This window comes from Glycine soja, chromosome 3 (genome assembly GCF_004193775.1).
Source record: "Glycine soja cultivar W05 chromosome 3, ASM419377v2, whole genome shotgun sequence".
Classification (NCBI taxonomy): domain Eukaryota; kingdom Viridiplantae; phylum Streptophyta; class Magnoliopsida; order Fabales; family Fabaceae; genus Glycine; species Glycine soja.
This window is the reverse complement of record NC_041004.1, coordinates 3,802,195-3,874,283: the sequence shown is the minus strand read 5'-3', so window position 1 is coordinate 3,874,283 and position 72,089 is coordinate 3,802,195. Positions and strand designations below refer to the sequence as shown.

At 30.0% G+C, this 72,089-nt stretch overlaps 5 protein-coding genes and 1 long non-coding RNA gene across 6 annotated transcripts in view; 4 read left to right on the top strand and 2 right to left on the bottom strand.

Annotated features, from left to right (window-relative positions):
* LOC114405650 (receptor-like protein 7) overlaps positions 1-1,954 on the bottom strand; it is a 2,466-nt gene extending 512 nt beyond the window's left edge. The window contains exons 1-2 of the mRNA XM_028368091.1: positions 1,309-1,954; positions 1-1,218 (exon numbers count right to left, since the gene is read on the bottom strand). The exon at positions 1-1,218 is cut by the window's left edge and continues 512 nt beyond it. Of these exons, the coding sequence (XP_028223892.1) occupies positions 1-1,218; positions 1,309-1,954 (1,864 nt within the window). The remainder of the gene's footprint in view (positions 1,219-1,308) is intronic.
* A 534-nt stretch (positions 1,955-2,488) lies between these two features.
* LOC114405380 lies at positions 2,489-3,137 on the bottom strand. Its single transcript, XR_003665187.1, has 2 exons — positions 2,993-3,137; positions 2,489-2,810 (listed from the first exon to the last, which is right to left on the bottom strand). It is a non-coding gene; the product is annotated as an uncharacterized LOC114405380 (long non-coding RNA).
* An 8,444-nt stretch (positions 3,138-11,581) lies between these two features.
* Positions 11,582-13,290, top strand: LOC114405942 (zinc finger protein ZAT9-like). The gene has a single exon (XM_028368470.1). It carries the CDS (start codon positions 11,757-11,759, stop codon positions 12,927-12,929), a length of 1,173 nt encoding a protein of 390 aa, XP_028224271.1. The 5' UTR covers positions 11,582-11,756; the 3' UTR covers positions 12,930-13,290.
* Positions 13,291-39,713: 26,423 nt separating this feature from the next.
* On the top strand, positions 39,714-46,883 carry LOC114405941. The gene is made up of 3 exons (XM_028368469.1): positions 39,714-39,825; positions 41,636-42,009; positions 45,449-46,883. Exons 2-3 carry the CDS (start codon positions 41,638-41,640, stop codon positions 46,553-46,555), a joined length of 1,479 nt encoding a protein of 492 aa, XP_028224270.1. The 5' UTR covers positions 39,714-39,825; positions 41,636-41,637; the 3' UTR covers positions 46,556-46,883.
* A 2,124-nt stretch (positions 46,884-49,007) lies between these two features.
* Positions 49,008-53,460, top strand: LOC114405940 (putative pre-16S rRNA nuclease). The gene is made up of 6 exons (XM_028368468.1): positions 49,008-49,350; positions 51,274-51,333; positions 51,431-51,543; positions 51,944-52,012; positions 52,685-52,736; positions 52,916-53,460. Exons 1-6 carry the CDS (start codon positions 49,096-49,098, stop codon positions 53,045-53,047), a joined length of 681 nt encoding a protein of 226 aa, XP_028224269.1. The 5' UTR covers positions 49,008-49,095; the 3' UTR covers positions 53,048-53,460.
* A 1,967-nt stretch (positions 53,461-55,427) lies between these two features.
* On the top strand, positions 55,428-65,728 carry LOC114405649 (glycinol 4-dimethylallyltransferase-like). Its single transcript, XM_028368090.1, has 13 exons — positions 55,428-55,530; positions 55,674-55,724; positions 57,726-58,003; positions 58,156-58,239; positions 58,334-58,408; positions 58,792-58,875; positions 58,978-59,067; positions 61,673-61,774; positions 62,343-62,438; positions 62,546-62,617; positions 62,706-62,801; positions 63,669-63,773; positions 65,675-65,728. The coding sequence occupies exons 1-13, from the start codon at positions 55,479-55,481 to the stop codon at positions 65,726-65,728; spliced, it is 1,239 nt and encodes a 412-aa protein (XP_028223891.1). The 5' UTR covers positions 55,428-55,478.
* Positions 65,729-72,089: the final 6,361 nt, after the last annotated feature.

Sequence of the window (72,089 nt, the reverse complement as noted above, 5' to 3'; positions counted from 1 at the left end):
CTTGCAAATTATTGCTCGCGAAAGAGAGAAACATGGTACTTTCAAGATATTTGCCAATTTTCGATGAGATAACAGAACTCAAATTGTTACTTGAAAAATCTAAATAGACAGCAGATTGGGGTAGAGTTGGAAGAGGTCCATGGAGAAGATTTGAATGAAAATCAAGGATGAACAAAGAAGACAGATTGTTCAACATAGGTTTCTCCCAGTCAGTCAGGTAGTTATATGAAAGATTGATATGCATAAGAAAATTGTTTTCCCAAATCCAATGTGGTATAGTGCCAACAATAAGGTTATTTGATAGGTCAATATGTACTAGTGAATGGTTTTTCAAGAATTGTGGAAATGATGTCAACTTGCAAGAAGCTAAACTTACCGATGACAAACTCGGAAATAATGGAAAGGGAGTCAGTGGAGTCGATGCATCAATTATTGTCAAGTTGTTGTATGAAATGTCAAGTGTAGTGAGGTTTCTCAGCTTGCTAAGCATATTGAGCTCTACTGTGCCGCTGAACTTATTGTAAGAGAGTATGAGATCATGAAGATTTGTGAGTTGAAGCAGAGATATGGGAATGGGCCCTTCTAAATGATTTCCCCTCAGATCAAGCCATTGTATTCTAGAGGAGGCATTTATGAAATCATAGAGTTGACCTTCAAATTTATTGTTGGAAAGATGCACCTCATGCAGTGATGGGAGCGTGAATATAAAGGAGGGAATCATTCCAGTGAAGAAATTATTGTGTAGGTGAATGTCAACTAAATTTACAAGATCTTCAAAGTTAGCAGGTATTGCACCAGTGAAAGAGTTATCCGAGAGGGATATACTTTGGAGTTTCTTGCACATGCCTAAAGACAGAATTGAGCCACTGAAGTTATTTGAATGCAAATCTAGATGAACAAGTTGGGTGAGATTTGATACTGAGTTGGGTAGTGATCCGTTGAATTGAGAAAAAGAAAGATCCAGAAAGGACAAGTGTCTTAAATTACCAATAGAATTTGGAAGTTGACCAGAGAAATTTGTGTTACTTACGAGCAAGTTCAGGAGAGATCCATTTAGCGGGAACTCAGGAAAGAAACCATGAAGATCATTGTTATATGATATATCAATAAGGGATAACGTTGGCATCTGGAAGATCCTTTGTGGAAACATCCCAATCAATTGACAATCAACAAGATTCAAGGTTGTCAGATTTCTGAAATTGGCAAAAGTTTCTGGCACTGCAGACGATTAGTTGTTAAGACCAAGATAAATGACTGAGAGATTCTCAAGTCTTGTAAGGGAAGAGTGAAGGGGCCCTGAGAGGTTACAATAAACCATGCTCAGTTCTTGCAGAGTTGGAATTTGCAACAAAGCAGCTTGCCATGCTAGTCCATGAGCTGATATAGTCACACCATCTAGAAAAAGTTGTCTTATTTTGGTAAAGTTTCGGACAAACATTCCTAGATTTTGGATCTCCAGTTCCACTAGTAGAAAACTATTTGAGAGATCGAGGGTAACCAACCTCGACAGTTGAGAAATTTCCATTGGAATCTTCCCCCAAAAGCCAGCATATGCCAAATTCAGATAAGTTAGATTCTCTAACTTATTGATTGAGGACGGAATCACTGAATTGAAGTTATTGAAAGACAAATTCAAATTCTGGAGATGTTGGAGGCCAAAAAGGCTACTTGAATTGTCAAATCCACCAGAGATTGACTCTCTACTCAGGTCAAGACCAATAACATGGCTCTCCTCATCACAGGTTACACCCCTCCACTGACAACAGGCAATGTTTTGATTCCAAGACTTGAGTTTGGTGGAACTCTCTGGCATGAACGTAAGGTTGTTCTTCAATTGCAGCAGCAATGACTGTTGATCCTCACGACATTGGCCAGAGACAACAGAGATGTAGATAGTGAGATACAGCAGGTAGCAGAGAATGAAAGAAAACCATGAAACAAATGGAACTCTCATTGTTGTCTACTCAGAGACAGGCACAGAACACAAAAATGAAGTGAAGAAACTAATGGTCTCCCTAAGTTCAAGTGGAAGAAGAGTATAGTGGCAGAGGATGGAAGTCAAGCCTCTAAAGTGGGATTAATTGGGTTGGTCAATGATGGCAACTCACTTGATGCATCGTCAAAGTAAACAATGTCCCAAGTCATTGTTTTGTTTTTTATATTCCTTCCGGAGTTCCGGTACTAATGGAGTGCTATTATAATTATTCTAATAATTCAAATGTTGTAATTTCTTAGGACTAGGAATTTAGTCCCAGCAAAAATATATAAAAAAAATGAATTTCTGAAGTCAAAAATTGAACTCTTTTCTTTTCTAAACTAAACACACAAAGTAGAACCACCAATAGAAACAAAACTGTAGTTAATAAGTAAAATTTTAAGTGGTAAATACCCGAACTCTTACGGAATAAAATTTGAAAGCATCAAGAGAATAAGTATTAAGTAGTATTACCCCAACAGCTGTAGCACAGAATTGAAAGCATCCAGAGAATAAGGTCCATAAGAATTAAGGATCCAAGAATTATCATTATCCATATTTTCGTGTACCAGTATTTTCAACGTATTCATTCTTACACTTATGTCTAGATGACTAGATCATGGCATGCATGACATTACAATTTTCACAATTTTCTATCCTGGTAGAATTTAAAAGAAGGCTCTTCTTATTGGTTATTTCACAGTGTTGTGCCTAGATATGAGAACCAATGCTTCTAATAATAGTAGTGGATATCAACATCACTCATCTTCATATATATTCACAACAATCAACATAGGCTATCATCAGGATGTTCATTCTTAATCCTAACAACTTCCTGCAAAACAATAAGCTTCAATTTCAAACAACTGATATGAATTGATCAGAACATGACTGAAGGAAAAGGAAACAGAACTAATCAAATTAGTAATTAAAATGGAAACTGAAATGTGTGAGTGTCTGAATGGAAACGCTTGTGCGTGGAATAGGTAGCTTCTCACAAACGAGAACATTGATCACCTCGTCTCGGCAACGCCGCCTGCTAAGGTCAAATGCTACACGCTCCCACTGCCATGCGCAAGCATTGTCTACATGCCTGCAACTTCTTCGATTTGGGAAAGTCCACACGCACAGTGTAAAGGTAAACCTGTCCCAATTTTATCACCACTTTTATACTTTACACAAATAACCAAAGAAGTTATTCACCAAAACGGGTCCAAAATCCTCCTTAATTTTAACGCTTCATTACACCATCTTATCATTCAATCTTACAAATTTTATCATTTAAGATTTTCTTCATGTATTTTATCATTGTATTACTAATTTTGAAAAATGTTAACGATACTTTTTTTATATTCTCTCTTAAAGAATCTTCATTATTGTTTAGAATTTATTGAAAATTATTAAGTAAGTTTTGTTTCTCATTTAATATAAATCATGAGAAGCAAAATTAACAAATAATAATAATTTTTAATAAATTTTAACAAATCATAAAGTCTTAAAAAGAGTGTCACATATGATGGCGTTAGTATTTTTTTTTTAATCTTTGCATTTTTTTTTCAATTTTCACATATTTTATTATCATGTTGATAATAAAATAATGTTATTTCATAGAACTAGTAACAAATTGACATCATTTTGTTTTTTTTTTTTTAACTTTTTTTGGGAACAAATCAACAAGTGTAAAATCTTGGTCGAAAGGTGAAAGCACTCATCCACTGGAGAGCTCTATTGGACGAGTGGGCTGCCCTTAACACCGATGGTTCTCTAAGAAGGCAAGGTGGTTTAGCTACTTGTGGTGGCTTATTGTGGGACACAAGAGGAATGTGGTTGTGTGGGTTTGTTAAGAAGGTGGGATGAACCAATGCATTTGTGGTTGAGTTGTGGGGGGTTCTTGAAGGTCTTTAGCTAGATCTTTAGCTAGCCCAATTGCTTAAAATTCAAACGATCGATATTCATATTCATATTGATTCTAAGCTATCATAGAAATATATATATTTATCAATGGTTAAATCATTTTTGGCAAAACAGTTTGTCATATTATTTTCTTGGCACAGTACATGGACAATGGAATAAGAAGCAAAATTTTCCTTGGTCTTCACAATCTCAGAGGCAAGGTCTATAAATTGGCCTTTATGATATCTTGGATCCTCCATAAGCTTGACAACTTCAATAACCCAAATCACAGGCTATATACATACCAAATAGAATGGTCCAAAGCTTGCCCTGTAGAATAGTACAATGACCAAGTCTCCTTGAAAACGCTTTCAGAAAATCACTCTTATCATTTCAAAGCACAACACCACAAGCAACAAGAGCCACTGAGTTAAGGTAAGGGCCATTATAATTAATTTTCGTAGTACCCTGCAAAGGTTTCTTCCACCTTCCAAAAGCATTGTGGTTGTCATTATCATTATTTGATGCTAATATCATATGAGTGAGCTTGCTTCTACTTATATCACATACATCACTCCAAATAGTTAGCACCAGATCTAAAGTGTTTGTCCATTTATTACTGAAGATGAATTCATTCCTTCTCGACCAAATACGATCATCAATAGTTCCAAACATAATGCTCAACTTCATCTCTCTCTCTGATCTCGAGCTACAAGCATTCATGATTAGTCAGTTAGGCATATCATAATTAAAGAACACATATCCAACATTCATATTAAATTCACACCATATTGGTTACAACCATTTACAGTCTGTGAGTGTGTGCATCACATCTTCTACATTATCTTTACATAGCAAGCACATAATGTCATTTGTCATATGCCACCAAAATCTGAACTTATTCGCTGGCAACACTCCAATATCATTTTTCCATAAATGAAATCTAATAATTTTTGGACTATCCCAACTCCAATTTTTTTAAACAGCATAGATTTTTGAAGAGTATGAACATTAGAAAATCAAGATAAGCATCTTTAACTAAAAAACAATCATCAACAACATTATAACTCAATATTAAACCTTCATTCAACTTTAAAATAATTTTAGTTGAGTTGATCTAAAAAAGTTATTCAAACTAATAAATCACTTTCTTTTTTATTGGAAGAGACTTTTCTTTTATTCCTCTTTATTGCTAGTAGTACTTATTTTTTGGATTTCACTTCTCTAAAATAAGTAAATGTAATCATGTAATTTTAATCGTTGATGAGAAAATTGATATTTTAACACATACATGATTCATTATGAGTGACTGAGTGTGCATGTAATATTAATCATTAATTTTTTATTAAATATTAAAATTAGTTATTTTATCCTCTTAAGTTAATTGCTTTAACGTATCATATTTATATTAGTTAATTTTCATAATTTTCATGTTAATGAATATAATAAATAATTTTCACGTATTGAAACCATAAAAAAGTGTTAAAAATCGTACTCAAAAATTGAAAAAATAATCAAAATTCTGAAAGAACTAACTTATCATGAATTAAATAAATAAGAATTTTTTTTTAATTTTTAAAACTTAGAAGAACAATTTAAAATAAAAAATAAATTAATGGACCATTTTGTATATTTTAACCTTAATTCAAATATCACAGGCTTAAAAAAATTCTCCCTACTCTAACACAACATGCTTTCTAATTTTTAAATCTATACTATATTTCACTCACGAACAATTAATTTCAAAACCAATTTATTGTAATAGGGAGGGTGCATAATGTAATAATTGATCTTGATTTTATTCTCCGTTCTCCCCCATCCGCACCTCTTCTGTCTAAAAGTGCGGGATAGTTAGCAATTGGGCTATAGCCCAACTGGCAATGGATCACTTCTTTCAAATATATTTTTTTTCTGAGAGAAAATTTAGGAGATGGAGATGACGCTCAAAGGAACAAACAGGAGTTCAAACTTGTGATTTATGAGATGCAAAATCTTTTATTACGTCACTTAGTCAATCCTTTGGAGTTACTTCTTTCAAATGGTTTTTTTTTTTTTAACAAATTCTTTCAAATAGTTTTTTTGATACATTCTTTCAAATAGTTTAAATATGCAAAAGGTAAACAAAAAAAAAAGTTCTCTTAATTAAAAGTTGATGTTGTCATAAATTTAATATTACTTCTACCAAATTCTCATCGATTCCCCCTTTATTACTTCAGGTGTTATCAAAGTGCTACAAATCGCATAAGACTTCAGGTTTAGGGTTTATAAATATTTATTGTATGATTTTCTTAATTTAAGGGAAGGTCCTCGGTAAAGCTAAATTATACTACAAATTAACTTTACAACTTTTTCATGAGTTAAATATATATGAGTTTATTTAAATTTATTAGAAAATTTCAATTCTTTTATTTTCTTGATTTTTCTTTCCTTTTCTTATTTGTAGTTATTGAGGTTTCTCACATGTAATTTCCTTAGGAAGAAATAAAAATCCTTATGAAAGAATATTGTTGGAGACACGAGAATACTAAATGTATTGAGATTTGAGAGTTTGAATGTATGTTGTAGACTTTCAATCAAATTGTTCAAGGAAAGGAGAGTGTGTTAACAAGTGAAGGAACAAAAAGTTTTTAAGTGTAATTACGTCTCAAACAAATGATTAATATCATAAATGATCTAAAGACAGAAACTTATAGAAATTTTGGAGCAAATTGAACAAAGGAGGTTTTTTTTAGAAACTTATTTTCAAAAGGGGTCTGTTTTAAAACTTTTTTCAGAGCGGGTCCCTTTTTGAAAGCACTTCGCCAGTCCTGTTGGCGAAACAGGACACGTGGCAGCAGACAGTGGGTTTTACCAGTCCTGTTGGCGAAATAGGACACGTGGCGTGGATGCCGCCAGTCCTGTTGGCGAGACAGGGGACACGTGGCGTGGATATCGCCATTCCCTTTGGCGAAGTACTTTTGGCTGTATGGAAATTATAAGCTTCAATCGATTGTAACTTTTGATAGAAATGTCCGTTTGAAACCCATAATATGTCAAAACGTTCGAAATTGAAGGAGGAATCCCCTGGCAAATTGCCGAAGGGGATTTGGTCAACTCATTTTTTCCAAAAAACGGATTTAAGATTCAACCACCCATTTTTTTTAATCTTAAATCCTATTTTTAAGCTACTTAGAGGCGTTTTTTGGAAAAATGAATTGACCTTAGGGATTTTCCAGATTTGCCACGGGATTCCTCCTTCAATTTCAAGCGTTTTGACATATTATAAGCTTCAAACGAACATTTCTATCAAAAGTTACAACCGTTTGAAGCTTATAATTTCCGTACAGCCAAAAGTACTTCGCCAAAGGGAATGGCGATATCCACGCCACGTGTCCCCTGTCTTGCCAACAGGACTGGTGGCATCCACGCCACGTGTCCTATTTCGCCAACAGGATTGGTGAAACCCACCGTCTGCTGTCACGTGTCCTGTTTCGCCAATGGGATTGACAAAATGCTTTTAAAAGGGGATTCCCTCCATAAAAAGTTTTAAAACAGACCCCTTTGGGGAATAAGTTTCTAAAAGAAATCCCTTTGGTCAATTTGCCGAATTTTGGAGTCTCAAGGAAGAGTTAAAATCCTAATTAGAATTATTAACAAAAAAGAATAAAGTATCCATGTTCAAACAAAATAATAAAGTACCCTCTTAAATTTAAAACATAACAAAACTAATAAAAAAATTAAATAAACTAGTTTTCTCTTGAATTAATTTGAAAAGTAATAAAATAGATTTTATTTTTTTAAATATTTTTTTTATGTAAGATATTTTTATATTAGTTATACTTTTTCATCTTTCATGTTATATACTCCTTTCTTTCCAATTTTTTATGTTTTGGCCTTCTATTTTTTTTTTCAAAACACTTAATGTTTTAGAATTCCAAAATCTAATTAATTTTTTTTCTCTCAAATATACTATTATTTAGTACCAATAGCATTGGTAAAGAAATCAAAGGTCGAGTATTAAATAAAGACATTATAGTCCAAAAATAAAAATATTTTAGTTCTATTAAATATTTTATTCCATATGCAATAACCTTAAACAGTAAACCCAAATAATTGATTAAGTGGTGTAAGACTTTACTAAGTTGATTAAGTGATGTAAGACTTTACTAAGTTGACAGGTGGGAAAATAATTTATTTAGCAAGCTAATTTATTTTTTGATTCATTTCACGTGTAAAATTTTCTTCGATCAGTGACACTCGCGTATTATGAGCAAGATTAATTTCTGACCTAGTGAGTTAAAGGATACTTATCATCTTTGACCCAGGATAAAAAAAAATACCCTTAAACATCAAGAATGTGTTTTTTTTTTCAAGTCATAGAAATTTATCCCCAAGAATGAGTTAGGGATGTATCATCCCATGTTTGATACATCACACATGATTTGTGTCCTCTATATTTCCATGGGATGGGAAATTACTTTCTAAAATAACTTATCACTTTCACATGTTTAAGCTTAGAAGACCAAAATGAAAAAAAAAAAGTTAAAGGATCAAGATACTTTATTTTATTTTACACATAAAGGAGCAAGGTTATATTATAGCCTAAAAAGAGCCTTATATCACAACTTTGCAATGCATATCATAAATATTTATTAATAAATAAATAATCTTGAATATATAAATTATATTATAATTAAAATTCATCATGAATAAATATTTTTAAACATATACATCATACTTTAGATTTATGATAAAAAAATCAATTATGATACGATTATTTTTTAATTATTTATATTTTTTATAAAAAAAATAATTGAAATTTAATTATAAACAAAGATGAAAATGATATATTCAAAAAGATAAGAGGGTAAGAAAACCTCCCTAAAAATGCTATTGTTGAAAAGATTATAAAAAAAAAAAAAAAAACTCTAGCAAACGCTCTTGTTAGATAATATTCTTGAAAAATGTTCATTTCAAATAATTATCTTAATTTATTTTTCACAAAATGTAACTTCTAATTTATATAGAGAGGGAATGTATATATTCAAAGATATTTATTTATTATAATTTTTTTAAAAATGATTTATACAAAACTTCATTTCAATCTAATGGTAAACTTTAAGATAAAATAACCAGATTATTTTGCATAAATCATCACAAAAATAAACTAAAAATTTAATACTTTTAAAAATAAATAATTTATTATTGAACAATATATAATAACATAAAAATTTTATTATTTTTAATTAATATATATTCTTAAATCATCATTAAAATAAATCAATTTTTTTTAATACTTGTACTTCAATGTTTTTATTTACTTTTATAATCATTAAAATATGTAAATTAAATTAATTTTGCACGATATTTCTTATCTAATAAATATATTTTTATTAGACGAGATAACTAACTTAAAATAAAATTAATATTTTAAAAAAATTACCAAACAACTTTTAACTTAAAAAGAGATTTTAAGCTAAAATATAATAAAATTTGACAAATAACTTATACTTATTTTTTTAACTAAATTTTTTTACATAATTTTTAACTTTAACTTAAAAGTAACTTTTAAACCAAAAATAAGTTAGATCAAACACACTTTTACTCCTAGACTTTAATGAAAATTATTTCAGGAGAACTAATATTGGACCCTCCAAAATTGTTTTTAGCCCCTACCATCAATGGGCAAATACCATTTGCCTCCTTTATTGTGTCACATAAATTATAAAGAATTATAAAGTAATGGAATCCTAATTTTATTATGTTATAGAAATTGTGATACAATAAACTTTAATTCTAGTGTGTAATTAATTATTAATTCATTTCTATCTATCAAACAATAAAAAAGATGTACAACAGAATTATAATTTTATTGTACATTATGTAACAAAATGATATTGTAATGCATTCTTTGTTATATAATATTGTGAGAAAGAATATTTTAGAAATTTCAAAAGATGACAGGGGCTGTATTGAGACCAATAATAACCCCTTAGTCATTATCCATGAGTAAATATCGACTATTCAAGTATTTTTTTTTCTTTTTTATATATAAAAAGGTTCTTATAGAGTCAAAAGTATTTTATTCAGAAAAAAAAAGAGTTAAATATTTTCCTTTGAAAAAGAGGTTAGACACAATACATACGGCACCACTTTACCTTAATGACCCATGACTAATTAAGGTGCATTCTAAAACTAGTTGCAATTGGCCGAAGGAAAAAAAAAAGAAGAAAAAAAAATTGGACCGCGTCCTTTGGAAGAAAGCGAAGGTTTTGTGTATGCCATATTGTGATATGTTAATATATGTGTGTGGGGAAGCACTAGGAGTAGCATGAAGGACTGGGTCTACCAAACCCTAACTAAACGGCATTTACTCCCCAATCCCACACAATACTCCATTCTCAATGGTAGGGCAGTTAAGTTTCCTATTCATTTCCCCACCCTTCATTCCCATCACACGTTCAACCAAGATCCAAAATCAAAGGGAAAAAAACCATTATCATTTTGCATGCCCAAATAACCACAAATAAAAACAACACAACAAAATCACATGCACAAAAGTTTACTAATTTTCAAAATTTAATTCGAATCCTATCCTCATAACTACCATTTAATCCCATATTCGAAATTTAACATGTCACGCGATAGATGTTACATTAAGGTAACAACATTATGATAGTATCAGTTAGCTATAAGGCCCCGCCATGATCAAATCTCAATTCTTCTCTTTCTGTTATTATAACAAATCCCTCTTTAATTAATTTTATTATCTACATCTTTTTTTTTTTTTTTTGCTAATTAATATTTTCAAGTAGAAACCGAGTAAAGGACCATCAAGCATGCGAAAGTTAAAAGTAAGTAGTAACATATCGCAGAATCAAATCTGAAAAATTAAATAGAAACTGAAGAGAGAGAGAGAGAGAGAGAGAAAAAAACATGCATTCGTTTTTATTTTATTTTATTAAGGTCATTTTCCTAAATTACTATGGCATTAACCAGTGGTTGCCTACAGAAAAGACAGGTAGGTAATGTGAGTTACGTGTCAAGCATCAATTTGATAGTTATGTTGTCTCATGAATTTTACATCACAGTCAAGTGATTTTAACCATCAGCTCTTTCTGCCCCCAATTAAAAATAAAAAAACAAAAATACAAAAAGCTTCTTCGTTACAACAAACAAGCCCCAGCAGTTTTCTTTTCCTTGACTTGGACAAGCAAGCAACCCGTTCACAATGCAAAACAACTGCGAATTTCCAAAATTGCCCTTTCATATTCACCCCTCCCCCCTAACCCAATAATCACTTTTTCTCCAAATATGATATAAGATTGAAAATTTAATTTCGAGATATCCAATCCCGAAAATCCGATTCTTCATATTTTCTTTTTTCATAAAACAGCATCCCAAATTCCCAATCCAATCCCCAAGGGCATTTAAGGAAATTTCAAAAAAAGTCCAAGGCAAAAGAGAAAGAAAAAAAATACTTTTTTTTTAAGAAAAAGTCCACTGCAAAAAAGAAAAATAAATACAGAAAAGAAGCAAGCCTCGCATGTTACCTGTCTTTATAAGTTAAAAAAAAAAACTTCAATTCATTGCCCGGAAAAGGTAACAAATTGAAAATAATATTCCAAAACAAGAGATAAATAAAGCAAAATAAAAACAAAATCCAGGTTTAAATTTCCTTTTTTTTTTTGAAAAAAAAAAACTTATATTTATCCCACTCCATACACAATTCCACATCCTCTCGCAACACTTTGCAGCTGCTTGCATCTACTCCTCCTTTTATATACAACAAGAACAACAACATAGGCTAAACTAAACACAAACACAACAACACAAGTGTGTGTTTTTGTGTGTGTACGTGTTTGTGTTTCGTGTATTGTTGTGTGTTTTTTTTTTGTTTTTTTCATTCATGGAGAAGCACAAGTGCAAGCTTTGCTTGCGGAGTTTCGCGAATGGAAGAGCGTTGGGAGGTCACATGCGGTCTCACATGATGAACCTACCTGTTCCTCCGAAACAGAGCGAGTTGGTGCCGATTCAACTCAGCTTCGAGGCCGAGTCATCTCCTTCGCAGTCTTCATCTTCTTTCTACGGTCTCAGAGAGAATCCCAAGAAAAACTTTCGCTTCGCAGATCCTGAATTCTCGTTCGCAGCAGCGGAAACTTCCTCCGTGATCCTGCAGGACAGGGAGAGCGAGACCGAGTCGTCGAGGAATCCGACTCGGAGACGATCCAAGAGAGCGTGGCAACAACTCGGCGGCGACAGCGGCGGTGGCGGTGGTGGTGATTCCGATGAATCAGAAAAAAAGATGATGAAAGTTTTTGACGCCGTAAACAAGAACAACAACGAATCCGCAAGTTCGGTTTCGGACACCACGACGGAGGAAGCCGTGGCATTCTGTCTCATGATGTTGTCTCGCGACAAATGGAAGGAAAACAACAAGTTATTATATGATAACAAGGTCGAGATAGCAGAATATAACGATGATTATGATGACGAGGAAGACGAAGACGAAGAAGAAGAGGAAGATGAAGAAATTTACGAATCCGAAGAGGAACTTAAATCTGTTAAAAAGAGTAACAAAGTGCGAGGAAGATACAAATGCGAGACGTGTGAAAAGGTGTTTCGATCTTATCAAGCTCTTGGAGGCCATCGTGCTAGTCACAAGAAGATCAAGCTCAACAACTGCGAAAACAAGAACAAGAACAACAACAACAACAACGACGATGAAGCTGAACAACTCGAAGTTCAGCACGTTGTTGTGGTGGAGAAGAAAATTCACGAATGTCCTGTTTGTTTTAGAGTATTTGCTTCTGGTCAGGCTCTGGGAGGACACAAGAGAACACATGTGATTGGTTCTTCGACTGCTGCTGCAACAACAACTGCGACAGCAATCACAACCGTTTCTGTTAGAAACTCTGTTGCAACTGTTTCGGTTAGAACAACTTCTACTGCTAGAGTTGTTGGAGATAGTTTGATAGATCTCAATCTCCCTGCTCCAATGGATGATGATGAAGAGGAGGAGGGGAATGTTAGCCAATTCGAAGACTCAGCTGTTTCGGATGCAGAGTTTGTTAAACTGTGAAGTTCTTCTTCTGAAACTTATTTGGATTTTCTTTTTTCTTGGGCCCTGTGATCCGAAGGTACAAAAATTTTGGTTCGGTTACTTACTTGCAATTTTAGATTTGTTCAGCCATTTGGGCTAATTATAACTTACAATATGGTTACTCTAAAGTTGATATTTATCTCAATAATTTCACAATTCTTCTTAAATTTGGTTCTTCATGATTGTTATTAGTTTTGAAGTTGGAGTTGGAGTTAGAGTAAGATGAACATCCATAAACAGAGGAACTGAACTTTTTAAGCTTACTTTGTTATATTTAAAATTTCTCTGCTTTTTTTTATATAAAGTAAAAATAATTTACTAGGAGGATTTCTGGGCTCTATTGGGTGTTTTGTGTATCTTTTACTTTTTTTTCTGTGTTGTGGAGATATGCAGAAGAGTTGGAAGCATGCGTGTTTTAGTGGGCTCTGTTTCAGCTTTCAAGGAAAATACTACTAAGTAACTGTTATACCATTCATTGCTTGTGAATATTAAATAAATCAAGTCATTCTCACAAGATGTTGATCAAACCTGCATATTTTTAATGTTAGAAAAGTAACTTCCAACTTCTGGCCCCCAGCATTGTACAGTTCAGGAAGAGGAATATGTTTCCTTCATGTTTCTTTCATTTCTTTATTTTTTTCTCTCTCTCACCAACACAATTAATAGCATGTTTGGATTATATTCAATTCTGAAAATCAATTAAAAAAACACGTTTGAAAGTTAAAACAACAAATAGTTGTTTCAACTTTTTTTTAATTTCTCACCATGATTTTGAGTGTCAGAATCAATTCTAGTAGCTATCGCAACAAGCTATAAGATGTTCCATAACTTTTCTCCTTTCTTTATGTTTTCTTTATTTTTCTTTTGGCAAAAAGAAAACTTCTCTGCCTCTAATCATTTTATCTTCCTGTTGTTGCTGTTTGAGGCTGTTTCCAGCTTTTCACATATATCTTAATAACTAGTAGATATTATTACTAGGTGAATCGGAAAAAGTTAATGGCCACAATAGCCTGGGGATTGAATCTAATTTTTCATTAAGTTTCCATTTCCGTTTTTGGGAAATCTGTAAAGATGAATTGAGAAAAGAGAAAAAGCAAGCAGATCCCTTATTTTATTCTTGGCTGATAAATTAATTTGGCTTAGTTGGGCGTGACTCAAGGTATCTAGCTGAGGCAGGTCTTTTGATTCTTTATGGAAAACTTTGAGTCACACTCATTAAATTTGTAATAAATGACATATGATCCGTTTCATGCATTTGTTGTATTTTTATTTCATTGTATTTTATTATGGGGGTTTGGTCAATTAGTAGATCTTGGGTGGCACTATTAGGATTTAGACTTTAGAGGCCACAATGCTGAGATTTCACTTGAAATAAATCTGACCGGTTAACAACTAAACCAAATTGGAAAAGAAATTATATAAAGTGAGAAATTTGGTGCTTAGATGGAACTACTTAGTAATTGCCTTTATAAAGTAGGACATTAGCCACCAGCCAGCTCTATGATGACACTTCTTGAGTAAGTGATACTATCATAGTTCTAGCTTATACATTTTTTCATACTGTTTCTTTATATGCTACCGGATAAAAAAAAATTGAGTTTCCTTTTTATTTTGAACAATTTTGTCTTTACACAATTACACTCCTAACGTTAGGTGCAACTTTGAAGATACTCTACAATTTTTATCCTTTTCTTGGATACCATCACATGTCTACTTGATTGTATATTAGTAGAATAAAAGTGCTACTACATGACACAATCTCGTCAATTGGTTGAAAATTTTGTGATTATTTGATTGATTGTGAAAAGGAAAGAGTAAAATTTATATACATTGTTGAACTGAAATTCAATAGCCCAAGTTATTATCACAAAGTTGCAATTAACCGTGTAACACAAACGTGTGAATTAATTGGCATAAAAATTATGATAACCAGTTATTTCAAGTTTGAATTCTGAATCTATAATTACTTTAAATAAAAAGTTTGTTGCATATAATAATTTTAATCTACAATATAATTATATTCAACATAAAATACATGTGATCTCTATGAAATAAATGTAAAATATTCACCATTAAGGATCATGAAAAATTATGTCGCTTAGATATTTTTATTGATAATTATGAAATTTGAGTTAATTAGATAGTTAATTTTGACTAAGAATAATTACAATTTTTTATTGTACTGTTGTTTTTAATAAAATAATAAAGAAATTAATATCTTTGTAATTTTTTATTAGTAAAAGTTAAAAGAAAAAGATTTCAAGTGTTTTTGAGGAAAATTGATGCAAAAACTTAAAAAAAAAAACCTTGAAGATAGCTAGCTTAGGAGATAATGCATTAAAAAATGGTTATGTGAAAGGGTATCTAAATGGGATCATTGCTAAAAATAGATTGAGATTCATTTAGCCTATTTCATGTATCTCTAACCTTAATGTGATTTATTATTTTTATCTTTGTAAAGAAATTTGGAAGAAAAAATAGATAAACTAGATTGGAAACCAAAGATAGAGTGTCTAAGTATATGTGGGTGGAAACAAATATCATTAGATAGAGAAAATCATTCACATTACATCAAAGGTATAGTTTTGACATGTTAGATCCCAACATATTCTTAATTCATCTTTTTATCTTTTCTTTTTCTTATCTTTTATATTAAATTTTTTTTATCTATTTTATATTCTACTTTTTTATCTTTATCATCTTTTATTTTAAATCTTTATCTTAACTCTTACCTTTTTTCATCTTCTATTTTTAATTCTTTATCTCTTGATTCTAAATTGGATTTGCATCAATCTAAGTACAGTGGATTCGATATTCGGATTTTTGAATACTTTATTACTTGAGACAATTTGATACACTTGCTAATGAATTAACACCTATTAATTTCTTCTTGAAAAATATAGATATATGATGTAAAGACAATGAAGCATTGTTCTAATGAACACAAGAAAAAAAGTAAAATCTGACATTAATGACGATATTTATTATGTACTTTGTAGCATCCATTACTCAACATTTCAAGGTTGATAACTGTAGAATAAAATATCAATGATGGAAGATTATGATAAAATTAAGTGTATATAAAATATAACAATTTTTAAAATTAGTCACAATATTAATAATTACTAATACGCTTTTCTATAATATGCTTTGTTTTAAGTAATTAATCTTTTGAATTTTTTGGTGAGTGATCTTTTGAATTTGATAATGCACAAGAACATTGACTTAATTTAATGACAAGAAATATGGTCATGACTCGAGTTTTGATCTTTTACACTTAAACTCACAACTTGCTCCCTTTTTTTTGTCTTTTATCTTTCTTTTGGATAACCAAGCACTTTTGCATCCACGAACCAGGAATGGAGATTTCTTGCCTAAACTTACAAGAATATTTTTAGAAATCAAGTAAACTAATCAATCAACTCAGCTTCAAGTGCTCTTTTGGCACGTATGCAAATAGCCAATGTTCGCAAGTCTCAACTTGATGGTATCAGTACCACATAATTCTCAATTATCATGAATTAATAATAATATCAGTAGCTTTTTGGTTTGGAGGTCTTGTGGAAACTCTCATTAGTAAAGTACTAATAATACTAATATTCTTCACTGTGAAATCCTATGCTTCTGCCATCGGGAGCCAAATTAGTTAAATGAATGATTTTGAATTAAAAAAAAAAGAAGTAAATTGAATGATAATATTTTCGGATCATTTAATACTAGAAGTTTTTTCTTTCTTTTTTAATATTTCTATCATGATTGTGTAACTTTTGGTTAAAAATGTAAAAAAAAAAATTAAAAAAAAAAAACAAATTGACTATGCCCTAACACTAAATAATTCTGCACTTTTATCTTATCACAAACTTACTATATATCTATAATAGAGAATTGCTATTTTACACGAATTAGAAGAATCATCGACATGAAACATACCAAACAACACGTGTAATTGTTTTAAAAGGATACTAAGTATATTTTAAATTTATCCGAAAATCATGGATGGTTATTAAATATAAAATTATTTGTCTCTTTTGGTGCAACCTTTCTTCGTACAGTGTAGCATTTTCCTTTATAACAAATTTATTAACTATTATAATAATAATAATCTTAAAAACTATATATCAATGACAATTTTTTATTAGTTGACCGTGTATTTTTTTATTCATAATCATTAATTTTTATTTTCTTATTATAATTGTGTATCATAAAATATCATGTCCAAGTTAACGTAATTCGAGTAAATAGTAAATACACGTAGGGGATTGAGACTCAGAATATCTTGTTTAAATTCATGTATGATAATTTGTGTATTTTTATTATGTAAATAAAAGAAGGCTCTCTCGTATATGCACTACATGGGTATATATAAATACTGTTAATAGTTTTATAAAAAATATTAAATCCATTAAAAAACCGCATTAGTTTATTATTCTTTACATATCATCCATGTCAGCCATGAACCTTCTCGTAGACTTGGTCAAATTTATGATACAAATATTCTCATTCTCTGTGGTCTGTACCATACCAATATATATTCCCTCAACAGTTTTGAAACCACTCACACATGGTTAAGCCAAAAAAAGAGATGTCTATGGACGATATCCCAGTTTTTTTGGGTACAATATCCACGATTCCAATTCAATTAACTTTTGGAGAACAAAAGAAAAAGATTGTGATTCTTTTTTCTTCTACTTTTTTTGTTTGGGTGTCATAGATTATGGATGTTTTATGTTAAATAGATTATTTTTTATTTATATAAATATAACATACTCTTAGACCACGGTGTCAACTCTTTTAAGTAAAATAACTTGAAAAAAAATATATAATACATTATATTAGATAAAATTAAACTAAACATTTAGTTGGAAGATAAAAAACTAACAAGTAACTAGAATCTTTCAAACTAATCATAAGTGTTGATAAAACTAACCCTTGAAATAATTAAAAATTGTAACATGACATATCTAAAAAGGATAATAAAAAAATTAAATAAATATTCTAAAGATAAAAAGAGAATAAAATATAAAAGTTAAAAATTAACGTTTTAAAAAAATATTACTTTAAATAACATTTACTTTAAAAAATATTAGAAAACTACTAAAAAAATGTTAGAAGTTAGTTAACAAAGTTTTATTTACTAACAATTAAATAAATTTTCTAATAATAAAACAAAACTAAAAATTAACTAAAATCACCCGTGGAACGCTTAGTATTTTGTATCTACTTCAAAAAAAAATTAGTTTTCTGTAATAAATGAAATTTCCAAAAATATGACAAAGTAAAGTTGATTGTTAGTATTTGTAAACAGTGAAACTGAAAGCGAAATCGGGAAAAATATTAGAAAATCATTATCTTGTATATACAAATATTTAAATATGAGAGAAAATACTCAATAAATAACCATGCATGATGTGTGTGTCTCTATGTGTATACATATTCATGATTAAAAAAAATGCAATACATAGTCATGATGATAATAGGTGTAAACCATAGTAAATTGATATTTTTAATAATGGCTGAATTAATAACGGCTGAATTAATTATTTAATTATGTGAATTAATAAAATTATTAGATTTTTTTGTTCTTTCATTCTGAATCTGATTCAAACACTTCTGTTTTCTGTAAAAAAAAAAAAAAAAACAGATTCAAACACGTAATTAGGAAATAAATAATTAAAAGTCGTTATTGTGAAGTCTTCGTTAATGGAATAGATGAAAACAGGGTATTTTGACCAAAAAAATGTCAAAGTAAATTCAAACAAGGTACTATTATTTTATAATACAAAATTATTTTCTTATTATAAGTTATTAAAAACAAATTCAAATATTAAAAATATTAAATATTTTTTTTACATCATTTGACATTTCTTAACTAACTTATCAATCAATCTTACCAAACACTTTAACATCAGTTTGTTTAAGTTTATTATATTAAAAAATCATTTTTAATAAAACAAGTAGATTTCTATTTTTCTGATGTATTTATTTAAATTATTTATACTTAACATAAAAAAATTTATGTTTTTTAAGAAAATAAATCATATCTGCTTATTCAAAAAACATTTTCTAAAAATAATTATTTTTAAATTGTTTTTTTAGTTTAAACAAATTCAATCAATCAGTTAACTTATACACTTTTAGATTTTTAGCTCATACTTATAGTTTATAAGTTATTCATCATCAGCTACTTTTATTAAGCACGTTGAAAATAAAACAATTTTCTTCTAATACCTGACATATGGCACATGGCGGGGTGCATATTCTATTAAAATGATGACAAATTTTATATTTTACGAAGAAAGTTAACGCAAGGACTTGAAATTGTCTCACTGAAGTGTCAAAGCATAATTCAAATTTGACAAAGTACTTGTAGTGGTATTTATAAATAACTACATGTATTTCTGGTATTTATGGATATTTTAAATTTATATGAAATTTGAAAATATATATTAAAAATATTAAAATGAAATTATTTAAAATTGTAAAAAGAAAATGTATAGTTTTCTTTTAGAAAAAATGAAAGTAGGTTGAGATTTATAGACAAAGAGAAAAACTTAATATACAGAAAATGAAAAAAATAATTAAAGATATATGCAACCGAGATTATAACGTAAAAGGAAAATTGTTAACTTGAAAAATAATAAAAGAAATTTTTATAATTTAAAATTGTGAAATGCAAACAATGCTAGTAAAGGAACAAGAGAGTACAATAAGAGATGTTTCAAATTCAGGGGGAAAAAGAAGAAGAAGAGATGTTTCAAAAGAGAGACTATATTTTATTTTATGAAAGATAGATTTACCATTAAAAGTCCATGTAATTAAATATAAAAATTATTATTGGTTCAATATTCATTCTTTTAGGAGATTAAGTCAATATTCATCACGCTATAATAAATTGTATTTTCTCTTCAAATCTGTTATCAAATTCATTTAATTATTTGTACATGGTTTAATGATCCTCATCCATGGGCAAGGATACTAGCTAGCAAAATGAAATTCCACCAAAAAAAATAAATTAATGAATAGAATACGCATAAAAAAATGAATGAATAAAGTAAAATTTTATACTCCAAGATTAAATTTTACCTTTACTGATTTTTGTTCCAAGATTAAACTTCATCCAGATAGTTTTGTCGCCATTTTAATAATCCAAGTACCTTTCCCTTCTTCCCACACCATGTCTCCACATTTGACTTTTGAAAAAAAAAAATAAAAAAAAATGACTGGTTTCTATAACAACACCCGGTAGCAATGCCTCTATTCACTTGACTAGTATTTACTGCATGTGTTATTGACCAAAATCACATTTTCCTTTTCCTCCTTAGTTTATATCCATCATTTTATATTCCCCTCCTATGTTTAAATTGATTATGGCCTTCCAATGAAACCACCCATCTCCATCTTATCTTCCTTGTCCAATATTTTCAAAGGGGGTTTTTCCCCCTTGCTAGAAGGATAAGCCTATAAAAACCACCCCTTTTAAAGAGCACAATTTTGTAGAAATAGAAAACACCAAAAATCATAGCCGTAACAATTTTTGTTTCACTATTTATGGTGCTTTGCTTTCACGCTGACATAATAAGGTGGCAGCCCAACATGTTTAGAAAACTGAAAGGATAATGCAATTTGATGAGAAGATTAAAGAAAGCTGGGGTTGGCTGGCCTTAATGGTTGGGAACTAAGAGGGCCATATGAGTCGGTGGGTCGGTTCTTGCTCCATTCATTAAAAAATAAAGAAGAAGAAAAAAAAGTGGTTTAATAAGAGAGACATCAAAAGGAGAAATTGAAGTAGAAGAGGAGTGAGGTTGTGTAATTGTGTTGTTGTGTTTTATTTTTTTGTCCTTGTGAATTATGAGATTGAGTGACACACTTCCAAGTGGTGGTGGGCGAAGACTAGATTGGGAAAGAAAAAAGAGAGAGAGAGAAGAAAAAAAAATTGCTTTGGTTTTTAGGGGGTTGTGACTTAAATAGGCTTCCAAAAGGACAGAGTCAACAAGGTGATCTTTTCCCTCCCCCTTAGGCTTTCGTTTTCTTTGTGAAAGGTCTAACCAATATGCTACATCATCATCATCATTATCATAATAGAAAATCGCTTTTCTGAGGGGTGTTTCAAATCATCAAATTTGGCACCAATTGTTACGTATGCTATAGAATAGTGGGTTTCATTGGGGACACTGATTGGAGTAGATGGCACTACGCGCCCCGGTTCTCAATATTTGGTCATAAAATTGTGGGATATATTTGGCTTCATCTCAAGGGTTAAATAAATGGTACGGTGTATTTGCTAGGTTTGTGGCAATGTAAAGAATTGCTATTGCTTGTATTTGTCCTTGGACAAATCAGGTGGTGGGATATCACTTGTGAGGGAAATTGATCCAAACTTTGAGATTTGTTTGCTTGGGTTTTGGGCATATGATAAGTCAAGGGACCTTTCACATCAAACATTAAAAGTGAAACTCCCACCGCATAACCAAATTTATTCTTTAAGGTCTACCCTTTATAACTCCCATGGATAGTTTGGTTGGAACGTGGTGATCAAGGATTGGGTGTTTGAAAATTTCCTAGGTTTTGTGTTCATACCGTTAATATGTTACTAACTCTTTGTGCAAAAGAAAAGGAGGGGACGTGGGGGGTACACTTTTATTGTTTTCAATTTTCATCGTAGTCATCCTCTGCCTACTTAAGAAAAAAGCCTATGAGCATTTAATTATTTGTATTATTACCAACCAAAGTATGACATAATTGATCTTTGATATGGCACCGCATTGATGTCATTCTTTTTTCTATAAATTATGTGATTTTTAACCAGAATTTGACTCTCTTTTTATTTCATCCAGGAGTGAGCTAATTAAGCTACCCCTTTTCAAAGCCTCCCCTCAAGTTGAATGCAGGACCAATTTCCATTTAGATGGGTAGTAGAAAGGAGAGCCAAAAAATAAGTCAAGCAAAGTACGCACATAGCATGGGGTTCAACTCAATTAGCCATGTGATAGATTAGGTGACTGCCAAACTTTTAAGACTATGCTTTGTTAAATTAAATAACTAATCTTAGAATTACATGAATCATAGTTGAGCAAGTAGACCATTACTTACCCATTTTGCTGGGGAAAAAAATTACTTAGCACATCCAATTTGATTCTCAAATCATACCTTAGTTGAACAAAACTGATCAAATCTACAACATAAGTTCATCTATATAACCTCTCATAATTGGGAAGTAACAAGTTGAACCCATTTGAAAAGCTGAAGTTCTCTAGTTTCAAATGATGAAAAGAAGTCAAACAGAAATTATGCCTATTACTCGTACATATTTCTTTCATGGTGTGGCTTGCAACCTAACAACCACTACTTAAAAATTCACAAGAAAAAAAAAAAACTAATTGTTTTTGCTGCCGTATTTCTTCTGTAGTTACCTAACATAGATCAACTCCACCGCACAAAACACAATTTGTGAAAACCATGGAGCACCCCATGTGTGAAAATAGTGATATTTAAAATGATAAAGTAAGAACATGATGCTCAATTAGTTGCCAATAATTTATTGAAGGGAACCTGTGGTGTTTCCTTTCTTTTACTGTATTTCCTGACTATGCTAACAAAACATTAGAGCAATAGTGTTGTGCCAAATGTTAACCTTATATTACATGCAAAATGCCTAGACAAGGTGTCTTACTTTGGAGTTGAAATTGAATCCTTCCACACAATTCTTTTTTCTTCTTTTCAAGTTTCAACCCTCTTTGTTAAATAAACTATTTTATTTATTGCTGCCTGTCATTTTTGTTATGCACTAAATTAAAGGGTTGCCTTGGGTTCACTCCACAAACACCATGATTCCATGCCCCTCTTACATTAAAGTCTAAAGTCATGCACACTAAAAAAGCCCTCCACTACTTAAGCCTTGTTTGTGTATCACACTATCACGTGTGATTGTTTCCCATAAGAAAGATGCTAATTAGGACTACTATTTATGAAATTCACATCTGGTCCCATGCAATGGGATTGTCCATTAACAACCAATCACAGGATAAGGCTGCAGCATCTCCTGGTCTCACAAAGTGTGGAAACTTTGTAGCCGCAAGTAATTCTTCTTGCTGCTTAATTGCTCAGGCTTTTGGTTTTTTGTGGCTATATGGAAAATTAAACTGAAATTCGTGAGAGTTGTTATTCATTGGTTTTTGGTTTTTGGTTTTTTTAAAAGGAAAGCTATTAATTGTTCGCTTTCGGTTCAAAGAAACATAAGCTCCTTTGTTATGTGATACCATCTTGAGGTGATCTTGAATTATGTGAGTGTTTTGATGATTATTCAAGTTATATTTTAGATAAATTAATTATTCAGGTATGTACTTTGAGAGTCAACATTTATTTATATTTTGAGAGGTATATTATACATTAAAATAAGACCGATAGATGAAATATTACATAATTTTTAAATTATGTAAAAAATAATTTAAAGAAATATCAAAAGTATATTATATGTTAAAATTGGTATGCTCAAAGATCGATGCCTCCCACAATTGAGATATGATACCTCGGTTAAATTACAAAGAATTAAATAACTTTTAGGTAGTTAATAAAAATTTAAATTTTGCTTTAAAAAAACAGAGTTATTGATATATTACATTATTAATTTTTAAATTATGTATTTATAAATTTTTAAATTATTTAATAAATTTTCATTTTCTAACAGCTAACAATTACTTTTTAAATGTAAATAATTAAACTAAAATCAAGCAATCCCTACACAGACCAATAAAACAAAAATTTATATTCAATTCAACAACATAACAATAACCACAAATGTGAAAACTCATTCAATCATCAACATAACAACAAAAACTCATCGCCAACACACCACACCACCTAGACGATCATCATGCCACACCTAGGATGATAAATAACCGTCAATTTGTTCCCTTTTTTTTTTTTAATGAAAATACTCGTTTTGACAAGTATGAGTACAAGTATATGCATGCACTCACACACACCCATCCACCTACCCACGCACCCACATGTTGTTTAATTTTTAAAAATATAAATTAATTAGCTTAATAGCTAAATAATTAAAATTGTAGTTAAATAACAAACTAAAACTTATACATTTGACTAAAATTATAATTTAATTCTTAATTTTTTATCTTTAATTTCTTTGTTATTCACTTTTTTATATGTTTTTTGAATTAAAATATAATCAATAGCTTAATATATATAATTTATTTTAAAAAATATAAGCAAATTAAAAGTATAAAAAAATAGTATAGCGAGTTACCTACGAGTATACCCAAACCTAATAAAACTCAATGGAATGGAATGAGTATTAAAATTATAAATCTATCTCTTTTATACCTAAACTAATACTCATCCCACCTTTTGTGGGAACGTGAATGAGGAGAGCTAAATCTATCCCCGACCCTTCCTATTGTCATCCATGGCCACATTCATGCAACAACCACCTAACACCAAAATTCCATATTTGAAATTACAACAATAGATCTAAAAGATTTGGTCTTGGAAGTGACTGATCTAATCTTGGACGGTAGCTCGTTGGAGATAAACCTGTTCAAAAATGCAAATATAAAGGGTGTGAGCCTCAACACTCAAGCCAAGGCAAGGGAAATGACATAGTGGCTTCCGATTATTCATTGTCATTAGCTTCAGCAATGGCTGGTGGCGACACCTGAGCTTGCGCCTTGTCTTCTTTATCTAAAAAAGTGACTTGGAGGCTATCATGGCAAGGGTTGGGTTTCTTGAGGCCCAAAAAGAGAAAGGGAGGGCACACTGGTTTGGTGTTGCTAATGCTATTGGATGACAAAAATATCAAAAGGGGTGCTATTAAAACATAAATTTTTATTCAGATTTTGCACCTTTAATTGGATCTATTTTTTAAATTTTTATTGATTATGGAGATTTTTAATTGTCATAAATTATAATTTCAAATTTAAGATAAATAGTAACTGTTTTTAAGCCACTAGAAATCACATTTTAAAAATTTTAACTACTACATTATCATTTAATTAACAGTAGGGACCCAACATAATTTTTTAAATATATTAGGGATTCAACGCAACAATTTTTTTTTATTAAAGACTCAAAGCAAAATTTCAAATTTTTTTAGGAACATAAAAATTATTTAAGCCAATTAGGAATAACCTATAAATTTAGTGTTTTGCCAATGCTTCACCATAAATTATTAAGTGGATTCATTCTGGCACATGTTACGAGAAAAGATATTGATCACATTTAAGGGTATTACTCAATTAAAGGTATATCATAATCTTCTAAAATCGATCACCAATAATGTCTTGCCATATCATAATTTTCTAAAATAATCACTAGGAGATCCTTATTATCGTCAATTTTAACCAAAAGACATTCAATGATCATCATCAACTGGTTATAGTTAGTAATAGTCACTTGTTTAGAGCATCTACAATGGAGCAACTCTACAAAATTGCTTCCAATGGGACCCGCTTGTACATATCACTCATTTTTATTTTTCCCAATACAAGCATCTCTAAGCACTAAATCTCTACAATGGACCAACTCTCTTTGGGTGCTTCCAAGGTCCCACAAAAAAAACTTAAATACATTATATTTTATTATTAACTTATTTATTAATTTATAATTATCTTATTTATTTTTAATTACAATTTTTTGTCTATTATTATTTAAAATATTTTTCAGCACAATAAAAAAAAACAATTAAATTATATTTTATTTAAAATGATGAAAATAGCTAACCTCACATAAATAACACAACACCAAACACACTAATTAAAATAACAAAAGTTACATATTTAAACTAATAACTAATTTTACTAATTATCGCATCCAAAACATTCTCAAATATTTTCCATAAGGTTCGCTTGAAGTTGATGATGACATCCCCAATCATGAACTTCATCTCTCCTTCGCAAGTATGGTTGAAAGGCAGAATGAGGACCAATATGTATGTCAGTTGTCGATGCATCATTGATGAGGTGTGTTCGTAAATGTTGGCAAGTGTACCGATTCGCACAAGTAGTATAAAATGGTAAGACCGAGTGTTGAGTCCACAGGGAATTTGTTTCACTCAAACTATGTATATTCAGTAAGTAAACAAGTATAAGGATCGCAAGCAAAGTAAAAGTTGGATTTTGTACTAAAATCTATTTGAAGTTAAACTAAATATCTAAAATTATGAAGGTGAAAACTATCAAGTAAAAAGCGTTGGGTCGTTCTACTGAATTTCTCTTGATGTTTAATATGTATTTTTCTCTATTTAACGTTATCCTAGTGTTCTTATGTTGAGAAACTACTTAAACCAAGATCCCTCTAGTGAATGAGCCTAACTCTCTTTAAACTTCGTCCTTGATCCTTCAACAAACTTAGTCTAAAAGAGTTGCATTAAGCCTACAACATAATATAGACTAGATCACTGCACTTCATTCCTAGACATACAGATTTCTAGCTTGCTCTACCAAGTTCTAAGGCTTTAAAGCATTTCCCAATGCTAAAAATCCTAACTATACATACAAATGGATGATCAAGCCACAAGCATGTAAAATAAGCATAGATAGAAACAATGAACACATAAAAATAACATTAAATAGATAGTAAGAGTGTTACATCAAGGTTTTCCAGCAGAACTTCTCAACAAAGAGGCTTAGCCTTCCATTACAAGCAATGCAATCTCACAATACAAGGAAGGAATAGCTTTGAGTGAAAGAAAATGGAAAAACATGGCTGAGGATGTCTCCTACAACCTCTAAACCTTAAACTTCACTCCTTCTAACCTAAGTTCTCTCTGTTGCTTTCTTTCTGTCTCTTGTTCTTCCAAAAAATGCGCTCTCTCCCTACTTTTTTTTTCATTTCCGCCAACTTCAGTGTTTTGAAAGCTCTTGGACCTTCCAGCTTCCGAAGGCTTGTTTAGCGAGACTGACTTGCTAAGCGAGAGTAAGTGAATTTTGGCTTAGCGAGATTGGGCGCGCTGAGCATGAGAAGAGACAACGTCCTCGCTGGGCGGGTTGGCTGTGCACTAAGCGAACACATCTCTGACTTATCCTCTTTTAGGGTTTCCCAATCTACTAAGCGAGTTGTATGCCTCGTTAAGAGGATGCCACTCACTGAGCTAGTCATCAGCTACATAAACATTCTCTTCTTTGGCCTGAAACTGAGTTAGATTCAACATTAATTCATAAAATTAGAGTATCAACTCTATAAAATCACACTAAACATAAAAATATGTATAATTCCTACAAAAAGAACCATAAATTGGAGGTAAAACTCTATTTCCTTGCAAATATTCAACATCAAACTAACTCATGAATAGCAACTAACAAGGTGTTCATTAGAGTGGTCAAAATTACCATTATATGTGTGTCGTTCATTTTCCACGATCATGTTATGCAATATGGTGTATGCATATAATATATGTTTGATTGTTTCATCTTCCAAGCATGCACAGGGTCATGTACAACTGCAAATTGAAATTGAAGCACACCAAATGCGCGCTCCAGATCCTTTCTTGCTACTTCTTGATGTAAACGAAATAACGACTAGTTTTAATAACAACTTGTTTCATAAAAATTACATAATTAAAACATAAATATTTGGTAAAAGTTACATTATAAAAATTGCATAATTAAAACATAAATAATTAGTAAAAGTTACATTACAATAACTAAAATCCATATTTTTCTATAATATTGTTACACAAGGTTTGATGAATCTTTAATTGTGCATCGATCATACTAATAGTATCCTTGTAGAGGATTTGCATGTTGAATTCTTTGTCCCTCAACTTGTTGCTTTCATGCTTGGCACATGCCATATCTTCTAATGCTTTTGATTTGATCTCAAAAAACTCTTTTATAGTTGTGAAATCAACAACATCAAAAGATTTTTCCTTTGCTTGTTTCTTTTACGACCCTCTTTGCTACTTTTGTCCCTATTGGACGATCCATGATAAGTGATGTTGGATCATTACTTGGCGGCATATCTGGATTACAAGAGGATGAGTATGCTCCAGAAGCAGAAACATTTGTTCTCTAACTAGATTGTTCAAATTGTATCAACCATTTAGGTTGGTTCCTCAGTATATGCCAACAATTTTCTAATTTAAAACTTGTCTTTTTATCTTGCAAATAAATCGCATGTGCATCTCACATGATGTTAGACTCAGAGCTATCACTCTTTTTTCTTTGACAAGCTTGTTTGTAGCACTCTGAAAATTTATGACAACTTTCGTTGATCTTTTGTCATCGATATTTTAGTTGTGACCAATCTTTCTTCTTCAAATGTCGCTCATGATATTTATTGTAATTATCTTCAATGTTTGTCCAAAAAGTTAACCTTTTTTGGACCCCCACAGTTGAAATCTTTGAAATATTTAGCCATGTGTTGGCAAGCCATTCATATTTCTTTGCGGAGAAACATGATCTTTGTTGTCTTTCAGATGCTTCTTCTTTGTCTTCTTCTTCTTCATTGACCACAATATTATCCAACTCAACTTAGGTGCAAAATGGTGGAATTTGAGACTCTGATGCAAAGTCAGATGGTGCGTCATGCTCTTTCATTACATTGGACATCATTACTACCCTTTGAAGACCCTTGATCCATGGAAGGGTTAATTGGTGGTGATGCATACATGTGAAATTGATATGGAAGAAATGAAACTGTAGGATATTAAAAATTTGCTATATTAGGATTATTTTGTGGGTGGGTAAATTTGGAGAATTTTGAAAATTTGGATTTGTGGGTTATTGATAACATGACATAATATTAAACCAAGGATTCATATTGATGAATTTTGAGGGCATCTCCAATAAGAGATCCCATTTTGAGTTCTTAACCATCTTTTTGGTGGACCCCGCTATGCCACATTACTCTTAAGATCTTCTAAATTTTTTACTCTAATAGTAGATCTCACTTTGGGATCTTAACCCATTTTTGGTAAATCCCACAAGGGACCCACCTTCTAATATTTATTTATAATTTATTTTAAAATAATTAAAAATAATTAATTATATATTTTTTAATTTCAAAAAAATATAACGGAATACAAAATTTATTAATAATTAAAATATTTATCAATATAATTTAAACTTACAATAATACTTAAAATTGATTAGAAAAAAAAAATACAAACATCAACATTGAGCAACAAAAATTAAAGTTCACCATTATTGTGACTGAAACGTTCTTAAATATGCTCTATCAAGTCTGCATGAAGTTGTTGATGAACTTCTCTTGTATGCATATAATATTTTATTTGCAAGCATGCAACAAAGTTGGAATGAACACCACAAGATACATCAATATTTAAAATTTCTTCCTTTTTTTCCTTTCCCACCCACCCCTCCACCCCTTTAGTTTCTCATTTCTTCTTTTTTTTGTTCCCCCACCCACCTCATTTGCCCCATTTGCCTAACCTTCCGCCCTTTTCACCCAACCTATCTTATCACACGTTGGGGACGGAGGGAAGAATGACAGCCTCCAGTCTGGGCCCTATGGTCACGTGAACCTTCAATCTAGCCTCTATGACAATCGTCGGCCACTACACGTCGACTGTCGTGTCTCTTCACATGGTTATTGTATTTTGTAATTTTTATTTTTTGTTATTTGTTTTAAAATTATATTGTTTATGTATTTGTTGTGTTATGTTTTGGATTGTGATCTATTATTGTTGTTGATTTGTTGTTCTTCTTCTTTTTTTGATCTGTTTCTTTCCCACAAGAATTAGTTAAGAGAAAGATTAAAAAATCATTTTTTTAAAACGTGCAGATCTTTAGGATTCTTCTATAAGAACCAAACCTCCAACATGGAGATCTTGAGGGTGGCTCCAGTAGTTGGATCTTAAAAGAATAGATCTTCAGCTTAAGATCCCTCTCTAATATCATCTATTGGAGATGGCCTGATTTGGATCCATTGAATGAAAACAAAACAAAGAAGTTGAGAAATTTTGAAAGTGAGGATGAGAAAAATTTAAGAAGTTTTAGTTGTGTAAAAAAAATTGAATTGTACCCTTATTTATATACAATGGTAAAAAAATACAATTATTAAAAAATTTAATGGTTAAATTTTTTCAAATGTTGTCAACCAACAACTTTTTCTCTTTCTCATCTGACATAGACAATGCCTATTTTTTCTTTCCCATCCAACAACTACTTGTTAAAAAATAATATTGATTTTCCTTTTTTTAATTAGCTAAAGCAACGTTGCTTCTTTAAGCAACTCATGTTTGCTAAATAAATTTGTATGTTGCTTGCAGTGCCAATTACTTCTCAAGCACATTGCTTCCAAGGTTCCAATTGCTTCCCAAGCTAGCGATGTGGGTGCTCTTAGAGTCAACCACCCTCACGGTAGATACATGGTTTCTGATAAGTGTCATAATTTAGTTATTTTTAGGATTAAAATGTTAGCACTTATTTTTTTTATTATAATAGTTTTCGTATAAACCTCTTTTCTTTCTAGTTGTTTTATATATTATACATTTACTAATGTTTTTGTTTAAATATGAAAGATTTATCCATGATTCTGTAGGTTTTGATGGTTATTTGTTGGATCCAGAAACCAAGTTAAAATGAAGGACAAAATGATCATTTTCCTAAGATTTCATACATTCATTCGCCTAGGCTAGCAACCAGCTTGCCTGGGCTAATCAAGTTTATTCAGACATAAGTTACCAACTCGCCTAGGCGAGTGAGTGCCTTCAACACTAAGCATGAAACTTGTTTGGGCAAGTTTTGCTCGCCTGGGTGAATTGGTCTGCACCTCTTGACTCTTTTCTATAAAAAGCTATGCAAGGGATGGAGAAAACCATAAGGAATCGAAGGAGAAACCAGAGGAAGAACACTTCTAGAAGGATTGAGAAAGTGGAGCCCGGGTGTTACAAAATTGTGTCCATGAATCACATCCTTCGTCATTTCTCTTGTTGATCATGTGTTCTACGTAATGATCAGCTAGTTTCTCCAAAGGATTGAATGTAATCTTCGTATCTTTATGTATATCTTTTGATATTTAATATATGTATGAATCTTTTCTACTCATTATTGGTGATTTTATTATGTTCATGATGTTTTATTTTATTTGATCACTAGTTTCATGGAATTAGATTTTAAGTTTGATTGGAAAGTACTCTTGGAATTTGAACTGAATGAATTTACTTTTTACATTACGTTGCTCAGAATAAAGCATAATGTTTTCATTGCAAATAACACGAGATTATGATTCCAATGCTAGGGTATTTACTTCATATGCAAGGGATCAATATTCGGTAAACATTCTTAATGTGTGCAAAAGTAATGTTAGAAAATGATTCATATATGTTAATCTTATTAGGATACTAAGGGTATGAACGATGAAAATCTAATCCTACGTTTTTCTTGAATTAATTAAATTCATTATTATTTTCGTAATTTTACGTATTTCTGACGCACTAAGTTCTGTTATTTCCGTTATTCTGTTACTTTAGTTATTTTTCGTTAGTTAGACAAACCCATGATATCTCAATTAAATTTATATATAATTATTGAATTGTTTACTTTAATTTGGAGGAATTGAGTAACTCAAGTCCTTGTGGAGATGATTTCTTCTTATAAATCTATAACCTGCTACTACATTGATACGCTTGCCAATAGTCAACCAGTTTTCTCCCTTTACATGTAATATTTTAAATTTCAATTATATTGTTAATGTCTCAAACTTACTTTCTAACTTAGGCATGAGAGATTGCAAGTATCATCATCACTATGCTTCACTTTGCCTTACCTTTTTTAAACCAATCACCACCAAGATCAAGCAGTACCACTCTAAGCATGAGTATCGTCACAACCACATCGGATCAATATATATAGTGAGGATAAAATAGGAATAACTTATTTAGGGTGTGTCTGGATTAAAGTTAGAAAGTTAAGTTCAATTAAACTTAACTTTTTAAACATAAGTTTAGATAAAAGTAAGTTGAATGTAACTTGATTGATGTTTAGATAGTTTTATTCTAAAAGCACTTAGAAGAAAACAAACTTATTTGGATGATTTGTTGGAAAAGTACATTGAACTATATAATAACTAAAATAGCCATAGATTTTGTAGTATAATACTACGATGATTTATTTCATTATTTTTTAGTATATTTGAATTGATAATATATTACTACATCTTGTTAAAAATGGGTGAAGTTAGCAAAATATATTAAAATATATACAAAAAATATATCTTTAATTAATCAAGATGTAATAAATGCAAATTAATATAATAATTAAAATAAAATACAATCAACCAACAACAAAATTAATTCATTATACTTAAATTCAGGTACAAGATAAACAATATGATGCATTTGTAATATAAATAACATGATTAATTAGATGACATGCACTCTATAATTTGATCTTTGATTGAATCTTGCACAAGATCCATCTCTCTTGAAGAGGTCGCGATTAAAGATAAGGATTGATCTTCACAAATATGATCATCACTTTCAACTTCAACTATATTTTCTTCTTCATAGCGTTAGAATTAAAAATCAGTTTTTGATTTCCTTCTAATAAAGTTATGGATAGTTATTGTTAAACTAACTATTTGAACTTGTGTTTTAAATTTGAACTAAGACATCAGGCATAAAATTGCAAACTTATTTTTCCATACCCCAAAAGTCCTTTCAATTATGCACCTTAAACTTGAATGATAATAATTGAATACCTCATTGCAGTTATCAAATCCATGTCGGTGCCTAAAATCTGGAAGGTGATAACTTCAACATCTATATGAAACAACATATTTGATTGGTGTTGGATAACTAGAATCCACCAAGTAATATTTTCCTAATGAAGAAAAATACAATTGTCATATAAATTTTGATTTCCATTCAATTTTAAATAAGTTTTAATTATAAGAAACACATACCTAGAGAAGGATGTGGAAAATTCATGTTGGGAGTTGTGAGGACATTCTTAAATATACGCATATCATGTGCAGTGCCTTCTCATCCCAGTAATGAAAAGATAAAGCATGTGTCTCAATCACAAACAGCCACTACATTTTGTGTCAGGTATCATTTTCTTCCAATAAATTTAAGTTAATCACTAGGATTAACCATACATGGGAAGAGTATCATCAATTGCTCCTATAACATTCTTGAAAAATGATCAATACTGTGATTCATTTTTAATTTTTGGATTGACATAATAGAACCTAGAATCTTGTGGCTTGATGTATTTGAAGGCTAGCCTAAGACAAACAACTAACACTTTGTGAAAATGTCTATTTACAGTCTCTTTTGAGTGTTGAAACCTTTTTTGTATCATCGTATTGCCTATTTCATGACCAATCGTGTTTAGGAACATTATAACCATTTCTCGAACCCCCATTTGTTTAGTTCCTTGTAAATCATGTTCAACTAATTCAATGTAAAGTTGATTAAACATATCTTTTTCCATTTGAAACATCTCATATCAGTGAGTGAGATACCCTTGCAAAATGTCTTGCAACCATGAATGACATGCATGCTTACTTATTCTACATGGCTCTTTACATAAATATGTTAATGCGTACTTACCAATTATTGCACTTACTTCTTTAGCCTCCTTTATATCATCTTGTAAAATGGAAAGCAAAGTAGATTATTCATGTTGATCTTTCCTATATTCTTCATCTGATAGTGTTAGCAAATTTATGTTAGAAAACTATCCACATCAAAATTAATTGAATAATAATTTAAATGCAATTAAGACCACCCAATTACATGAGGTGATACATAACTATTTCATGCAATTGCATGAGGTGATAAATGCAATTAAACAATATTAATGTAAATTTAATCATCATAGTTAATGCAATTAACACCAATATAGGATAATGTATTCAAGACGAAATTTGCTACACAAAGCATGCAAGTAATTAGAATAGAGAAAAATTGTTGCATGACTAGAGGAAACCAATTACCAAATATGCTACATGATTTTTCACCTATTCATGTAAAAAAGACTCATAATTTGTTTTCAAGTAAAAAGAAATCATGAAATTAACGTTATGTATTATAGATCCTAGCTAAAGTGTATTTTGCCTTTGACAAAAATTAAATGCCCTTGTCTAGTGAGTGCATCACTCACAACCTATAGTACATAAGAGAATCCAACACCATAACAACTTGGAGGATATTCGCAGATGAGAAATTAAACTGATATGCATTACAATTAAAAGTATTCAAGGAAGACAGTTCACCAATCAAATGATGCTAACAAAGACACTTTTAAGTTCTCGCACTCTTGCTTATTCACATAAGATTTTCATATATATCAAGGGTGTCAACGACTTGGCTTGTAATGCTTGAATTACCAATTCATTTTGATAGGGATCCATTTCATTTTGATAATGCAAAGGTTCTAGAATTAGAATAATTACCAATACACATACACAAAATTTGGACAATTCAAAGGTTTCAGAATATATTAAGAGAAACACATATTTTAACAGAATAAGTACTCATACAAACATATATTGTGGACTGGTGTAAAAATAGTCAATATCAACATCAAAATACCACCATGGCCCTAATTAGTACTACATCATAATAACACTACGATCCTAATCTATACTATACCAAAATTATATTAGTCTAACAATTGTCTAGTTTAAAGTATATCAAAATAACATCATTCTAATACAACTTTTTTCAATTAACTTTTCATGGATGATAATGTATTATAAGCTATATACTTCAACCAAGCCAACAACCTTTGCTTATGTTCTTTTAATGCTACAAACATTACCCTAGAAGGCTTGGATAACATAAGTTGAGAGCATTGAGCATGCTAATTATCATCACTTTGTAATTTTTTCTAATTTTTCAATTTGTTCCATGACTTTAGAAATTGATGTGCCAAATACTACTAGTGTGTTAAGGGCAATTGAACATGACTCAGATGCACATACAATTCTACTTATTACATCAACTTTTTTTTTGTGGCAACAACTATTACTTTCTTGTTTCCATTTTTTTTTACAATTTCAACATTTTTTCCTCTTTATTGTGTTCCTTTCATTGTTTCCTTAAGAAGTGCTCAAATTGATATTTCATATTGCAAAACTTACCCCTACACTAGCATGTATTGCATACTTCTTCACTATCCCCTCATCCATCCTCTAGGTCTACATTGCTACTATCAAAGGATGGATGATATGTATCATTATTTTCGTTTATCGGATTGGGAAATGTCTTAAAAGAGGATGCATGACTAAATTTTTTCGGCCACCACATCCTTGAACATTGAATCTATACAATGCAAAAACATGATTTCATTTCTAAAATAAAGTTCTTACACAATTCCAATTTAGATCTAGGATATAAAACTATTTTCATTCAATTCAATCCCTAAAAGCAAGGTTGATCAAGCCTAAGCATGCATATAAGCAAAAAACTGGAATAATATCACATAACTAAGAAATTGATGAGAAATGAAGAATTACATACTTGAATACTACTTCATTCAATCAACAACTTGTAAAGTTAGCTCTTTGGATCATGGTTGATCCAAAAAAGAACTTGAAAATGATGATTACAAATAAAGATAAGAGAGAAAGAAGAATTTCGTAAAATCTAATATCTGAAATCTAAAAATAAGCAAAAGATCCCCAAAAAGATGATACAAACTTTTTTAAATATAGTTGAATTGTATTTTTTGGTCACGTCAGTCTTTCGTTGTAGCGATGACACTTCTAGGCTTCTTGTTATAACAAAACTTCATCAATTACAAGAGACACTTCACTTGAATCTTCATGCTTCAGGCTCATTCTTGTTGTGGCGAGACGTGTATTCGTTATGGCGAGTTCTTGCTCAAATCGTGGTCTTTCAACCTTTAGATTCACTATGGTGATGTGCAGTTTTGCTATGATGAATCTTCTCATTCTTCCACTTAATCACTTATTCTCTTTCATTGTGGCGAATGCTCATCTTGATGTGGCAAGATTGAGTCTACAACTCATCCTTCCTTTAAGCTAAAAAAATATCCTTGTAACATCAAAATTTAACTAAAAATAATTAAAAACTATCTTTTTATTTTCTGAAATGATTTTAAACAAGTTATTTACAATAACAATAATTTATTGACTAAAATCCTAAAAAAAAACCAAGATAATTTCTCACAAAAATAAAGTGTGAGAAACAATTATCAACTATAGGTCCAAAATTCATTCGCTTAGAGAAGTAACTCAAATTTTGCCTCAATGGAGTCTTTCTATTCTAATCAATCATTTCTTTGTCTACAATTCTTTATAGACTTAGGTTCTTGATCTCCATTATCATTTATTACATTTAGCACTATTATATGAAAATACATTGTTAATGTTGATTATATTTCGATTCCATTGTATTCCATTCATGACATGACTTGAGATCTCTTTATTTTAAATAATTTCAAGTATTTGACTATTTTTGGAACTAAAATATATAATTATGTCAATGGAATCTCTTAGCATCCTTATAACCTCAATTGAATCATCTTACTTTTTAGTTTTTTTTTTCTTAATTGAAGATTTTATCTTTGGAATCAACATGTCTATCAGACTTCATGTGTGTCTAAGACTCATTTTATAATATTATATTATCCAATAGGGACATCAAGTTATGTTGGAGCATTAGTTGATGATACATATGATTTAGCCACTCTTTCTATCTAAATTTTGTAAATGAATTATATTGTGAACTTCTAATTGAAATTATTTTGTATAAGGATCAAGATAATGATAATTCATTTAAACTGATATATTTTTTCCAACTGTTTACTATCTTTCTCCCATGTTGGAGAAACTAATTCAAAATAACAATGATACACAAAGTAGTAAATGAATCCATTGTTGATGGTTTAACATATTTACATATGGAGATTCATATATTTCCAACCTTATTTGGGAACTCATCTTAGTGTGCTAATGATCGAATAATTGAACTCATATTTAGAACATGTATAACACATTTGAATATTTTTTTTTTTTCGAAATATAAGGTTGTTAATCAAAAATTAATTTCAATAGGAAAAAACTAAATATGACTTGGCGGCCTGATGTGAATCAATTTTGTAACATGCAAGATTGCATGTTCCTAAGAAGACATTAAACATTTGATTGCATGAGTATATGAATCTGCAAGATGTTCAACATAAATTTCAATAGTCATACAATGCTCATTAAAAACATGAGATGTAAATTCATCACCATTATCAAGACATATTCTTTTAATTGGATAATTTGAAAATGAGTTCTAACTGAGATTAATTGAGCCAACAATATTCCAAATGTATGATTGTTAGTTGGCAACAAGGAAATTAACACGTGACCATCTAGTCAATGTAAGATATTCATTCTAGGTTCACATGGTTGGTTGTATCGGTATGCGAATATTACCTTGTATTCGTTCTAAAAATGTAAGATATTCATTCCCATTTTTATTAGTGATGATCTAATTATTAACTTAGAAACAAATAGTATATAATAAATCATTAAACTAAAGAATCTTCTGGCTCTATAACGAGCGTTCGTGTGAATTTTCAAATATGTTTGGCATCATAATAGACCTAAATGATCCTATTGGTCATGCCAAACAACAAATTTATTTTGTTTCATAAACTTTTGGTTTACACTCTCTTTTTTCAATTGTACTAATTAAAGTGGAGTACAAATTTAACACTGACTTCTTACATTGTATGAATCATTATACTATTTGCAAGACATATAAAATATATCTCAAACTATTCCTAAAATTCATTTTCTTGGTATTACTCGCCATAAAATGCACACCACATACAATATATATATGTTTATAAACCATCAAAATCATTCAAGAAAAAATATTGTGATCTTAATACATGTAAAAATTATTTATTAACTTATTATTATATGAAATTAATCATGTGCAATACATAACTTATAAAGTAGTTTCATATTTCTTTCAATATATAATTAATCATGTCCATCATAAACAATACAGATAATAATAACTCATTGAATGAAATTATAATTATAAAGATGACAACTTACATATATATGAAGTTGAAACTAATATGAATCTCGACCACCGTCAAAAGTACCACATTTCATATATTGATCTATAGACCAATTTAATAAAACATTTTTAGAAACTTGTATATAAAATCCATATACACATACATACTTTATTAGTTCCTTGAATTTACATATTTTTAAGTCAAATAATATGTTTTCTAATAAAAACATGGATCAAATTATCACGTGAGAATAAACATGATTACAAAATAATCTAAAAGTAACCCATATAAAACATTTAAATCATAAGTAATCAAGGTTAATTATATCTATAAAAATAATATAAAAATGAACTATTCAAGCAATTATTTTATAAAAATACATATGTACAACATTCACTCATGAAAATGGAGCAATGCCAATAAAATGAGTTATGTGATTTTTATATTAATTTTTACTTTTTTTTTCTAGGAGTATACAAGAAAAAAATCCAAATATTTCTTAATATTGTTACTAAAGAAGCACATTAAATGCATGAAAATATATTTAATATATTATCATCAATAATTTTTCCACAAAATATCAATCAACTAGTAATTTTGAGTATTACATATACCTATTTATACTTATAATATAATAGATACATGATATATCACATGTGAATATACTTAACCATGAATCATATGTAATATTCTAATAATATTAATTAATCAATTGTAATTACCAAAATCAAAACATATATTAGCAAATAAAATATTAATATAACATATTACCTTATATATTACGTGATTTAAATGCACATTTAAAAATAATACAAGCAATATTAATCACATATAAATTGGGATAAATTAGTATTTATCAATTGAGATTTTAATAAACGATAAAATGTCACTTTCTTAAATAATGACTTTTTTATACTATTTTTTTCATTTCTCGTGAGAAAGAATGTCTTATTTAGTCTCATTTTTCAAGAGTAAAAAAAATATTATTTTTCATTTTTTGAAATATTTTTTCGCTTCTGGTGAGAAAAAAACTAATCTTTTTTATCCACCTTATTCAAGAATGACTATCAACCACAACATTATTTTCTCACTTTTTGTGAGAAAAATATTCTAAACATTCATATCTATGATAGAAAATGTTAAAGACTCTCAAACAATCAAATTTAGAACAAGGTAAATAAAACATAAATATTTTACCAAATGCATAATTTGAATAATGAATTAGAGAGAAGAAAAACCTATCTCTAAATTATAAATTTTAAAGAACAGAATTTTCCAATAGAATTTTTTATGTGATTTTTATCTTGCCAGTTATAACATCAATTATTGAAAGTCCATAAAAGAAAAATAATGATATTAATAATATTTTAAATAAAATATAACTCAAAGAGTTAAAAATAGAGAAGTAAAAAAGAAAAAATATAAGAATTTAGAGAAAAGAATAATTATTTATATTTTTTCAATATAAATAATCTATTTATAAATAAAAAATAAGTGAAGAATTAAAAAGATAAAATAATCAGTAGTAGCCAAATGAGTGAGTGAAACGACTTCCCTAGCCGGCGTTCAATCAGGTAGAACAGGAAGCGTCTGTGTCCGTTGATTTTCCCTCTTCTTCTTCTTCTTGCACGAAACACTCACCAAATTGCGCATTCGCAGCGATGGATTATTCAGACTACAGCTACCAACAGCAACCGCAACAACATTCCTATGGCTACGACCCTTCTCAGATCCCAATCCAACCCTACGATCAATCCTATGCTGCGTACCAACAATACTACGCTTACAATCCCCAATACGCGTATTACCCCAACGCACACCAAACCCAGTTTCAGTTCCAACCCGAAACCGCTCCGCTTCACCCTCCCGGCGTCAATCCCGCCGCTCTGGAACCCACCCCGGTAATTTTTTCCTTTAACCCCTCCCGCTTCTTGAATTATGTTGTAATTAATTTCCATTTATCCTCTTATTTTTGTGATAGTTTATTTATGAAAGTTTTTCGAAAGGGAAATTGTGTGGGTGGGTCGTGACCTAAGGAAATTGGGGGATTCGTTTGTGTGTTTGAGTGGGATTGGATTGAGTAGTGAATTTGGGATGTGCTTGATGATGAAATGGGGTTCATTAATGTTTAATAAATGAGTAAGGTTTTGTGGTTGCGGTCTCGGTCGTGGTTTTGTCTGGTTTCTTGATATTAAGGGAAATTGCAGACAAATACGGCCACAATGAGGTCACGGACACCCGAAAAGCCTTTACGCTGCGATCGAAATCGCAACTGGGGACTGTTTTTATTATAGAGATTGTGATTGGAAATTGCAATTGATGTGTCCACAATTGTAGTCGAAATTGCGGCCACAACTGCGATCGCATTGCGATCGAAATCCCAGTTGTGGATTGTTTTTTGAAACCAAGGTAATGAGTAGGTTTTATTTTTGGTTGATTTAAACCGTATATTGGTGGTTGTTATCTTCTAAACTAAGGATTTGGTGAGTGAGGGTATTGTGTGGCTAATGTCTTACAACTTTGACTCTTAACTTTACTAAGAAGTGGGATGGTCTACAGAATCTTTATGGAAAATTGTTTGTGATTTTGTTGCAAGATAACCTCATTTTATGTTCCATATTGAACTTCCTATTCATACCTTATGTGGTGTTCATAACAAATTTTAGCATACTTGGAGGCTTCTTGTTGGTCCTCTGAAAGCTTCTTCTTGAATTGTATTGTAATTGCACACCAGTACCTTTATATCTACTTTACTAAATGAAGAAGGACATGCATGGTGGAAGAATTTTGCAGTTTGTTTGGGTACTTTCGTGATTTGCTATGGATGTGGTCAAGGTTGCCAAATTTGAAAGTCTATGTAAACTCATCGAGCTTCCATAGAATCAACTTGTTAACTTGTAAAAGTTTACCTAATATGAAAAATAATATTAGAAACACTTGTTAATGACATATATGCATAACATAATACTCTTAACGCAACAACAATTCAACATTTCATCTTTCTGTCCTAAACTGTCAACATGACATTTACTATTCAACCTATTCTAATGATACATAATGATTGATGAAAATTATTATTACACCTATTTTAGTATGTAACTGCTCCTTAAGTAGTCATCCCCAGATAGTGATGTGTAGCAGCCAACCCCAAAACGCTAAAGCGGGTTAGCAGAAAGCAGGGTGGCCGCTATTGTGAAGTTTAGAAAACAATATACATAGTTTATATCACACACATATAAATACTCAAAAATAGAAAAATACACAAAATTAAAGACATAGTGTATTATATGCCTAAAGTTTGTTATTATTATAATACTATTGTTATTTAATTTATTATATTATATTTTATGATATGCTTTAAATGGTTTATTATGTTTTTGTTTATTATTTTTAAATTTATTATATTATATGTTAGGCTTTGAATAAAAAATAAAAAAGAATTTAAACTGGACTCACGTTGAAGCGCAACAAACCAAAATAAAAAAAGGAAAAAAAAACACTAAAAAACATTTGGCCCATATGGCCCAATTCCCTTGAAACCCTAAGTTACTAAGATCAGTTAGCCCCGTGCTACTAGCTAAATGTCATCGCCATGGCCCATGAGTTAATGAAATGACTTCCCAACCCTGTCTTCAATCAGTCTTTGTCCATTTTTCCCTCTTCCTTCTTCTTTTTCCCTCATGAAACACTCACCAAATTGCGCATTTGCAGTGATGGATTATTCGGGCTACAACTACCAGCAGCAACCACAACAACATTCCTATGGCTACAACCCTTCTCAGATCCAAATCCATCCCTACGATCAATCATATGCCTACCAACAATACTACACTTACAATCCCCAATATGCATATTTTCCCAATGCATATCAAGCCCAATTTCAATTCCAACCTGAATCCACCCTGCTTCACCCTCTTGGCGTCTACCTCATTGCTCCCGAATCCACCCTGCTTCACCCTCCTGGTGTCTACCCCATTGCTCCTGAACCCACCCTGCTTCACCCTCCTGGCATCTACCCCGTCGCTCCTGAACCCACCCTGTTTCACCCTCCTGGCGTCTACCCCGTCGCTCCCGAACCCGCCTCGGTGAATTTTTCTTTAATCCTTCCAATTCTTGATTATGTTGTAATTATTATTTCCATTTATTCTAGTTTTTGTTTGTTAGTTTATTTATGAAGTTTTATGAAAGGAAAATTTTGAGTGGGTCATGACCTAAGGAAATTGGGGATTCGATTGTGTTTGAGTGGGATTGGCTGTGGATAGGAAATTTGGGATGTGTTTGATGATGAAATGGGGTTCATCAACCTGTAAATAAGTAAGCTAGGTTTTGTGGTCGCGGTCGTGGTTTCGTCATGTTTCTTGATATTGATATTGTTGGAAATTGTGGACAAATGCGGCTGATGTGGTCACAACTGCAGTTGCATTGCAGTTGCTGACACCTGAAAAAGCTTGACATTGCTATTGAAATTGTGACTGTGGACCATTTTTATTATAGAGAAAATCACAATTGTTGCATCCACAATTGTAGTCAAAATCGTGGCCACAATTGTGGTTGTGCTGCAGTTCGGGACGCCCCCAAAACCTTGACGTTGCATTCCAAATTGCAGTTGTAGATTTTTTTAAAACCTTGGTAACAACTAACAAGTAGGTTATTTTTTGGTTGATTTAAACTGTGTATCGGTGATTATCCTTTAAATTAACGTTTGGGTGAGTGCGAGGATGGTGTGTGGGTTATGTCTTACAACTTTGACTCTTAACATTACTCAGGAGTGGGATGGCCTACAGAATCCTTATGGGAAAACTGTTTGTGATTTTGTTACAAGGTAGCCTCTTTTAAGTGCCATATTCAGCTTCCTAGAACACCATTGTTAGGGTTCTTTTTTGGGTAAAATATTCCACAAGAACCTAGCTCTATTTTAGCCTCTGTTGTTTCACACTTTATAAGTTGATTTTGTTTCTTTTCATGTGTTTGTTTTTTCTTCTTCCTTTAGATTTACTTGTTCACATTTTGTTATTTTTTTAATCTAATTTGTTATGTTCTTTTAATATTAATTTCACTATCATCTTTCATGTTTTGATTCCATTACTTTGTTCTTATTGATTCTAGATTGATGGTGATGGTGTGTAAACTTTGACTTATTATTTATCATGAATTTCTTTAATTTTTGGTATTTTGTGCTGTTTTGAGTATTCATATATGTAGTATATACTTCCTCTGGTCCTATATGTATGAAACAAATATGTAATTCATTAATACTAATAAAAATAGTTAAATTAGTTAATTGTAATTAATAATGTCGTAAATTTAAATTTTATTCCAAAAATACTCAGAATTATTATCATGAGAAATGAGCGAATGTCTCATTAATAGATTTCAAATAAATTAAAGATATAAAAGGAAATTAACAATTAATATATTTGAAAGTTTATAATTAGGATTTAGAACCAAAAGAATGTTCTCATTTGTTTCTTATATAAAGAACCAGAGGTAGTACTATTTAGTTGTATTTATTTAAGATAGTGGTAATCCTGAGCCCTTTGACTTGTATCTCTGCCACTAAACAAAATTAATAGAAAGTAGAAACAAGCTTTGGCATAGGATATTTTACATACATACAGCAAAGGCTTTGTATATATTATTGCTCCAGTGAGATCATTGAAAGAGTTTTATTATATTATGTGGCTAATTGAGCTTTTAATTAGATCTGGCAAGTTGCTTCAGTGTGGCTGAAACTAGATGATTTAAGATACATTGAGTCAAAGTCAAGCCATTTAATATGGTTTATTCCTCTTTGACTCAATTCAGAATATTTGCTGCTTCAGCAACATGGCAGTTTCTTAATTTCCTACCAAAAAGGAAAAAAAAAACATTTGCAGAAGTAAACATAAAAGGATGATCGAAGATTTTGCAACACTTACCTGTTATACATTTTGTAATGCTTTTAGAGTGAATAGCTTGCGGTGCTCCCCCAGCCTCTTTTGGGACCTTCTCTGGACAAAAGATCGATACTGGATTAGGTATTATATCCTCAGCTTTTCATCTAAAACCTTCAGAAGATGTTGAGAATTCTGTAAACTTGGCCACAACACCCTAGAGTGACCAGATAAAGACAGGAGTTGCATAATATAAGCACAAGCTATTATGGCTCATATCATATCTTTGAAGTCACAATAATGCCACATGGTGGTGGGTCTTTGCTGGTTGCTTTAGAGCTGATGTGGGCATCAGATCATCTTGTTTCTCTTCTTAACTGGCTGGCCTTTCAAAGTAACAATGCAGTGCCTAACAGTTTAGAACAAGAAACTTCGTTCTTTTTGTTATTCATTGACCACAACACCCTAGAGTGACCAGATAAAGACAGGAGTTGCATAATATAAGCACAAGCTATTGTGGCTCATATCATATCTTTGAAGTCACACTAATGCCGCATGGTGGTGGGTCTTTGCTGGTTGCTTTAGAGCTGATGTGGGCATCAGATCATCTTGTTTCTCTTCTTAACTGTCTGGCCTTTCAAAGTAACAATGCAGTGCCTAACAGTTTAGAACAAGAAACTTTGTTCTTTTAGTTATTCATTGGATATAATTTTTATTCAATATACTTTGTTTTCCCTTTTGTTAGAGGATGTATCTTTTCAGTTCAGACTTGGGGAATCTTGTTATTAGAATTTTGGATCCTCTTTCTGTTATTAGTCTGCATTTTAATTTTGGAATTAAACATTGAAGCTTGATACATGAGGCACCCACATCTAATTTGAATTTTGGATGTGAAGTTAAAAGTGAAGGATTAGTAATGAAATTAAAAGTGAAGAAACACATTAAAACTAAAATTGTTAAGCTATGAAACTGAGTACTTAATCAACCATCAAGTTAATTTTCCATTTATTATTTAGCTTGAGATCTGATTAAACCTTTGTTATAATGACCATTGACAAACACTGGATGCATTTCATTATCTATTGAGTTTATGATTAAGGATTTTTCAAACGAATGCCAACCTTGTTAATGTTTCATGTTCAAAATTTTGATTTCAAGATACATTGATTGAATTATATTTAAGATTAGGAATGATACTTGAAATTGTTGATGTCTTGGGAAGCAGTTTCAGGGCCATAATGGTTGTTAATGTTTGTGAAAATTGAAAATGACTTTCTGTTTAAAAGTTTCCTTGATTATTGTCACCTGCCTGCACCAAATTTTCCTTTTCTTGATCTGTTTTATGTTTATCAATAACTTTTTTTCCAGTATTTTCAAGGGTTTAGGAATCATGTGCTTTTCATTAATTGACTTATATTTCATCATGTTGAGTGTTGACAAATTATTGTGACAGGATGAGTTACTGAAAGTTCAGTTTCATAACTGTTTTCTTTTACATTTCTCTCTCTGAACATCACTACCCTTGTAATTTTGTATCATTTGTGTGCACATCTTGTCATTCTAATAATTTCCTCTCAAATTTCTCGTTCATTTATTCCTGATAATTGTAATCAATATATGCTTGAATTCATTTGTTAATTCCTATTTACAGACTGGGCCATCTCAATACAGAGGTAGGGGTGGCAGGGGTGGTAGACCATTTAGAGGGGCTGGTCGTGGTCGAGGCCATGGTAGGGGACATGGAATGGGGGGTGGTAGACACATACCATCTCATTCTTCTGGACCTGCTTTTTCTAATGTGCCAGCTCGAGTGCAACCACCAGTACCACCACGTAAAGTGTGCTGTGAAATTTGTAAGGTTGAGTGCAATAGTCCAGAAATCTTGGAGCAACATAAGGTTGGGAGGAAACATCAGAAGAATATGAGGGTGCATGAAGAATCGCAAAGGCGCAATGCTATAAATGGACAACAAAGTGAGAAAATTCCTACCTCTCAATTGAACTTAACAGACCAACCTAAGGAAGTTCAGGAGTCCGAGAAAAATGAATGCCCCACAGAAAATATGGGCTCGGGGGTTATAATCAATAGTCACAAGGAGGAAATGCAGCTGCAGAATAATGTAGGAAACATTTCTGAGGTTCCAGCTGAAGTGCCCGAGGGAAAAACCGAGGATAACTCTGCTGCAAGAGGCCAAGGATTGAAGCGGAAGAAGAAAGGAGGAAAAGGAGGTAAATACATGAGAACTAATGATGGTTCTAAGCCAGTGGAACCTGCACAAACTATGTCTTTTAGATGTGAGCTGTGTGATGTTAAATGTGAGTCACAAGTTGTTTACCAGAGTCATGTGGCTGGGAAAAAACACCTATCAAAACTAAGGCGTGCTTCATCTGGAGTAGGCCAGCACCAGCAGCAAGCTCTGTCTGGGGCACTCTTAGGGCTTCAAGCAATTTACCCACCTGACATCAATGCTCTGTCTAATGCAATTAATGTTCAAGTCCAACAAGGTGATAATGATCCGCAGGTACTTTTGGCTCAGCTCCTAATGACCGTACTATCTCAAGCACAGGTTCCAGCAACGGCACCAGTGACAGGTGGCGTGGTCGCTCAGATACCAGTACCCACATCTATGGCTGGACCGAGTTATGAACCCCAGTTGTTGCAGACAAATCCTTCTGGGGAAACAAAAACTGAGCTGCCAGGTTCAAGTGTCGGCACCCAAATTGAAGGTGGAGGTTCTGAAACTAAACAACAGGTGTGAAGTTTCAGATAGTGCTGGTGGTGCTGACATCTGCAGCCAATTAACCTTCAGAATATGAAGCTCCCACCAGTTGGTAGGGCCAAAGAAGATTTAATTACTCTCTCTCTTTAGTTTTTTTTTTCACTTTTTTAGGCCCGAAGGGTTGTTCATTATATCTGTTGGTATTTTCTTTTGTCAGAGGGAGATTTGAATACTGTAGGATTTGCTCATATGAATGTTAGAATGTGTCAGAAACGCTTTATGTTACTGCAATGTGCAAAATACCTTGTTGGGACCGGATTAGTGAACATGAATATGTTAGGATAATGCAGTTTAACATTTAAGAAAACTGATAAGATTAAAATTTTCTGTTATGACGTGTAGAAAAGTTTCTTGCATTTGCAAGGGGTTCTTTAAACCTGAAGCATGAAACAAGTTGAACAGGAATTTTTGGTTACAAAAAATGTATGTATAACGAGTGAAACGATGATGGAGGAGGGTAAACTAAAGAATCAGATTACTTTTTTAAATTTGAATTTTATTAAGATTATGATTAGGTGTCAATATTGCAGTAGTAAAAATATAGCATTTACATATGGTTTTTCATACTTTATGATATGTATTAACGCTGTGTATGGTTTAAGAGATGGATACAATATAGGGAGGATGGAAATAATTTTGGAGGTTGGGTGGAGAAAAAATAAGGAGAAAATAAGTTTAAAATTAGTGAGACTCATTTGTACTACTAGTCTTTCTATTTCTCTTCTCATTTCTTTATTTTTTCTGCATCAAACTTATCACTTATTTCTACTTTTTATTTTCATCTACTCTATGATTTTTTTAAAATGAAAATAACAAATATATTATGCTTACAAAAATATATTTTTGATTTTTTTTTTACTTCCATATACTAAATCTATCCTCTCAAGGAAGTAGAGTACGTTATGGAAAAATTAATCTTTTTACATGTGCTATTCTATTCACGTAGTCAATGATTATTGATTTATACTTAAAGAGCTAAACTACTCGTGTCCAATTTTATGACATAAATATATTTTTTGTTCTTATAAAATTTATAAAGTTTAAATTTTATGTTTGTAATTTTTTTTTCAATGAGCGAGCAATACACGAATCAAGAATTTTGTAACTAACTGATTCAAAACTCAAAATAGATGGGAAACTCCCCTTCAGCTCATGAGAAGTTCTTTGCCTATAAATATAATTTCAAATGGCATTAAACAATGGGATAGAAGATTTTAAGAGAGTAGGGAGTTGCTAGGTGCATCCAGCAACATTGCTGGTGCACCCAACAATTATGTGAATGGGTAAAATTATTCTTCCGTTGTTGTTATTTTCAACTGTAGAAGAACCTTCTTCCATGCCATCTCGCGGAAGAACTTCTTCCGCAGGAAGCCACGGAAGAAGATTCTTCCGCTGTTGTTATTTTCAACTGCGGAAGAACCTTCTTCTGTGAGTTAATTTGTTTTTTTTTTTGTTTTTAAATTTTTGAATTATTTTGTATTTGCCTATGTTAAATTTTGCATTTTATATTTTACTATTAAAAGCGGAAGAACTTCTTCCATGTGATCTCGCAGAAGAACTTCTTCCGCAGGAATCCACGGAAGAAGGTTCTTCCGTTGTTGTAAATTACAACTGTGAAAAAACCTGTTACAGTTGTGGAAGAACCTTCTTCCGTGCGATCTCGCGGAAGAAGTTCTTCCGTGAGAATTCACAGAAGAAAGTTCTTTCGCTGTTGTAATTTACAACTACGGAAGAATCTTCTTCCGTGAATTCCTGTGGAAGAAGTTCTTCCGTGAGATGACACGAAAGAAGATTTTTTCACAGTTATAACATAATTGCAGAGAAAGATTCTTCCACTAAAACATTAAGGAGTATTTTAGAAATTACAAAAAATTGCTGAGCGCACCAGCAATCTTGCTGGGTGCCCCTAACAATTCCCAAGAGAGTATTGTGAAAATAAAGGGGAGAGAAATTTAACATGAATTAGAAATAGATCTATATACGGGGTCCTGGTCCAATCCAATAGAACATATACAAGGATAGAAAGAAGTCCTCGTCAAATTATGTCATTTTTTTTAGTGTATAATTTTTTTTGGTTACATATGAAAAAAAATATTATATTTATCTCGATTATATATGTAACTCATGTAAAAAGTTACATTTATAATTATCTATACTTCTATACTATTAAATACCATTAATAAAAAAATATATGCTATTTTGGTGTACATATTTTTTTTTCATTTTATTTTTAAAACCACCTTTTCAATTTTTTTTATATCTATAACTAATACCTTCAATCAATCCTCGCCCCATTCAGATCCTGAAAATTATCTAATATTATTTTTATTTCTCAAAAAATTTAGAGAGGCACTATTTATAATCTATATAAAAAATCATTTTGTATAAATTTGAAATGGACGGAAAACATTTTTGTGTAAAATTTCATACTGTATTAGATAGAGATTAGAGAAAAGGTGCTATAAAAAAATTGTCATTTTAATTTATCTCTTTCTTTCCCTTTGCAACTCTCTGCAATAATGTGGACGCAGCAAGTGCTTCCTCTACCACCCCACAAACCGTTTCTTCGTTGTTCACCTTCGAACCCATCCTTTGTAAATGGCAAAAATGGTTATTGCAGAGTAAAGGCATTGACTTTGGATGAACTTCCCCCAAACGCGCTTCGGAAGAAGAGAGAGCCGCAATGGAGAGGAGGCTTCAGCCTCGGACTCGACTTGGGATTGGCTCGCACTGGCCTCGCCCTCAGCAAAGGCTTCTCTATTCGCCCTTTAACCGTAACAGTTTCTCTTTTTCTCCTTTTCTTTTAATTTTTTTCAATTTTCACTTCAGTGTTTCTGTGAAATTTGGATGAATTGAGCATGTAATTTGATACTCTGTTTTGGGTTCTTTATCCATTTTGTGAACTTCTTCTCGAAATGTTGAAATTAAATTTGGAAGAAGTTACTTGTTAGGAAAAATTACTTTTTAGTCCCTATGCTTAAAAATCCTCTTTTAGGGTGTATTCCATTAAGATTTTAAAAGACTACACTGGATTTTAATAGACGTTTTAGGAATCTAATGACTTTTAGGATTTTTTTAAAAAGACTTTTATGATTAGGATTTTGTAGTTTGGATTTAAATAGATTTACAACAAATGAATTCTTAAGATTTAAAAGGGCTTCATGAATTTACAAGATTTTAAAGGATTCTATAAATTTTTAGAAAACATTCGAATTTTAACAAATAAATGATAAGTTTTGAATTTTCGCAAACAGTCAATTTAGGGGAATTTTCACAAACAGCTTGCGGGCATAGTTTAATGGAGAAGTTATGAGGACGTTCATAAGCTGATGAAGAAAAAGAATTCAGTACATGCAAACTATCACTATAAAAAGAGAAAACAAGGAGAAGCTTATGGCTTTAAAGTGATAGAGCTGTCACAAATTTATTTGCTCTATGTTATTTATGTTTAGAAGTTTGATGTTGTGTGTCCAAGCTAGAAGACATCAAGCTCTATGTTAATCTCATCACTTCTCAAGCAGTAGACCTTGTTTTCCGAAGGGGTACTTTTTTTCTTTGTTTTGGTGGCAAGCAGGGATGAATGTGCACTTGAGAGATTACTAATAAGAGCTGAATTTGAGACATGGGCAAGGAAAAAGAGGAAGAAACCAGTAGAAAAAAAAGTTTGAAAAATCTCAAGGGTTTGGGTAAGATTGTTTAATGGGTGTGTTATTTATAATTTCTACTAAAAAAATCCCATGAAATCCATCAAAATCTATTTTAGAAAAAATCCATTGAAATTTGTGGACTTTTGAATAACAAGAGACTTTTTATATGTTATGAAAAATCTTAATTGAATACCAACGGATTTTATTGTACTCTTTGAAAAGTCTTAATAGTGTTGATTGAATATCACAAGATTTATTTTTATCATTTAAAAGTCTTGATCGAATATCATAAGATATTTTTAACAAAAAAAGTCTTTTAAATTCCTTTAAAATCCTAATTGAATACACCTCTTTAGTCCTTGTAAAAGTACTTTCAAATCCTTTTGGTCCTACTGTTACGCAAATTTTACCTTTTAGTTCTTGCCATTTTGTAAAGACAGGGATCAAAAGGATCCGAAAGTACTTGTGCAGTAGCCAAAGATGATCTTTTAAGTGTAAGAACTAAAAGGTAAAGTTTGTATAACTTTATGAATGAGTTATTTTTCCTTTATTAAGTAGTGACATCTCAAATAGATTCCTAACTCATTATTATAGGATATTTGGATTAGCTTCATGGTGAGGAAAAAATTAATTATTTTTTCACGGTGAAGGTAAAGCAGCAAATAGTTGTTTCTATTCTTTCACGGTGGCACAATGATTTTGTGGGATAGAATTGATTCTGTTGTCTTATCCAAACAGACTGTAAGTGACACGCCAAGATTTAATGGAACTATGATTATGGTAGGGACCAAAGGTGCCCACGTATTAACAAAATATGATGATAAAAAATATTTTAAAAAAATGAAAATAAGACATACTAATCAAACCCAGATCATAGAGGGACTAAAACCAAAGTTTAGTATACTTGTAAGGAATAAAAACATGTTTAAACATTAAATTTATGGGTGGAGCACATGGTACTAGTGTACTACATGTTTATTACTGCAAGATCAATTACGAATTATGTTATTTGTGTTTCATCAGCCATTTATAATCCTGCAGTTACTATAGGTTTTGGAACTGCGAGGACAGAAGCTTGAGGTTCAGATTATTAACATTGCCGAAGAAGAGGTTTTGATTCATTTTATTTCACTTGTACTACTTGGATTGGATCCTATATCTTTGAGGGTATTCTAAGTTTGAAATTGACATGGTTTTGAAACTGTAGGAGGTTGATGAGTTTATAATTGGACTTCCAAAATCTTCTGATGGGAAGGAAACACCACAGTCGAACAAAGTCCGAAGTGTTGCTGGAAGGCTTGCTGTTCGAGCTGCTGAGAGGTCAGGCATTTTAATGAAGCTTTGAATGTTTAAACTCTTCTATCTCTATTTATGCTTTCCAAAATAAGAAAACGAATTGCATTAGGCTGAGTTGCTTATTATAAGCTTGATCATTGTTCACAATAACATTCTTCTTCAATGTCAGTTTTATATATTATACTCTTCACTTTTGAAGCTGCTAAACCACCAGAATCGGGAGCTATGGGAATGCCTCCAATATTCAGTGATTGACCTTAGCAATTATATTAAGTGGCTTTATTCTTCTGTGGCCTTAAATTTTCATAACCAACAATAAATTTGATTAACTTATCTGGTTTCTGGAGACTGGAATTATGGATGGCTCCTTATAGGGGGTTTATTGAATTGATTAATTTCTATTTATATATCAACTCTATTTCAGGGGTTGGAGAGTGTATCTACAGGATGAACATGGGACAACAGAAGAAGCCAAAGATAGAATGATCAACATGTAATTGTTTTGAAACTTCTTTATTGATTGCATTATATCCTTTGCAATTCTAGCTTGAGTTTTGTGTGAAATGAATAATTTCCTAAGTGATATGGTTATCTTGGCAATGATATGGCATCTGATGCATTGTGACCAAAGTGAAAAGTTTACACAAAGGATATGCTACTTGCAGGATTTTGTATTCACTATTTATCTAGCGTATTTTATTATCAGAGACAGTTATCATATGCTTCATAAAGGGAAATTGATGGGAAAAGAACCCTGTAACCTTGGTGGATCTCATTCTCACAGGGCATCATGTTGAAGTTCTTTAGTGTTAAAAAACTAAATGAGTAGTTGGGAATCAAAACCTTCATCTGTAGATAAGACTTGCTTGTGAAGAAATATGCATGCTATCTCCAAAAACTATGAATCTTTTTATGTAGTTTGAGGCCATTTTTGGTATAAAATTGTTTGCCTATGAACAAAGATGTTATACTAACCCTCACACTAGCATGGTTTTTATTATGTGCTTAACTTCTGAGATCAGGGGAGGCGCCATGTGCGCTAAGGGTTGTTGGTCAGAGGAAGTAGTACTATAAGATGCGAGAGGCAAATGAAGATTCCTTTTAAAAGATGTCAATCTAAATTTTGTATTTTATTGGAAAATTGACACACTTATTACTCTTTCAGGAGTTTAAGTAAGTCCTCTCAGCAGAAGAAACTTGATGCCTATGCTGCCATGGTAAGTGAATATGATGTTTGATGCCTTTTTGGCAATATAGTTCATTCATACAAAGTTTTGTATGAACTTGGGATATCTAATTTTATGCTCCCTTTTTGGCAATATAGTTCATTCATGCAATGCTCCCTCATTTATACAAGACATTTCTAGAATAATGACTCTATCAATTTTTTTAACAGATGGTACTGGAGAGATATTTCTCCACGTCAGGTCAGGGTACTGAACTTGTTTTGCCCAAGAATCTAGAATTACAAGCAAAACTTCAAAGGGGTCCTCCCAAAGATGTTGATTTTTTCTCAGACGAAGACTAATCTCAGGTTTGCTTTGTTCCATTAGCTTCTATGGTCAATTTTATGGCGGTGCCTGGTAAGGGTTGACAACATGTTTGGAAGCAGCTTACTTGTACCATTCCTTCATGATTACAAATTGCAATTATGCATGAAAAAGTTTTCAAAAAAGAGAAAGATATTCCAACAATCAGTGATCAACATGAAGTATTTAGATTTTATATCAGGAAAGGGAGGGCAGCAAGCAAACCATGTCTATTCGAGGCATTAAAATTATTGTAAAAAATATATATTTATTCAACATGAAGTTTGAGCTTCTGATTATTATTATTTTCTTGATCCACTCTGTTTTCCATGTGGGATCTGTAGCTATTGGTGGTGAAATCATCCTAATTTTTTAACCCAGTTGATTAATGAAGTTTGTGTTTTAAGATCAATTGAAGTTATAATTTGCTCACATACTCCTTCTAAGAAATAAGTGGATATATATTTGTAACTTTCTATCAGGTGTTTTTTAAGGTTAGTTGTAGTTATGAATTGCTAATACTACTATAAAAAACAACAAGTGGGTGTAGGTTAACAAATTTCATATAGACTCACTCAAAAAATAGAGGGGACGACTCTTTCAGTGGAGAGAGAAAAAGATATTTTAAATTATTTTAAAAAGATAATTTAAAATTACATGATTGTCATGTAATTTATGTTTGTCTAAACAAAGGAATGATGTGCTTTTTGTCTAACAAAAATAGTATTGGTTGTTAACATACACCTTTTAAGTTATCTAAGAGAATTTTGTGTATGGTGAAAATTAAACATGAATAAAATAGATATTTTTACTAATATAAATACAGTGGGACATATATCATTGGGTCAATTCTTTGAATTATAATTTTTAAGTAGTTAATTGATTAACTAATTTTTACTCTTAATTATTTTTATATGGATATATGGTTTACAGTTATGATCCTTGCTTTTTTAAAATAAGAATTGTTTTGATTAGATATGTTTCATTTACTCACATTAATATTGACTCAATATATATGCAACAAGGGGAATTTTAACAATAATTTCTTTGACATTTTTTGTACAATTGATTGAAATTTAGCAAAATTTAAAAATTTTGGTTAGTGTAACTTCTCATTTAATGGTTTTCTATTCTGATTTAGGAGACCCATAAATTAGTGATTTTCAAAACATTTCAATCAATCATAAACTGTTGAAAAAAGAGTATCCAAGAAGGTGCCACTAACATTTTTTCCTTATACCAATTCTTTGACTTGGTTATTGCCAAGTTAAAATAATTTTTGAGAAAAAAATTGTTTGATTAGATCATAAGTTTAAAAATAATATAAATTATGTGAAAATAATAACTAATTAACTTATTAAGTTGCCTTAAAAAACTATTAAGTTTAATGGTCTAAGTTAATAAAACAAAAACGAAAAAGTTGAGGTACCAAGACCTATCATACTAGCATACTTTTATTAGGGACTAAAAATGTAAATCCTGATAAAATGAAGGACAATTTACATAATTTATCTTTTCCGGTAGTTCTGAAATAAAAGAAAAAATTGTCAGGCCCCTCACACATTATACAGGTAATTCACATGTTAAGTCATGTGGAAGCCAATGTGAATATTAGGCTATCACTTAATTAACATTCTAGGTTAACATAATGATTTTGTCAAAAAAATAAAATAAAAAAAATTCGAAGTTAACAACAAAATTAAAAACGGAGAGGAAAAATTCATGTGGAATTATAACTAGTCAAAGTTTTATTGATGAATTAAAAATAGAAATAAAAAGGTAACAAAACATAATTCACCCTTTTTAATTTTCTAAAGAGAAAATCAAAATAATCCCATATTAAGCATTTTTTTTATATTAAAGTTGTTTCTATAGTTTATTTAAACAAGACAGTGAGCTGATTCACTGATTTTGAAATTAAAGTGGCCGGTTGGATCCCATTCCATTTTTAAAACTTAAAGTCTAAATTGACTTACGCATTCGTATAATTTTTAAAACATACGTCTACTTAATGGATTCGTACTAAAATTGACTTCGTACCTTAATGGGTAGAGTACTCAATATGCATACTATTAATTTGCATACTGCTTGCTTAATCTAATTACACTCATATATATATATATATATATATATATGGATGAATACTTAGTTTAGTAATGAAGTTAGTCCCATACTACGGCGCCTTCACTTTTCTTCTTCTTTTTTCCTTACTTTTGTCTATTATTAGTTTATTATTACATTGTAATTAGTTGCATTCAAAAGTTTAACCATGTGCGATGGAGAGTATATCAATTTGTATATAAGCCAAATCATATTGATTCTAGCTAGTGTAAAAAATTTCTCTTCCCTTTGTCTTTTCCGCTATAGGGGTGTGTTTGCTTATTTTTTCTATAGAAAGTGCTTTGTGTGCTTAGTGGATTCGAAGTTTACATGGCTTCATTGCTTCTTATATCTTCTCCTAATGCTTGTTCAATCACAACTGGTACCTATACATTATGTCAGCTTTCACATTACCCATTACTTACTTCTTTGATTTCATTCATTTTCATTGTAAAACCTTTGGTCATTTTTACATTACAAATTGTTTAATTTGCTGACTAATATGAGGAACCTTGGTATTTGTAGGTGGGAATCTCCGGCGGAGTAAACATTCCACCAAGAATTTTTACTATGCAAGTATGTATCAGTCTTTCACATTTTACCTTCATCTGCTAGGTGAAATGTTTTAGTTGAAGGAATCACTTTGACCTTTTATGGAACAAGAAATATTATTAGTTACTTCTTTTGGTCCTTTATGGTAAAATTAAATAGATATATTTTTTAGGTATAATTATAAGAAATATAAGTTTACTTTCAAATATTAATTGATAATTTTTTATATCTTTAATTTACTGTGAAATCTATTAATAATATAAGTGGATGTATCCATTGGTTTATTTAATAACATAAGACACATTTATTGGTGAAAAAAATATCTCTTGAATTATTAGTATGGTTATTGAATAGAACCACTACTTAAAATATTTAATTCTATGAGTTTTTCTAAAATAAAATTTAAATTTATAAAATTATTAATTAAAATCGACTAATTAACTTAACTACTTCATGGGTCCTTTGGAAAGGTTTCCATGCAAGTTCAAAGGAAAGGAGGATTATTTATTTTTATTTCAAATTAAAAATCAGGTAATATTTAATGAATTCATAGAATTTAATTAAAATAAAGAATAGTATTAAATTTATATTAATATATTGTATTATATATTTTTTAAATTATTAAATTAGAAGATACTAATTCAAAATATAAAAAAATATTTTCTCCACCCGTCAAAAGTTATATCCTAAGCTGTCTCTTAACTTGACATAAGATTGGGATGGATTTATGGCCCTTTTTTGTTTGTTTGCTTTAATAATAAAAATAATCGAAGAGTAAATAAAAAAATTAAAAATAGTTAAATTAAGATAATACAATATTCAATAAGTAATGGAAAGATTACGGTACCAATTATATACTACGTGAAAGGTTAATCAAAGTTATCTAGACTAAAATATAAATTATTGAAAATATATTGTTCGCTTCATTTTTCCTTTTACACAATATGAATATTTTGTTTAATGTTGTTCGTGTTAAATTTAATTTTGTTCTTCTATATTAGTATTTGCGAGCGTTATCTTAAATACCATTTGGATATTAAGAGGTTTCTTTTTTTAAATAGTATTTTGTAACAATAGCTTTAAGCAAATGAGCAGTAAAAAAAAAAACTTTAAGCAAATGGGTTTATTTTTCTCAATACAAAACAATCTTAATTATTTTTTTCAAAATGAAAGTAATCTTTAAAACTAATTTAATTTCCAGTTTTTAAAAATCTTCAAAATAAAATTCATTTCAAAATTAAACTCAACCCTTTCCAAAAATATATTTTCAAAGAAAAACCATTTTTTTTTCAAAGTTAAAGTGAACCAACTAACAATAATGTTTTCACAATCATGTGAATTTTAGTTTCCAAAAACCTATGCATACATAGTAGCAATAATTGAACTCGTCATCCCAAAAATAATTGGACTCGTTATAGTTACAATAACTTTCTTTTTTAGTTTCTATATATAGTTTAAAACATTTGTTTTGGTCCCATAGTTGTAATATTTTTACCCTTTTGGTCCTCGGGGTCAAGTGTTGACAAATGTTGTTCGAAACAAACATAACATAATTCATTTAATTTATGTTCATCTCAAATGTCGTTAGAAGAGGATCAAAAGGACAAAAAGGACAACTATGATTTTTTTAGATAGAAAGTTATTGTAACTAAAGAAAAAAAAATAGGAAACAATCAAAATCAATTCCCTTTTCTTGTTAATGAGATAAACTAAATGTTTTGAAATTCGTCTTGCATGTTCAATTAGAGACATTTTTATAATGAAGTATATTATTAACATGATTTTCTATGCATAAATGATTATATATTGAATCCAAAACTATATTTTTGATAACTAATTTTTCACATTAAGGGGTTTTGTTTAATGTTTTCTCTAAAAATAAAATTTGGTGGTAATTTCTCAATTATGCTTTCTCGATTCATCATCTTGTCGTGATCTTGGTAGCAATAATTTTAAAACAAGAATCTATTTTTTGTTGTGCATGCACCACTAATACTACATTATATTGAACATTTGGTGCTATAGGTTTTGGTGAATTAAAAGCTTCACAAGAGAAAAGAGCAACTCAAACTGAATATAATCATTTGAGGTTGCAGCAATCAAGTTTGAACCATTATTACAAATGCATTGAAGGAGGTTCTACATATCAACAATATACCAGAAAATATGTTTTGAAAGCAGTCCCTAGACCATCTTTTGATTTTGAACCTCATGCTTCTGATCCCAAAAACATTTTAGACTCTGTCAAAAAACTCTTGGTTGCTTTCTATTGGTTTTGCTATCCTTACTCAATGATTGGCCAAGTAAGTTCAAACTTTTATAGTATTACTCTCTTAAATAATCCTCTAATATTTTGGTTATTGCTTAATGTAGTTCATTTGTATTAAACACTTTTTTGTTTATATATTAATATTCTTAATTTTTAAGTGGGTTAATTTCATTTGTATTTGGGCAGATGTTAAGCATAATTTCTACGTCTCTTCTTGCAGTGGAGAAACTATCATATATATCTCCACTATTTTTTATTGGTGTGTTACAGGTAAAATTCCAAATATGTTGTTTTCCTGTAAATAGCCCATCGTAAATTACCATTTAACTCCAGTAATATTTTTTAAGTTTTTGAAATGTTTCAGGCTATGGTACCTCAGTTGTTTATGAGTATTTATATGAATGGTGTGAATCAATTGTTTGACGTTGAAATAGACAAGGTATGAAACTTTACTAGTAGAAATAAATAATCTGGATCAATAATAAATTCTCTTTTTTATGTCTTTTGGGCTTCTATATTTCTCCGTAAAAAAATATGATAAGGACGGAATTGTTTGTTTTGTCTAAAGTTGGATAATGATAAACATATAAAGAATAGTTGTATACAAGAGCATTTGCTCACTTGCAACAATTTGAGCAATTTTTATAATTTTGACTACAAAACTCCTTTTTATATTTTGGTTTATGAAGCCTCCTTTGTTATTGTAGCATTTGATATATGGTCGAGAAAGCATACATTATTTCATAGCTTACAAAATTTTGGAGGAAGTATCACATGGTTTGTCTTTTAATTGACTAATGTATGTTTCATGTTTTATTGTAGATTAACAAACCACATCTTCCATTGGCATCTGGTCAATTATCCTTTAGAACTGGCGCCATTATTGTTGCATCATGTTTAACTTTGGTGCGATATAAATTCATCCTTTAATTTTCTATTATGATATTTTTCAAGATGAGCTTTATTAACATAGTAGATGGAGGCTTATTGATTTATTCTTTTTTGTAGAGTCTTTGGATTAGCTGGATTGTAGGTTCTTGGCCATTGATTTGGAATATTGGATTGTGCTCTTTGATATGGACAGCTTATTCAATCAATGTGAGTTATTTTTAATTGTATTTAAAATTCTTTTATACCTTTTACAATATTTTATGGCATTAGTATGTAAAGGTTATGAAAGACAGAAATGCATGATGCAATGGTTGGAGTTGTTGTCATGTGACTCACTCATATTATTGATTCTTTTTGTTTTGATAAGGACACTTTTAGTGAATTCATATATATCATAAGGGTACTCAGCTACCCAATTATCCATATATACCCCTAACACCTTTAAGATAAGAAAACATGATTGTCTCAAGAGTATTCAACTGTCCCACTTTGTCAAATACATGAGTACTTAGGCATCCTCAACCATAACAAGAGCCTATAGTGTTTGACTATTCGCCCTAGCCGAATACTCAAGCACCTCTACCTTCAAATTCAATAGTACTCGAGAATCTGGTGTCATTGCGTACTAATACAAACCTCAGGAAACCTATGCCATCGTGTAACCAATACTATGAAAAAAATGGAATCTTGATTCTGCTATGCAATTTTGTATGATGGAATGATGATTCTATTTTGACTATGAAAATGGAAAAAAAAAAAATACTTGGGCAATGCAAGCGTGGAGAATGAAGAGAAGAAAAGAGGAAAGAGGGGGAATGAATGAATGAAAAGGGATAAGGAAAGGTGGAAAATGGTAGTTTGGTAATTGCTTTTGATTGGTAGTCAATAGTAACATCCTTTATAATGTGGTGATAACAAAAGGCTATTTTTTGTGGCATTCCAAAATAAAATTATCGAGTGAGCCACCTTGGCTTGCTTAGTAGGTGGGCCAATGCAATCTGATTGACCTCCTGGCATGTCTTAAGTTTATTGGTCTGATCGTTCCATCGCAAGTTAATGGGTTAAATCGATTGACCCACTTTAAAAAAAATCATTTTTAGCAACAACAAAAAAACTACTTCAAAAATTTTAATTATCACAAGGTGAATGCATGAAACAAATAACATAAAAAATGAATAATGCTAATGATTGAAAAATCCTACAGAATGTGATATTTAGCAAACTAAAAAATTTATTAGTATTCATCCATTGCTTCCTTTAATTTATGATAGCATCTAATAAGAAATGGAAGTTTAAATCAGAAAAAAATAAAGAATAGAATTAATAGGATAATATCCTATACCAAAGGATCATTTAAAATTTAAATTTTATCATTAGCTATTATAATTACCAAATGAGGATTATATGAAAGACATATTTATATAATATAATCCCCCCATTAATTCTCCTACTAAACAAATCAAAAATTAAAGTAAATAAATGCATTGTAAAAGTTTTTTTTTGTTTTAAGTTTTTTTTAGGCAAAATGGGAAAGATAGAAAGGTTTTGAAGGTTGAAGTGATCCCAACTAGATTGACACTCCCAACAACCACCAAACACAACATCCAACTCCCAAATATATTAAATCCAAAAGAAAGAGAACAAACAAAACATTGGGTGGCCAAGAATCAAACCGAACAGTACCATATCAGAAAGTCTATTTATTTGTATTAGTGAGTTGCTTATGTTAATAGTGGGAACTCTCACTAATTCATAGGTGAATTTTTTTTACACGTTATATTTTAGTTCTTAAAATTTATGTAATGAGTTTTTGAATTGATTTAATTGAGTTAAATGAAATTAGATTAAATTAAGTTCAATGAATTTTTTTAGTTTAATTAAATAAGATTCATATTTTAGCAATAATAATGAATTCATATAGTAAATTCTTGGTAGATTAATAGAACATATATGACATTGCTTTTATTTAGCTAAAAGAATTAATTGTATATAATTTTTTATATAGTTGATGAATCCTTGTCAAATTATTCAACATGTATTATCTGATATTGATTTTGTTTTAACCATGTTTGAGGCTACAAGCAAACACATATAATATGTTTAAAAATGGATATGCACTAGAACTAATTATTATATATATATAAAAAAAACTTAAGCTATTAGGTGAAATTAAATGTATCTTTTAAATTGTATATCTCGAACACACCTTTTATGCAAATTCTTTTAGGTTTGAAGTGTGAAACAATCCTATTGGTCAACTTGAGCCAAATTTCAATTTTTTCATATTATAGGGAAGTGGCATCAAGGATTAAATTGCAAACAACTTAGTCATAGGCTTGAATGCAACGATATCATGTCATGAGCCAACTATTTCAAAAGCATAACTTTGTGTTTGGATGACTTTCTTTCAAATTGCAAACTAGAATTTTAAATATAAAGAAATCAAATTAATGCATTTTAGTTACTTTTATTTGCAAAAATGTTTTGGATAAATAAGATAGTTTGGGCATATATAATTTTCCATTATAGAAGTTTATTCTCTAGAGCCAATCATTTCAAAATAATTTGTAATAGAGTGAAATTTCAAAGTTCTTAAAAATATTATCTAATAAAAATACTCAATATTCTAAAATTTTCTTTGTTTAAAATAGAAACAAGATATTTCATGTTAGATAAGAAAATACATTTACTTATTAAAATTCATTATTCAAATGCAAACTAAACTATCAGATGCATGAATATTCTCTTACAAACACACTAATGATTAAAAGATTGTTTGACAATGAGATCACTATTTTGAAATTTTTTTCAGGCACCTTTGTTGAGATGGAAGAGACATCCACTGCTCGCGGCAATGTGTATTTTTGCAACTATGACACTTATATTTCCAATTACAATATTCCTTCATATACAGGTTTTTGTTCTATATCTAATTTTTCTTTTTATAGACCTCTAGTTCTGGATGAACACGTACTATCTTATATGCATGTAACAATAGCTACAATTTCTTATACTAAAATTTTAAGGTTGATTATATTGGATTTACAATCAACTATTCAAATTCACCAATCAAAATTGAATAATGAGATGTGAGTGAGAAAGTTGAAAAACAAAAGTTGAATATGTAAAGCGAAGAATGAGCTTCACTTTCATTGCTTTAATTTGGCATGTATATTTTTTTTTATCAATATGTGAATATTTATTTATTTAATATGATATGTACATTTATACTAAAAGTTAACTATGCCAACTATAACTATCTCGCTTGAATAATAAAGAGCCTATAACTAACTAATGTTTATAAGTTACAAACAATTACATGTAAAAGTCACAATATCATCTAAAATCCCCTTTGTATGTATTTATATATATTTTTTCTATATATCCTTTGGAAAATAATCATTTCCATGTTAAATAAAGTAAGAAAGATGAAAAGAAGTACTATACTCTTTTTTATTGCTAATTCGTGTAACAATGTCCAGACCTTTGTGTTGAAGAGGCCCGCAGTCTTTTCCAGATCATTGATTTTTGAGGTTGCATTCATGAGTTTATACTCTATAGGTATAGCCTTGTACAAGGTAAAGGCATCTATTTTTTCATCACATACATTTGTTTCCAACATCAAACTTAATTTTGGTCCAATATGTGTACATAATATAAAACCTTTTATTACATTTATATACAGGACGTACCTGACATTGAAGGAGATAAAGCATTTGGTATTGATTCTATTTCAGCACGTTTAGGTCAAAAATGGGTAAAATTTTCAAGTCAACATTTTAGTAGAATTGGTTGTGCTCTCTTGTGTATTCCTTGACTGTCTCTAACTAATATATATTTGTTAGGTATTTTGGCTTTGTGTTTTCCTTTTTGAAATGGCTTTTGGAGTTGGCCTTCTGGCTGGAGCATCATCTTCTTACCTTTGGATTAAAATTGTCGCGGTAATATGTTTATTACTTTTATAAATTGCAACTATAGTTGTGTTGTATCCACTTAAAAAATATTTTGTTTTGCACCTCAAGATATAGGTACCATTTTGATTGGCAAGTATTAGAATATAAAACAAATGTCTTATAATATATTGGTTGTATCTTAAGTAATTTAGGTAGACTTAGATTATTTCTTAGGATTATTTTTTTAAAATATCATGAATTACTTAATTATTTATTTAAGATTAGGGATCATTATTAATATAATATAAATTAATATTTTTTTAACCTTTATGACACATCTTCCACATCAATTATATTATAAATATATCATAATAAGTATTTGGTTTGTTTTTCCTTCCATTCTATAACAAAATCTTTTAGAATAGTGAATCTAATTGGAGCAATTACCATCCAACAAGTGAAAGTATATTATTGATAAGAAAACAAAATCAAATACAAAAAATGTGAAAACAAATGCTACTAGCCAAGGTCTCAAGCTAGAAAACTGATAAATAGTACACATAATTTGTTTCTCCCTTATAACCTTTCTATATGTATAGAATTTAATACATTGCAGCATGTTATGTGTTTGCTTAATATTAACAACTTGTGATATGAAAATTTAAACAAATAAATATTTTTCTAGGAAGGTTGTCTATTGCATAGATTAATGCAACTTTAGAATCATCATAATAGTGTTAAGGGTAAAAATTGATATTTAAAGGAGACATTCTTAATTTGAGGATAAAATGTAGGTTTAAATAAGTGAATATAAGCTCGCTCTTTATTTTTTTACATATCCCAATAAGTGAATATAAGCTCGTTTAAACTTTCTAGTGATGTTGCTTTTAAATTTATTTGGTGTCAATGTTGTAGGGTTTGGGATATGCTGTTCTTGCTTCAGTACTTTGGCACCAGGCCAAAATTGTAGATTTGAAAAGCAAAACTTCAATGAGATCATTCTATATGTTGATTTGGAAGGTAATCTTCTTAAAGACTATTTATTATTTACCATTTGTGGAGTACAATATTAATATTATTATTTTAAAGAAATAGCTATTTGGTTACTTTTCCCTTGTTATGAGAAAATAAGGTTGTTTGATTTCTATTAACTTCTAATCTTCAATTAAATACAAACCACAAGATATATAGTAGCTAAACTGAACTTATTTATTTGTGAACAAGAATTCTTATCACTAAGTTGATGCAATTAATCATATATAGGTCTAATTTCATCTTCCAGTGAAAAAAACATTGTTCAAAGTGTATAACATATTGGGACATGATGTAATTTATAACTTCTACAGTTTGGAATATGCACTTTTTATTATTCATAGTTTTTTTTTAGTTTTTTTATTCCAACTGACATTTCTATTTAGGTTCACTTACAAAGTATCATTGATGTTACTTTTGTGTTATTGTAAGACTTTGGTTTTTTGTTAGTTGTGAATTCTTTGATTTTTTTTTTCATTAACGTTTTGAGAGAAAGAAAATTATGCTTTTACCACATGTGGCTTTATTAAATTGATATTATTTCGAAGGGCTTAATTTATACCATTTTCATGTCAAAGGAATTATATTGTAGGAGATTAGGACTTCCTTATATAGGTTCAAATAGAGTTTTATTTTTTATTTTTTTTATGGATTTGGGTCCCCCTCACACACAGTTGTATATCCTACTTTTAGTTATTAATAATATTTATGTGTGTTGCAATTGATTGTTAGAGACAGTGGTGTCCACCTTTTTGGGATGCATGCATCTTAGTCATTTGCATGCATGTTGCTTTAAAAAATGGTGTTATTTTAAAGGCTTCAACAAAGCTCACTGTCAAATTCATATTCATAGTGATGAGTTTTGGGTGGATTGTTATTTAAAAAATAGTTTATTACACGGAATAACTTGATAAATTCAATAGAAAAGATTCCTCATTTGAGTTATTCACTTATTAAATGAATATAATTATTTTGTCCCAAAATAGACCAACTCAGTAGGAGAAAATTAGTTGAGTGTTAAATAAAAAAATTTAAATACCTCTAATTAGACCAAAAACAATATAATTAGCTTAGCTATCGGGTTATTTATTTGTTTCATTTATTTTACAACTCTATTAATGTTATATTTCAATCACTTTTTAATAAATATTTATATTCTATGAATCAATATTTTTTTGTCTATGGGCTTGAAAAGAAGATTAATTTTGTATAATTCTTAAATGTCTATTTTGTTGTTCCTTTCAATCCGGTGTTTAAATTAGCTTCCTTCATTAAATAAACTTATTTTAATAGTCAATTTGTATAAAATCATTTTAATAATTTCATAAATAAAGTTTCTTATACTAATATTTAAGTTATGACATTGAAAATTTTATATGAAAAAACAGTTTAAGTCTAATTTGTTAATATATATTTACTACAAAATCATATTTTGATTTGATCATTTTAACTTCATATATTAAAAGAATGGGATTAACAATTATATGTAAAAATTTACATTTTTCTTATATATATATATATATATATATATATATATATATATATATATATATATATTAAAATTAAATTTATTTTATACAAAATAGGTTTAAGTTATTTCTTAAATAATAATATCATGAATAAAAATTTTCTGATTTTTTCATGCAATGTATTGTAAAAGTTTTAGATGCAAATTTAATTATTTTTATGTATAAAGAGAAAACGTATATATTTTTAAAAAAATTGCATTTTAATATTTTTATGATTAAAAATTAAGTTAAAATTAAAATAAATATCATTCATAACACAAGTAAAAGTCTAGTGGTTTCATATTGTTTGCACTATATTCTTTATCATTTTCATACGAAGTGGAACATGATTTTGTATTCATGTCTTGTTTCTTTTTGCAGTTGTTGTACGTGGCATACTTTCTCATGCCTTTAATTAGCCAAGGATGTCATTGAAGGTTAAAGCAATGTTTACAACACATACAATAGAATAAAAGGATTCTGTTTTGAATCTAAAATGTATTAAACTAGTAAAAATTACAAACATATATGTCGTCTAGATACTAGTTAAGATAAATTATTTTATCCATAATTTTTTTTGTTATTTATGATTTTGATTTCTAAACTTTTTATCATTTTTGATAACTAATCAACGTCGTTAAATATTTTTTTCATCTAATATTTTAGTTTTTTTCATCTATTTTTATCATTAAGTGATGACATTACATGAATTTTATTATTATTTTATTATGATTTATTTTCTAATGGCCAAAAATGGTCCAAAATTACTTGGTAACTTGTTTAATTAAATGATCGTAAACATATTTTCTAACCCAAATCCAAATTCAAGCACTAAAATGATTAACCCAAATCTAAATTCACTTATACACAATTTCAAATTCAAATTCAAACATAAAAATAATTAGACTAAAATATAATTTTTGTTCCCCTATTTTTTTCAAATATATGATTTTAGTTTTCTTATTTTTTAATTGAGATATTTCATCTCCCACTTTTAAAAAATTTGTAATTTTAGTCTCTCATTTTTAATTGAGACATTGTGTCTCCCTATTTTATAAAATTCATAATTGTAGTCTTTGTGATCGATTTCAGATATTAATATGTGTACTTTGTAAACATTGATTGATAGATGTCTATTTATTATTCATATAACAATTTTTTTTATTCAAATTATTTAATTATTAATAAGCTTAATTTATAAAAAAAAAGTTAAAAAATACATTATTAAATTTGAAATTGAAAAAGACTAAAACCACATTTTTTAAAAAAAATATCTCAATTAAAAAATAAAAAATTAAAATTACAAATTTTTAAAAAATAAAAAAATAAAATTCTCAACTCAAAAATAATCACACTAACAAGTTTAGATTCAAACACATAAATAATTATCCCATAATCCACACTTATCTTAACAATGATTGTATCTAACTTATATCACACCACATTCCTTTGCTACGGTGGGAAATGAGTTTGTCTAACGTACCATAACAGGAAGCGCAAGTTGCAGGAATTTTTTTTGAAGGAAGGAGCAGCAGCAGAAGAACAAAGCAATGGGCTTCAGAAGATGAGAATCGATACGCTCGATGATTCGCATTTAGGTCTCACGTCATCATTCATTCTTCTTTGTTATCCATTTAGCTTTGGGTCTTTGGTCAATTTTTCTTTTTTATTAAGTTGGTCAATTTTTCATTACAAAATTATTTGCTGACTAATATGAGGAACCATTGGTAATTGTATGTGGAAATCTCTGGCGGAGTAAACATTCCCCTGAAAATATTTACTATGCAAGTATGAGGTATGACTCATATATATACTTTTATTCCTTTGATTAACCTGTATTATCATTACTTAACTTCTTGAATATCTCAAAATAACATTTTCAAAGAAAAATCTTTTTTTAAAAGAAAATATGTTCAAAAAATGTAACTTTGATTTTCTTAGCACCTAAGGATATAGATATATTACTAGGAGCAATGATTGGAGTGTCATGCCAGAGATGAATTATTAAAAAAATCCATTCATTTAAAAAATGAATTTTATTTTAATTTTTCATGTTTCATAAAATCCAAAAACAAAATCAGTAAACAAAAAATAGGAAGAAATCAAATTTAATGTTTTGTGCAACAAAATACATTTTGGTAGAGTGACTTCTCTTATTTTGGTTTTTAAATTGATTATTCTCCGTTCACTATTTCATCATGATCTTGGTACAAGAATTTTAAAACATGAATCTTTTTTTTTTTTTTTGTGCTTGGCCACTAATACTACATCTAATAATTGGTGCTCTAGGGTTCTTAGGCATCAAAAGCTTCACGACACAAAAGAAAAAAAACAAATGAAATATAATGTTATGAACAACAACCAAGTTTGAACTATCGTTACAAATGCATTGAAGGAGGGTCTACATATCAAGAATGCAACAAACAATATTAGGTGTTTTCCACAAGTTTACCTATCCATATGCATGATTGGCGTAGAAGTACAAACTTTTCTAAAAAATTTACTCTCATAAATAATCCTCAAATGTTATGGTTAATACTTAGTTCAGTTTATTTGTATTAAACACTTTCTTGGATAATAGAAATATCTTTAATGTTTTGACTAGGTCATCTTTAATCTTTAATATTACGTACTCTCATAAATAATCCTCAAATGTTATGATTGATACTTGATTCAGTTTATTATTTGTATTAAACGCTTTTTTTTTATAATAGAAATATATTTAATATTTTAACTATGTCAATTTTTTTTTGGGCAGATATTATGTAGAATTTCTTCATCTCTTTTTATAGTCGAGAAACGGTTTTTTTTTGTGAATATACTTTCTCTCCTGTTTTTTTCATATACATCATTTTACAATTTAATTCTCAATCTATATTATTTTGGACTTTGTGTTTTAATTCACATCACTCACAAATGAATGTGGTGAAAGAGTTTCGAAAGTTACAAATTCAAATGCACGTGAATACATTCTCTCTCGTTTTTAGATTTTTTTAATTTAAAATATTATAAAATATAATATTATATTATAAATTTTTTTAATTGGTTTTAAAATTACTTATTTATTAAATTAAATTTTATAATTTTATTTTTTATTTTTTTAAAAGAAAATATACAGATAAGAAAAATAAAAAAAATTGGATAAAATTAGAGTACAATTTTTTAATTACGTTGTATGTAATTTTGTAGTTAAATTTATATGCTGTTGATATTTTTTTGTTATGTTCGTTAATTAAAAAATAAGAAAATTAATTAGTAGTATTAAAACAAATTAAAGAACACAGTGAAAAAATAATTAATATATATATATCTTACACAATACATAAAATTTCAAAGTATAATAACTGAGATGATAGTCAAAAATAATAAAACATATTAAAAAAATATAATTATAATTAAACAAAAAGTCTTATAATTTTTAATTAAATCTAATGACATAAACAAACTAATTATATTTAGTAATATAATTATATTAGAAAATCCAGATTTTAAATAAAAATATTCACCTAAAAAGTATGTTAAGTAAATTAAATAATAAAATAAAAATAATTGTATTTAATAATATCATTTTCTTTAAAAAAATAAAAAAAACAAAATTATAAAATTTAATTTAACAAATAAATAATTTTAAAATCAATTAAAAAAATATATAATATAATATTTATATTTTATAATATTTTAAATTAAAAAAAAAAAGAGTGTATTTAAGTTCATTTGAGTTTACAGCTGTAAGATCTCTTTAGCCACGTTCATTTGTAGAGTAGTGTGAATCAAAACACAAAGTTCAAAGTAATATAAATTGAGAATTAAGTCACAAAGTGATGTATATTGAAAAAAGAAAAATAGGAGAGAGAGTGTATTCACGAAAAAAAAAACTATTGAGAAACTTTTAGATTTATCTAAATTTTTTGTCAGTGTTACATAGGAGACTCCAAATATATTATTTCTCTTCTCAATTGTAACCTTCCTTTTTCACTTCTTTAGTATTTTGAGTTTTAAAATTGTTTAAGTTGTGGTACCTCAGTTGTTTATTGAGATTTATATTAGTGCTATATAAATCAAGTGTTTGAACTTCAAATAGATAAGGTATGAAACTTACTATAAGAAATAAATAATCAACATCAATAATAAATCAACTTTTGGAGAATCTAATGAGTGAGTTTCTACATATTAATTTATGCATAAATTAATTTTAATTTATGGAAAATTTTCTTTCATTTTTTTCTTATTTTCTTCTCCTATAAGTGCTCTGGAAAATTTTATCCAAATCAGTCCATACTTATGTCTTAAACATTGTGAGGGGGAAAATAGGTTTATATGTAATTGAAAGGAACTCACTAATAATTGAACAAACAACCAATATTTTTAGAGGTCAATACAACATTCCAAATCAATGACCAAGAACCTATATATATATAATCTAGCTAATGCAAAATCCTTGTAAAAGAGAATAAAACAACAAGTCTCCTTCTACTTTGTTAAGCTCATGTTATAAAAATATATAATCTATAGAAATGGTTGAGTATAAATGGAACCAGAGTTAAAAATGAGGCAATAATGAAGTCAATAGTTGCAAATGATAATTGCCCAGAAGCCAAAAGAAGACATGGTTTATTTATCTTCAGTAAAACATGTAACATTTATTAGTAATAACTCAAGAGTTTAATATTATGCACTAATAATATTTTATACTGTCATCTAACCTCTAACCACATATCATCATTTAAATTACTTTAAAATAATTATTTTAAAAATCAATAAATTTATCATATATGAGATTTGAATAAATATGTAAAACTTTTTACACCATAAGATTATAACCCTTTTTTTCTCGTGAGATAAATGGTGCTTTTCCACCGAAAAGTTTCTAAGCTATAAACGGTTGTATGTTTTTTCGACCATATTGAAGGCTATGCTAATTAGGTAGGCTTGATAAATCAAAATATGAAAAGGAATCTAGTAGTCTAAATCATAAAAATTTGTAAAACTGCTTAAATTATTACATGTGAGCAAATGCTCTTGTATATTCTTAGTCTTTATATGTTTTTGAACGTCCAACTTTAGATAAACTAGACAACAATTATGTCATAATTATATTTTTTAATGGAAAGATATATAAGACCAAAAGACAAAAAAAACAATTTATTATTAATCTATATTATTCATTTCTAATTGTATGTTTCGTACGTTGTCTATTTCAAAGTCATACAATTGATATATAGAACATAAATTGTGATAAGCAATTCGGGTATCATAGAACTGGCTATTTGAAGAGAAATAACATATTTGGAGTCACCTGTAAAACACCACAGCAAAAATGAAATGAAATGATATATATATATATATATATATATATATATATATATATATATATATATATATATATATATATATATGAGAGTTTCTCCACTTTAAGGAGAGATGAAAAAAATGTGCATAATGTCTGTCCAAAGACAACTAAAAAAAGTCAGTTTATTTTTACTGCAAAAATGACATAGTTGAAACATTAAAGTTATTGCTATTATTCAAAAATTAAAGAGTTTAGTACAAATGAATTATATTAAGTATTAACCATAACATTCGAGGATTATTTGAGAGTAATATTAGAAAGTTCGAACTTATTATGCTAATCAGTGAGTATGGATAGTAAAACTTGTAGAGAACAACAAATTTTTATAGAGTCTAGAATGTTTTTGGTAGCAAAAACATGATATTTTAATCTAAAACTGTTTTACACCTTTAGTGTATAGACATTAATTTATCTTTTTTATTACATACACTCCTTCAAAGCATTTGTAATGATGGTTCAAACTTGAACTTTGGAATCCTAGAACATTATTATATTCTATTAAGTTCTCGTTTTGTGTTGTGAAGCTTTTGGTGCCCAAGAACCTAGAGCACCAAGGGTTGGATGTATTATATAAAAGTAAAATAAAATTTGAAAACTAAGATCATGATGAAATGATGAATCAAGAAAGAATAATCAATTTGAAAACTAAAAATAAGAGAAGTCACTATCAAAATTTATTTTATTATTAGAGATGGTTATGTTTCTCGTTACAAGGCACATTTAGTCGCCAAAGGGTTTCATCAACCACCAGGGGTTGATGACTCAGAAACATTCGATCTGGTAATTAAACCCCACATTGCTCTTTCCAAAGCTTGGACCTTATCTCACATGGATGTTAACAATGCATTCTTGAATGGGACCATCCAAGAAGACATTTACATTGCTCAACCATGCATCCTAATCACAGCCCAACCATGTTTGCAAGTTGAATAAAGCCCTTTACATACAATGCTTTTATATCATCTCTCTTGGCTTATGGTTTCACCAATGTCAAATCTGACACTTCACTTTTTTATTTATAAAAATGATCATGTTATGGCTATTTTCTTGTGTATGTAGATGATTTGCGACTTACAGGAAACAAGTTTCTCAGTGACTTTCAACAACTAGCTGTTTCCAACAACTTTTCACTTAAAAATCTCCGAAGTCCCAGCCCCCCACTTTCTAGGATTGAGATTTTGCCTACATCTCAAGGATTGTTTCTCACCCAACATCATGTTCTGAAGCTCCTTGGTCTCTTCAATATGTAAGATTCAAAGCCTATCTGAACTCCAATGTCCACAAACTCATCATTGATTTCCCGGTAGATAGTTCTAGTTGTGATGTGACTGCATTCAGGTGTTTAATAGGGTCTCTTCAGTTGTTTAATGGTTGGCTAATAGAGAGTTCAATTTTAGCTTGGGAAGAAACTTATTTCATTTTTTTTTTCTTATTTTCTTCCCTTTT

Excerpts from the sequence above, each read along its gene's own strand:
- LOC114405942 (XM_028368470.1), top strand. The coding sequence starts at position 11,757 with ATGGAGAAGCACAAGTGCAAGCTTTGCTTGCGGAGTTTCGCGAATGGA.
- LOC114405941 (XM_028368469.1), top strand. The coding sequence starts at position 41,638 with ATGGATTATTCGGGCTACAACTACCAGCAGCAACCACAACAACATTCC. Across the intron at positions 42,010-45,448 it reads TCGCTCCCGAACCCGCCTCG|ACTGGGCCATCTCAATACAG; the intron begins GTGAATTTTTCT and ends TCCTATTTACAG.
- LOC114405940 (XM_028368468.1), top strand. The coding sequence starts at position 49,096 with ATGTGGACGCAGCAAGTGCTTCCTCTACCACCCCACAAACCGTTTCTT. Across the intron at positions 49,351-51,273 it reads TCTCTATTCGCCCTTTAACC|GTTTTGGAACTGCGAGGACA; the intron begins GTAACAGTTTCT and ends CAGTTACTATAG. Across the intron at positions 51,334-51,430 it reads TTAACATTGCCGAAGAAGAG|GAGGTTGATGAGTTTATAAT; the intron begins GTTTTGATTCAT and ends TTGAAACTGTAG.
- LOC114405649 (XM_028368090.1), top strand. The coding sequence starts at position 55,479 with ATGGCTTCATTGCTTCTTATATCTTCTCCTAATGCTTGTTCAATCACA. Across the intron at positions 58,876-58,977 it reads TTGCATCATGTTTAACTTTG|AGTCTTTGGATTAGCTGGAT; the intron begins GTGCGATATAAA and ends TCTTTTTTGTAG. Across the intron at positions 61,775-62,342 it reads CAATATTCCTTCATATACAG|ACCTTTGTGTTGAAGAGGCC; the intron begins GTTTTTGTTCTA and ends AACAATGTCCAG.